We start from the raw sequence: 72,089 nt of genomic DNA on the forward strand, positions 1-72,089 counted from the left end.
TGTCTTATCTCAGACCTCACAACCCCCTCGGATCCTGCTGTTGGTTCTCTCTCCACAACCTCTCAGCTACCTCCACCCTCTAGAATGCTGCAGGAACAATCCTGCAATCCTAATCTGATTTGTGACTCCCCCGCTGAAAAGTCTTCAACAGCTCAACGGTGCCCTCAGCATGAAGTCCATAGCTGCCAACCCACCAGGTTTGTCTCCAGGGTACTTAGTTCTTGCAGACCTATTCTCTTCCCTCCATTCCCCTCACCCCAAGTGACTGACAACGTTCTCATCCTTTAGGGACAGCTTTCCTTCTTCTCTGAATAGCACCCACCTGTTCCCTATTACCACCCCCACCATGGTAGACCTTCACAACACAGCAACATATTCATTCTGTGAGTCATCTCCAAAGGTGTAGCCTCATTTTGACAGTCTTCCCTTACCCACCACACCCAAGGCACACTGACCACATTCTAATTTGTGCCTTTCAATAGGCTTTGAGCACTGTGTCTGAATAATTAATTGTGTTACTTACTTATTACACATCTACCTCCATTTTGACAAGAAACAGAAGCTGAATAATAACAGTTATAATAACAGCTTAGATTTATTGAGTGCTTGCCAGTGCTAAGCACCATTCAAGGCACTTCAACACTTATTATTAACACACTTAGTCCTCATTACCCAGTGAAGTAGTTTCCATTATTATCCCATTTTATAGATAAGGAAACCAAAGTACAAAGACAAAGATTCAATAATGGTTCCGACATTAAGCAATTAGGAAATAATTTATTCTCAGTTTTAACATAGTACCTGTATATAGTAGGAGCTTGGTTAATTTTGTGGGACTGAAATATTTAGTTTGTAGTTGAACTACCCAAAATTCATTTGGTTTATGGGCCAGTCTCTCCTGCATTGGTTAAATCTCTTCACCAGAGGGTCATTAGCTTGTATATGAAGCAAAGGCCACATGGTGTGAGACTCAAGTGAGTGCCTGGCTGGCACACATTCCCCTGCAGGTTTTCAGTTAGTTGTTCTGTGAATTCATAGCACACAAATATTTTATGACTGCATTTATTCTTCATAACAATATGAATGAGCAACTGAATAAAAGCCAAATCCCTTGTGAAGCCAGAGGAAGAGTGATTAAATTATAATCATCCTGGATTAATTAATCTATAATATTTGCTCTTTATATGAAAGAAGAAAATCAGCCTTCAACATAAAGGTTATGTACTCCTGAGGTCTGTGTCTTAATAAAGGAAAGGCTTAGGGAAAAAACTTGACAAGCCCCCAAGATACAACATGTTGTAAATGTAGACAGAAGGTTATTACTGATATAAAATATATTCAATGTAATTATCAGCCACAACAAATAATCAGAGCAATGATAATGAATAATTAACATTTTTATACTCCTATAGTAATGTGTCTAATAGATAACTGCATAACATTGAATTAATTTATTGTGTTATAGTGTTTTTAATAATGAAAATAGCCTAATCAAAACATCTCTCCCACAGTATTGCCAGATATTGGCAGAAATCACCGATAAGGTGTATTTCTTTGTTTCTGATCTAATTGTAGTAGAGATCTCTGACATATTTAGAAAAAGCTAAGTAGAGAAATTGTGGAAACAATAAATACAAGACAAACTATTGATCTCAGTTCAGAAGGATATAAATTTAAGGACATCACTTTCATCCCTGGAGCAATTGTGGCAACCTGAGAAGAAAGCTTGTACACAGAGGGCAGTAATATTCACAAAGGTCTATCATAGGTGTCTTTTTATTACAACTGTTACTTCCTTAAGTCTTACTTTCTACAAAGCAGGGAAGAGAAAGATGGTATTCATCAGCAATTGCACTGTAGAGTTTAAAGTCACTTCTTTCTCTTTGATGCCATGAAATTTTGTCTACATGTTGGGCTGTAATGATCTATTTATTACATCTGCTTTTCTTGTCAAGCATAACAAGGGCCATCTTCCGTTCATCTTTTTATCTTTGGTGTACTTCCCAATGCATGGGCACTCAGTAAAATCATTTCTGAATAAAGGAATTGCAAGTCGATCTACTTCTCCTATCCCTGGGAGATATAAATGGTAATGAATCTCACATGGTCATAATCTCATCTTTTAGAATCCATTACCTAAAGCAAGCATGGTAGCCAAAGCTATTACGGAACAGGAATATGTGGACAATGACTTATTCCACTTTCATGAAGAATTCCAGTGAAATATAGCTCAAGATATATAGGAACTGCTCTTCCGAGTGTGGAGGTAAATACTACCAAGCAGATCATGACATCAGTTAAGGCTTCATCAGAAAGAGGCTAAACATGTGTCAGACCTCTTCTTCTTGCGGTCGTTTTTAAAACTCCCCTAAAGAAGCCTCTTTTTAGAATAAAAAAGTAGGACCTCATCAAAATAAGAAGCTTCTGCACGGCTAAAGAAAACATCAGCAAAATGAAAAAGGAGCCAACTCTATGGGAAAATATATTCCCTGATGGTACATCAGATAGAGGTCTGATCTCCAAAATATGTAAAGAACTCACTCGACTCCACTCCAAGAAGACAAATGATCCAATCAAAAAATGGACAAAGGACCTGGTCAGACACTTTTCCAAGGAGATACAGAGGGCCCAGAGGCATTTGAAAGGATGCTCAGCATCACTAGCCATCAGAGAAATGCAGATCAAAACCACCATGAGGTACCACCTCACACCGGTCAGAATGGCCATCATAAACAGATCAACAAACAACAGGTGCTGACAAGGCTGTGGAGAAAAGGGAACATTAGTACACTGCTGGTGGGAATACAGACTGGTGCAGCCATTGTGGAAAGCAGTGTGGAATTTCCTCAAAAAGCTGAAAATGGAACTACCTTTTGATCCAGCGATTCCCCTGCTGGGACTCTACCCTAAGAACACCAAAACGCCAATTCAAAAGACCCTATGCACCCCAATGTTCATAGCAGCACAATTGACAAAAGCCAAGTGTTGGAAGCCACCTAAATGCCCATCAGTAGATGATTGGATCAGAAAACTATGGTACATTTACACAATGGAATACTACACAGCAGAAAGAAAGAAAGAGCTACTACCCTTAGCAACAGCATGGATGGAACTGGAGAACATTATGCTAAGCGAAATAAGCCAGGGGGCAAAAGACAAATACCATATGATCTCTCCTATAAGCAGAACCTAACCAACAATACAAAGATGCAAGGAAAATAAGACCAGCAACACTGAAAGGGAAAGAAATCAACAGAGACAAGAGGGAAGGAGGGAGGGGGAGTAGGGAAAAGGAAGGGAAGGGGAAAGTTAAGGAACATATAGCAAGGACTCATGGACAAAACCAAAGGGGAAGAGCTGAGGGAGCAAAGGAGGGAGGGGGCAAGGGAAAGTGGTGGGTGGAAGGCAGAGACAAATGTAGTTGAAAAAATTAATTAATTAATTTAGAAAAATAAAATAAAAGAAACCTCTTTTTAAACTCTAAATGTGCATACCTGCAGAGCTTGTTAAAATGCAGATTCTAATTCAGTAGATCTAAGATGGGATTCTGCATTGTTGACAAGCGCCCAGGTGATGACAATTCTGCTACACTTTATGAAGCAAAGATCTGTAGGACCTCTTATGTTTCACTGTTTAGCTGCTCTTAGATATGTTTACATTGCATGACATAGGCATTATTGATCTGCATTTGGCATGCTTATCTCAATTTACCATGGATATCATTCTTCTTCTAAAGAAGCTATAATTGTCTCCACATTGTTCACCTGGTATCAGAATCCAACTCTTTGTATGGTACCTATGGAGAAACAAATAGCTTCTTAAGTGCTAAGCCTGTATGCCAAGTGCATATCCATGGTGTGACTGTCTCATTTTCAAATGTAATGGAGTTGCATGGTGTGTGGTCTGTGACAACTGCACCATACCTGCCTATGTAGGTCACACGCCATCTTCACATTAGTACCTCTGCATTATTTTCACACAAACAACAGGAATTTCGTTTAAAGAGTCAAGGAGGAATAGAATGAAAGAAAAACAAATAACCAACTCTATCAACACAGTAACCACCATTTAGTCAACAATTACTAAAAGCCTGGTTCTGTGGTAGGCTTTCTAGGCTGCAACTGAGACAACTGAGGTCAAGAGGATTTAGGAATCTGTCCCAAGTCATAGATTATAGGTGTTGCTGAGGCAACAGTTAACCACATAATTTGAACAACTGCAGTTATTATGCCAGACCCAAGCCTGGTTGCACATGGTCTGAGGCACTGTAAGACCAGAAAGTATATGACAAGTGTGTAGCCCATAAGGCTTACCCTTTGATAAATGAGATAAAACTTACTCGTGACAACAGAAATCTGTATAGTTCCATGGGGTACCCCAAGATGAGGAGAGGGCCCAATGTAAAACAGACCAGAGAAAGAGGACTCCTTGCAAACCAGGGTTGCAACCCAAGGTTTTGTGAAGAGGATTAGGACTGGATTGCTCCAGAGATTGAAGAATTGCTTGTATTTATTTATTTATTTATTTTAAATTTTATTTTATTTTTTCAAAAACATTTGTCTCTGCCTTCCACCCACCACTTTCCCTTGCCCCCTCCCTCCTTTGCTCCCTCAGCTCTTCCCCTTTGGTTTTGTCCATGAGTCCTTGCTATATGTTCCTTAACTTTCCCCTTCCCTTCCTTTTCCCTACCCCCCTCCCTCCTTCCCTCTTGTCTCTGTTGATTTCTTTCCCTTTCAGTGTTGCTGGTCTTATTTTCCTTGCATCTTTGTATTGTTGGTTAGGTTCTGCTTATAGGAGAGATCATATGGTATTTGTCTTTTGCCCCCTGGCTTATTTCGCTTAGCATAATGTTCTCCAGTTCCATCCATGCTGTTGCTAAGGGTAGTAGCTCTTTCTTTCTTTCTGCTGTGTAGTATTCCATTGTGTAAATGTACCATAGTTTTCTGATCCAATCATCTACTGATGGGCATTTAGATGGCTTCCAACACTTGGCTTTTGTCAATTGTGCTGCTATGAACATTGGGGTGCATAGGGTCTTTTGAATTGGTGTTTTGGTGTTCTTAGGGTAGAGTCCCAGCAGGGGAATCGCTGGATCAAAAGGCAGTTCCATTTTCAGCTTTTTGAGGAAATTCCACACTGCTTTCCACAATGGCTGCACCAGTCTGTATTCCCACCAGCAGTGTACTAATGTTCCCTTTTCTCCACAGCATCGCCAGCACCTGTTGTTTGTTGATCTGTTTATGATGGCCATTCTGACCAGTGTGAGGTGGTACCTCATGGTGGTTTTGATCTGCATTTCTCTGATGGCTAGTGATGCTGAGCATCCTTTCAAATGCCTCTGGGCCCTCTGTACCTCTTCTTTGGAAAAGTGTCTGCCCAGGTCCGTTGCCCATTTTTTGATTGGATCATTTGTCTTGGAGTGGAGTCGAGTGAGTTCTTTACATATTTTGGAGATCAGACCTCTATCTGATGTACCATCAGGGAATATATTTTCCCATAGAGTTGGCTCCCTTTTCATTTTGCTGATGTTTCCTTTAGCTGTGTAGAAGCTTCTTATTTTGATGAGGTCCCACTTGTTTATTCTTTCCTTTATGTCCCTTGCTTTAGGAGACATATCAGTGAAAAAGTTGCAGCATGGGATTTTGAAGAGTTTCCTGCCAATGTTCTCCTCTAGGACTTTCATGGTGTTGCGACTTATATTTAAGTTTTATCCATGTTGAGTTTATTTTCGTGTATGGTGTCAGCTGATGATCTAATTTCAATGTTTTGCATGTAGCCGTCCAGCTCTCCCAACACCACTTGTTGAAGAGGCTATTATTGCTCCATTTTATGCTTCTGCCCCCTTTGTCAAGTATTAGATGCCCATAGAGACCTGGGCTTATTTCTGGGCTTTCTATTCTGTTCCACTGGTCTATGGATCTGTTTTTGTGCCAGTACCAGATTGTTGTGAGTATAGTGGCTTTGTAGTAGAGTTTGATGTCCGGTATTGTGATCCCTCCTATTTTGTGTTTCTTTCTCAAAATTGCTGAGGCTATTCGGTGTGTTTATGGTTCCATATAAATTTTTGAAATGTCTGTTCTATTTCTGTGAAATACATCATTGGTATCTTAATAGGGATTGCGTTGAATCTATAAATTGTTTTGGGTAGTATGGACATTTTGATGATATTAATTCTTCCAATCCATGAGCACTGGTATATGCTTCCATTTATTTGTGTCTTCCTTAATTTCTTTTTTCAATTTTGTATAGTTTTCTATGTATAGGTCTTTTACATCTTTGGTTAAATTTATTCCTAGGTACTTTATTTTTCTTCTTGCTATATAGAATGGTATTTTTTTTCTTATTTCTTCTTCTTCTATTGCATTGCTGGTATACAAAAATGCCTTTGATTTCTGAATGTTGACTTTGTATCCTGCTGTTTTGCCAAATTCACTTATTAGGTTGAGGAGTCTTTTGGTAGAGTCTACAGGGTTCTCTATGTACACTATCATGTCTTCTGCAAACAATGGTAGCTTTACTTCCTTCATTCCTATTTGGATGCCTTTTATCTCTTTCTCTTGTCTGACCGCTGTGGCTAGGACTTCCAATACGATGCTGAAAATAAGCGGTAAGAGCGGACATCCGTGTCGTGTTACCAGTCTTAGTGGGAAAGCTTTCAGTTTTTGCCCGTTGAGTATGATATTGGCTGTAGGTTTTTCATATATGGCCTTTATTACATTGAGGAATGCCCCATTTATTCCCATTTTGCTGAGCGTTTTGATCATAAATGGGTGCTGTACCTTATCGAATGCTCTTTCTTCGTCTCTCAAGATGATCATGTGGTTTTTGTCTTTTCTTTTATTTATGTGATGTATCATGTTTACTGGTTTGCATATATTGAACTATCCCTGCATGCCTGGGATGACTCCCACTTGATCGTGGAGGATAATCTTTTGAATGTATTGCGGGATGCGGTTTGCCAATATTTTGTTGAGGATTTTAGCATCTGTTCATCAGAATAATTGGCCTGTAGTTTTCTTTCTTTGTAGGGTCTTTATCTGGTTTTGGGATCAGGGTGATGCTGGCCTCATAGAAATAGTCTGGGAGTCTTCCTGCCTTTTGGATTTTTGGAATAGTCTGAGAAGGACACGGGTTAGCTCTTCCTTAAATGTTTTGTAAAATTCTCCTGTGAAACCATCTGGCCCTGGGCTTTGGTGTGCTGGGAGTTTCTTGATTACGGCTACAATTTCCCCAGCTGTTATCGGTCTGTTCAAGCTTTCTGTTTCTTCCTCCTTCAGTGTTGGGAGATTATACTTTTCTAAAAATTTGTCCATTTCATCAAGATTTTCAAATATCTTGGCATATAATTTTTAATAGTAGTTTCTGATGATCCTTTGTATTTCTGTGGTATCAGTTGTTATTTCTCCTCTTTCATTTCTGATATTATTAATTTGCTTCCTCTCCCTTTTTTTCTTGATGAGTCGGCTTAAAGGCTTGTCAATTTTATTTATCTTTTCAAAGAACCAGCTTCTGCATTGGTTGATCCTCTGAATTGTTCTTTTTGTCTCTATGTCATTCAGTTCTGCTCTCATCTTGACTATTTCCTTCCTTCTACTTGCTCTGGGATTTATTTGTTGTTGTTTCTCCAGTTCTTGAAGTTGTAGTGTTAGGTCTTTTATTTCAAATGTTTCTATCTTTTTTTAGGTAAGCCTGTACTGTTATGGACTTCCCTCTCAGGACCGCCTTTGCTGTGTCCCATAGGTTTTGGACTGTTGTCTATTCATTTTCATTTGTTTCCAGAAATTTTTTTATTTCTTCTCTTATCTCATGATTGACCCATTCATTGTTTAATAGTCTACTGTTCAGTCTCCATGAGTTTGCAAGTTTTTGAAGTTTCTCTTTGAGGTTGATTTGGAGTTTCAAGACCTTGTGGTCTGAGAAAAAGTTTGGTATTATTTCAATTTTCCTGAATTTGCTGAGGCTTGCTTCGTATCCTATCACGTGGTCTATCTTTGAAAAACTGCTATGAACATTTGAAAAGAATGTGTATTTTTCTTCGTTGGGATGTAAGGTTCTATATATGTCAGTTAAGTCTCTTTGATTCAGTGTGTAATTCATCGCCACAATATGTTTATTAATGTTTTGTTTGGAAGATCTGTCCATTTTTGACAGTGGGGTGTTGAAATCCCCTACTATCAGTGTGTTGCTGTCTTATCCTTTTTGAAGTCGTCCAACAATTTCCATATAAACTTGGGGGCTCCTATATTGGGAGCATATAAGTTTACAATGTTGATGTCTTCTGAATAGATTCTTCCTTTAAGTATTATAAAGTGCCCCTCTGGGTCTCTCTTTATGGCCTTTGTTTTGAAATCTACTTTGTCTGATACAAGTATGGCAACCCCGGCCTTTTTCTCTTGCCCATTTGCTTGGAATATTTTTTTTCCAGCCCTTTACTTTCCATCTGTGTAGGTCTCTTGCTCTGAGGTGGGTCTCTTGTAGACAGCGTATGTGTGGGTCATGTTTTCTTATCCATTCAGCTATCCTGTGTCTTTTGATTGGGGCATTTAGTCCATTCACATTGAGAGATATTACTGATAGACACTTACTCATCTTTTCTCTTTGTACCTGTGTTCCTCTCTCTCTCATTCTTTTCCTTCATCTGCTGAAACCAGTCCCCTTAGCATATCTTGGAGTGCTGGTTTGGTAGAGATGTATTCTTTTAGTCTTCTCTTGGTTTGGAAACTCTGTATTTCCCCTTCTATTTTAATTGAGAACCTAGCTGGGTAGAGCAGCCTTGGCTGTAAGCCCTTGCTTTTCATGGCTTGGAATACTTGTTGCCATTCCCTTCTGGCTTGTAGTGTTTCTGTTGAGAAGTCAGCTCCTAGGTGTATCGGGGCCCCCTTGTATGTTACTCTCTCCTTCTCCCTTGCTGCCTTAAGGATTCTCTCTTTGTCTTTGACATTTGCCATTTTAATGATGATGTGTCTTGGAGTGGACCTCTTTGAGTCTCTCCTGAATGGGATCGTCTGTGCCTCCTGTATCCATGAGAGCCTTTCTCTCCTCAAATTAGGGAAATTTTCCATCATTACTTTTTCGAGGAGGTTCAGTATCCCTTGCTCCTCTTCTTCTCCTTCTGGTATCCCTGTTATACGGATATTATTGTGTTTCAGGTTGTCCTGCATTTCCCTAAATTCCTCTTCATTCTTTTTGAGTCTTTTTTCCATTTTTTGTTCTTTCTGGGAGCTTCTTTCTACCTTATCCTCCATCTCACTGATTCAATCCTCGGCTTCATCCAGCCTGCTTTGGATTCCTTCTACTGTGTTCTTCAATTCAGAAATGGTATTCTTCATATCCTCTTGTGTCTTCTTGATCGTTTCTATGTCCTCTTTCAGGCTGATATAGTTTGCTGTAAGATCCTGATAGTTTCTCTGCAGTTTCTCATAGTTTTCTTTGAGCTGGTTGAGCTCATTGAGCTTCCTTAGAACCAGTGTTTTGAATTCCATATCTGATGGTTCCCTTGCCTCTATTTCATTGAGCTCTCTCTGTGGGGAGTCCCCTTTTCCACTCATTTGGGGGGAACTTCTTTTTCTTTCCGGTTTTGTGAGAGTCTGTTAAGTATTTTTGTCCTTTACTTTTCTCTCTGGGCCTGCCTCTGATGATGTCAGTTGTTGACCCTATATGACCTTGGGTTTTTTGTTTGAGCCTTCCAGGAGTCTAATGTCTGTGTCTGACTCTTGCTTGGAGGAGCTCTGTGCCCCCTTCGGTCAGGGCTGGGCTATTTTTTGGGATCTCTCTGAACTCTCACGCGGGCTCCTTGAGCGCATTCCCAGCGGGGCAGGATCCTCCAGCCTTCCTGGGCTCACATGTGCTTGCCCCAGACCAGGGGGCTTATTCGCGACCTCACGTACTCATCTGGCCCCCCTCGCCGGCGAGCTCCGCAGCTCTGGTCAGTTTAGGGTCTTCTATTGTGTATTTTACCCGCTTTGGCTCTTTGGGTGCGTTGCTTGCCCTCACCAAATGGGGACTACGGAAATGGGAGGAAGTCATTTCCAGGACTCTCAGGTTAATCCTGTCTCTGATCTCTCCTCCAGGGACTCTGGGCAGCTCTACTAATTTTGTGGGCTGCTCCGCAATCGCGGGAGCGCAGGTCAATTTACACCTGCCCCTGCCGCTCTGTGTACTCCCTCGCAGGCTGAATGGGTGCCAATCTGTGGGAGGCCTTGCTGGCCAGTGCAAGCATTCACCAGCCCGCTCGGGTCACACACATGCTCGCCAATCCTCACCGGTCACTCAGCGCAAGTGTGCGAGCCTGCACTCGGTGTTTTTGGGGTGTCTATGTGTGCTTTTCAGCTTTTGGCTCTTTGGGGGTGTGGCCTCCTCTTCCCGCGCAATGGAGACTATGGCAAGGAGAAGGAGTCGGGACTCCCCGGTTCCTCTTCCCCAACGCCTCCATTTCTAGTCTCTCTTCAGGTGTCTCTGGGCAGTTCTGTGACCCCTTCGGCCAAGGATCCACCACCTGTGCGGCCTGTGTTTCAACTGCAGGCAGTCTGGTTCCTGCTCGCCCCTCTTCTGCCTCTTTGGGGTCGTGCCTTTCCAGCCCACAATGGAGACTACAGAATGGGGAGGGAGCCGGGACTCCCCGGTTCCTCCTCCCATTCTTTCCCCAATGCCTCCGTCTCCAGTCTCTCCACAAGGCTCTCCCAGCTAGTCTGCACTCAGCCCGGCAGCTCACTAGTGTACAAGCTGTGTGCGGAGTGCACAAAAGGCAGGTTAATTGATTCCCTCATGCCTGAGCGAGATGGTAGCTGCAGAGTGGGAGGCGCGCCATCACCGGGGCTCCACCGGCTGCCGTGTCAGTTCTCTTCACAAAGTTTTCCTCACCAGTCTTTTCCCAGGCACCAGCCCACCCTGCTGCAGCCTCTACCCAGAGATCAAGGAGCTTGGCTGCTACTGCAACTTTTGCGTTGGCCCTTTAAATGTCTCTTTGCATCCTCAGCGACCTGTCTCTGGCAGAGAGTGCTCCTAAGCTTTTCGGGGTTGTGTTTTGTCTGTATTTTCTTGGTTTTAGCTGCTGTAGTTTAGGGGTTCCTGTTTATGATTAAGACCCCATTCTTCTCGGGGGAAGCTAACTGGCCGTTTCAATGTCCCTCTGGTGCCAGTGCCCGTGGGCACCCAGCCCACCCTCTCGAGCCTCCACCACACTTCTCACCCATTGGGATATGTGAGAGTAGAATCCACTGTCCGCGGCACCAAGGCTCCTCTCCCACTATCGCTCCACTGCTTTCCAGGTGATTACTCCACTATTTAGTTGCAATTCCAGTTTAGTCTTGGGAGGAGGTCAGGGTGACTCCCATTCACTCCTCCGCCATCTTCTCTCCTCGCTCCTTGATTGTATTTAAATTAGGATGGAGCAAGAGGGAGACCCGCAAAGATAGGCAAGTATAGGGCTTGAAGGAGTAGTGACTGGAGTGACATGGCCAGACCAGGAGATTCTGTGTCCCCTAGAAATTTGGTTCCCAAATTTGGCTTTGCATAAGACTCATTGGCATATTGGAGTCAAAACACAAAGTGCCAACTTCCCCTTCCCCCAGACTGACAGTATCACCATCTCCCCATACATCTTTGTTTTTGTGATTGCCAAGCAGCTGCCTCTGTGGGTATGGGATTAGCCTCTAGGAGCAGTCCATCAGCCCAGGAGCCTGTGAAGATGAGACACAAATCCTTTCTCTCTCTGTTCCCAGTCTTAGTGATGTGGCTGGCATGGAGGAGGGGCTCAGTGGTGGCAGGAAAAAAATGGACTGAATTGACCTTGAGATGGTGAGAGATGAGGAGGCTCTGCTTACTAAATCATCAGGGAAATGTTAAAGCACTGGACTCTTTGTAAGTCTGGAGAAACTTTGGAAATAGCTTTCCACAGAATAGACCCCAATTCCAGTGAAAATTGTGGGCCTTTTGACCAGGAACAGAAGGGGGCTGTATCAAACCTGGCTGCATCCAAAACCTCCCTCCTGCCATGCTTGGGACTGAGCAGGAGCCTGCAGGTGAACTTGGTGAGGCAGGGTAAGGCTTAATGAAGAACCCATGCTTTCCTCAGCTCCTACGCCTAAGACATCCCCCATCTCACTCTCAGCTTCCATGAGGACTCCTAATAGAATCTTTTTAATTCTTGTTTTCAAATTTCTTGAGTGGTCCAAAGAAATTTGAAAAGAGGAACCTCCATGTTTAGCCACTATTGATTTATTTTGGTTCTGGTTGGCAGATTTTTACATAAAAACAAAGAATAAAGGAACACTCCAGGGCTGGTCTGAGCTGAGTACAGGAGAACCTCTTCTACTTGGTGGAAGTGGAGAGGGATTGATTTCTACCTCAGCAGAAGCCCGAGGCCAGGAAAGATGCAGCCATACTAACAGAGAAAATACAAAACTTAAAGTAAATACCTAGATGTTTGGGAAGTAGAATTCTGTCAATTATAGAAAAATGATTTTCACTGCTTTCAGTCAGAACATCAAATCACTTGGTTGACCTACACTGGTTGAATGAATTATTTATTGATCCTCTGGATTTTACTTGTGTAGACACACAACTTCAGTTATGTCATTTAGGAACAGTGCTTGGCTGTAAGTGACCAGAATCTGAAAAACAATGGCTTAGACAATTTAAGCACAAATGAGGCATAGATGGTAGGCCATCCAAGTATGCTAAAAAGGCTCCAGGATGACATCAGTTCCTGTATACTTGTTGCCTCATGATAAGATGGCTGATCTGCTTTCAACACTGCTTACAGTAATAAAGCAGAAATAAGAAAAACATAAGAGGCAAAGGGAAATGTTCTAGCTGAGTCTACTTTCTTTATAAGGGGATTTCCTTGGAAATTTCACCCAACAACTTCATCTTATGTCTCCCAGACCTGAACTGTTTCCAGCATCATAGTTAATATACAAAATATTTCCATAAACCCAAACCTTTCCTCTATGCCCATTCCAGTCAATTCCACTTCTAACCCTAGGCAAGGCATCCCTTCTCCCCTGCATTTATGAAGGGATGAAATCATCACTCAATTTTGAGAAAGGACAAGTCACTCTTCAGAAGTGGTAGAGAGTGACTCGGAAAACAACAGTGAAGGGTACATATAGTTCCTTTATAATAATATCTAAAAAAATACTTGGAAAAAATTTTCCAGAAAATTTTTATTTCTTCTCGTATCTCATTATTTATCCATTCATTTTTTAATAGTGTGCTATTCAGTCTCCATGAGTTTGAATGTTTTTGCATTTTTTCCTTAAGGTTGGTTTCAGTTTCAAACCCTTGTGGTCCAAGAAAATGTTTATTATTATTTCAATATTCCTGAATTATTTGAGGCTTGTTTTGTGTCCTATCATGTGGTCTATCTTTGAAAATGTTCCATGTGCATTTGAAAAGAATGTATAGTTTGTTCCTTTGGGATGAGAGTTTCTATATATGTCAGATAAGTCCACTTGATCTAATGTGCTGTTCAATTCCACAATATCCTTGTTGGTGTTTTTATAGAAGATCTATCTATTGTTGACAGTGGAGTGTTAAAATCCCCTACTATCAGTGTGTTGCTGTCTATCTCTTTCTTGAAGTCCTCTAAGATTTTCCTTATATATTTGCGTGTTGCTATCTTTGGTGCATAAAAGTTTACAATGTTTATGTCTTCTTGATGGATTCTTCCTTTGAGTACTATAAAGTGTCCTTCTGGGTCTCTTTTTATGGCCATTGTTTGAAATCTATTTTGTCTGATATAAGTACTGCTACCCCTGTGTTTTTTTTTTTTCCTGTCCATTTGCTTGGAATATTTTTTTCATCCCTTTACTTTCTGTCTGTGTAGGTCTTTCATTCTGAGGTGGGTGTCTTGTAGGCAGCATATGTGTAGGTCATATTTTCTTATCCATTCAGCTCTCCTGTGTTTTTTGATTGGGGCATTTAGTCCATTTACATTTAAAGTGATTATTGATAGGTACTTGTTCATTTTTTCCCTTTATACCTCTGTCCTTCTCTTTTTCACTTTTTTTTTCTTTTTGTCATTAACCAGTCACTGTAGCATATCTTGTAGTGCTAGTTTGGTGGAGACACATTCTTTTACGCTTTTTTTGTCTGGGAAACTCCTTATTTCACATTTCATTTTAATCAAGAGCCTTGCTGGGTAGGGCAGTCTTGGTTCCAAGCCTTTGTTTTTCATGACTTGGAATGTTTCCCTTCTGGCTTGGAGTGTTTCTGTTGAGAAGTCAGCTGCTAGCCATACTGGGGCTCCTTTGTATGTTACTACCTGTTTCTCCCTTGCTTCCTTTAGGATTCTCTCCTTGTCTTTGATATTTGCCATTTTAATGATGATGTGTCTTGGCATGGACCTCGTTGGATTCTTCTTGAATGGGGCCCTCTTCTTCCTGGACTTGTGAGACTTTTTCTCTCCTCCAATGAGGGCAGTTGTCCATCATTACTTTTTCAAACAGGGACTCTATCCCTTGCTCCTCTTCTTCTCTTTCTGCTATCCTTATTATGAGGATATTATTGCGTTTCAGGTTGTCTTGCCTTTCCCTAAATGTCTCTTCATTCTTTTTGAGTCTTTTTTCCATTTCTTGCTCTTTCTGGGAGATTTTTTTCTACCTTATCCTCCAGCTTGCTGATCCGATCCTCTGCTTCTATTTTTGATTCCTTCTACTGTGTTCTTCCATTCTGAAATTGTATTCTTCATTTCCTCTTGTATCTTATTGATATATTCTATGTCTTTTTTCATGTTGATGTAGTTTGCAGTAAGTTGCTGATAGTTTCCCTGTAGTTTTTCATAATTCTCTTTGAGCTCAGTGAACTCATTAAGCTTCCTTAGAACCATTGTTTTGAATTCAATATCTGAGAGTTTGATTTGCCTCTATTTCATTTAGTTCTCTCTGTGAGGGTTCCTTCTTTTCCCTTGTTTGAGGTATTTTTTTTTCTTCTCATTATTTATGATTCTCTTCTTTTTTCTTCTGCTTTTTAAATTGATCTGCCTTCATTTCATGACTTTGTTGTGTGAACTTCCATGATAGTAGATGGGTCTTTTTTTTTTCTTTTCTTTTATTTCTAGGTCTGCCTCTGATGATGTCAGATGTTGATCTCATCTGACCTTCAGCAGTCTGTTTGAGACTTCCAGGATTCTACTGTCTGTGTCTATCTCCTGCAATTGTTAATCTAGTCAGTCTGCCCTCAGCTGTCAGGTTTAGGCATCATAGGGTGGGGCAGTGCTTTCTGAGGGTGGGGCTATTGTGTCCTTAGAGGCTGCTGCCACTCAGGGGAGTTGTCTCCCTGAGCAAGATAGAAGCTGAGGAGTGGGAAAGGAGTCAACAGCAATATCACCTTGTCTACTCACTCAGTTCGCTCCACAACACCTCTGTCTGTAGTCTGTCTGCAAAAGTCTCCTGGCGGCTCGGTTTCCTCTTTAGCCAGAGATCTTCTATCTGTGCCAGCTGCTCCGCACTCAGCACCCAGGCCTGAGTGCAATTCCTGGCTAGGGCAGAACCTTCTGAGGGTGAGGCTGTTGTGTCCTTTATGCCTGAGAAAGATGGAAGCTGTGGAGTTGGAAGTGAGTCATCACTGGGACCCACTGACCACTGTCTCAGTTTTCTCCCTAAAGCCTTCCTCCCCAATCTCTCCTCAGGCAGCTCCAGCCAGCTCTGCCCCCATCTCTGCCCATTGACCAAGGTAGGTGGCTGCTACTGCAAATTTTTGTGTTAGCCCTTTAAACGTCTCTTTGCATCTCCAGCTGCCTGTCTCTAGCAGAAAGCACCACTACATTTTTTGCAGCTGTCTTTTGTCTGTGTACTTTTTTGGGTTCTGGTGCTGTAGGCTAGAGGTCCCCACTTGTGATTCAGACCCTGTTCTTCTTAGGGGGATCCAGCTGTTTGTTTCAATAACTCTGTGGAGCTGGAGCCTGTGAGTGCCCAGCCCATCCTCTTGAGCCTGCACTGCACTTCTCACCTGTTATGTTGTGCCAAAGTTGATTCCACTGTCTGTCCCAGGCACCAAGGCTCCTCTCTTGTTATTGTTCCATTGTTTTCCAGGTGATTTCTCCACAATTTAGTTGTAATTCCAGTTTGGTCCTGGGAGGAGGTCAGTGTGACTTCCACTCACTCCTCCACCATATTCTATCCTCTGCAAGAGATTAAATAAGACTGAAATAAATGGAAAGACATCCCATATTCATGGATCAGAACTCAATATGGTTTAAGTAGCAGTATTCCCCAAAGAGATCTATAGATTCAGGGCAGTCTCTGTCAAAATTCCAGCTGACTCCTATACATATAATGGCAAGCCAAACCTAAAATTTATATGGAAATCTAAGAGACCCAATATTGAAAAGGATGTGCATATGCATGTATAACTTACACAGATACAAACACACATATATACGTTTACACAAATTCACACAAACATACAAACACATGCTCATATATAGTCACATAGGCTCACATACATACACACTCACATAGACACACAGACACCCACCAGATCCTTGGTCACAACAATCACCCTACTTTCTGGTTGAGGCAATATCCAGGGACTAATGAAAATCAGCACCAAAACCATTGTTTTCATGTCTTTTACCTTGAGCAGGTGGTGAGGATTAGAGAAGGAGGGACGAATGCACGGTATAACTTAGGACTTCTCACTTACTGCATGTGTGAAACTCTGATCTCACTTCACAACCTCCAAGCACAGGTCCCAGGAGTGAAAGAAATAATGAAGTCTATTCAGACCAGCTAATGCTGCCTTCCCTGTCTGTGAAAGGCAGCTACCTCAATGGTGCAATTTCAGTAGAGTCAGAGAGGACTATCCCCACAAATCTCTAGCCTGCATTTTACTGCCTATTGTGAAGCATAAGGCTAGTACTGGAACATCACTTATTGGGCCCAGAAAGCTTCCAGACTACTGTGATTCTGATGCTGGACTCCCAGCACCTATCCCATCATTAACAGCAGTGCCTCAAGAAACAGGCCTGCTTGTATAGTGTTGTGTAAGCCCATCTCCTTGTTTCAGGGAAGGGTGCTGCTCTAATTATGGTCTTTAATATGCAGGAAGGAATTTATCATTGACATTTGGAAAGTTCCTCCCGACTCTTCTTAGAAAGCCTAGGGAATCCTCTTGCTTTCTTTTTCTGAATATGAACTAGAAAATATGTAGCTTTGATTGCTCCTAGGAGCCATACTGCACCCACAAGGGCAACCAGGCTCAGGGTGAAGATGCTTTTGCAAATGACATAGGGGATGACAGGATGAAGTTCAGTCTTTGATGACAGCCTAGATCAATCAGCCCTGGAACTCACTCTATTTCTGGACTTCCTATTATGTGTACCAATAAATCTATAGTTGAGGCAGTTTGAATTGAGATTTTTGATCTTGAGGTGGAAAGCCTCCTGTTGCAGAGACTTCCAGAAGGTACGTATTGCAGCTTGGCATGTACATGGGAGTGGTAGGGAGGGGATTCTCTGACTTGCCTATCTATCTATAAGCGGACATTAATATGTGTATAGGGATGAGTGTAAGAACATAGCCAGACAACTGAGTTCACTTACTCATTCACGCATTCATGAAACAATACTCAACAAATCTAATATGAAGAAAGCGTGTAAGTATATGAGTATGTGTGTAATCTCTGAAAACACATGTGCAAATGTGCACACATGCCTGTTTTCTGCCAAAGGATTATTGGATTTGTCTGCAATCTGCTCTCTTGGCTGAAGTCAGCACCCCTATAAAGAAGAGTCCTATCTCCACATCCTCTCAATGTCCCATTATTAATTCTGCATTGGATGAAGATGACTGGGGAAAAAAAGTCAGTGTCAAGTGAATACAAATAACAGGCTCTGGCATTCATGATTTTTGCATCAGGAAGCGAGGCCTTGGACCTCAGAGGGGGTTATGGCATGAAACACATCCAGGCAAGGTTCATCTCCTATAATTGATTTCTTTTGGCAGGTCTGACCTCCTAATGGTGCCCTGCCTAGGGTAATTAGTTATTCTAATTAGTCTCTGGTCCCCCAGACGTCAGCTACATGCTGGCTTATAGAGACTGTCTGTCTGCCTGGGTTAAGAAGATTCTCATAGGCAACTCACAGAGCAAATAATTTACTTTATAAAACAGTGCTATTTTTTAATTTTTTATTTTTAAATCATGTTTATTCTATTACAGTAGTATCAATTTTTCCCATTTTGCCCTCCTCCACCCATCCGATCCCACCCCCCACTCCCACAGTCAAATCACACTCTGTTGTCCTTGTCCATGGGTCATTCATACATGTTCTTTGTCTAGTCCTTTCCCCTTCTTTCCACCATTGTCCTCCTTCCCCATACCCTCTGGTCACTTTGAACCTGCTCTCTGTATCCATGCCTATGGTTTACTTTGTTCATTTGTTTATTCTGTTGAATAGATTCCACTTATAGATGAGATCATATGGTATTTGTCTTTCACCGACTGGCTTATTTCACTTAGCATAATATTCTCCAGTTCCATCCATGTAGTTGCAAAAAGTAGGAGTTCCTTATTCCTTTTCTTTTTTAAAAAAAGCAGATAGATTTTATTTATTTATTTTCTTAAATGTCAAAATCCATTATAAATATTAAAAAATATAATTCCATTATAAAGTCTCAGCAATAAAAACATGACACCAGCACAGAAATAATCAAATAGATCAATGTAATAAAATGAGCATTCTAGAAACAAATGTATATATCTAACAATGTAATATATGATTAAATTAATATTTCAAATCAATTCAGAAAATATGGCTTATTCAATAAATAAGGTTCATGTACCACTACTAGTTGAAATACAACAAAGATAGAGCTCTATTTCACACATTATTAAAAAAATATTCAAGTGAGTTAAAAATAAATATGTAAAATCTAAGGAGATTTTGGGGAAAATACAAAATAATATTTTTCTTACCCTGAAGTAAAATATTCAAACCCAGAAGCTATGAAGTAAAATATTAACAATGTGACTATATTAAACATTTAAGACTATACAGTAATATACATACAAAATAGTTAAAGGACAAGTATTAGGATAGGGAAGTATTTGTAACATCTAAAAAAGGGTTAATAGATTTAGGGGTTTATTTCAGGGCAAAAATTCTATAAATATTTAATAAAAAAATGGATAAATAATACCAAAAATTCATTTAAAGATTTTTAAAATAGAAATAGACAAGAAATATACAAAAACAGGTTTAGTTTCAACAAATAATAAAGTAAAAATTAACACATCATCGTCACAATCAGATTAATAAATATTAAAAATATTGGTGATATCAAGTATTGGAGATAGTGAAAAGAACTGGGTATTCATAGACTCTTTTTCTTCATCTTCTTAAAGCAGTCTCTTTAGCACATCTTGCAATGCTGGTTTGGTGGAGATGCATTCTTTTAGCCTTCTCTTGTGTAGGAAACTCCTTATTTCACCTTCCATCTTAATCGAGAGACTTGCTGGGTAGGGCAGTCTTGGTTCCAAGCCTTTGTTTTTCATGACTTGGAATATTTCCCTTCTGGCTTGGAGTGTTTCTGTTGAGAAGTCAGCTGCTAGCCATACTGGGGCTCCTTTGTATGTTACTACCTGTTTCTCCCTTGCTTCCTTTAGGATTCTCTCCTTGTCTTTGATATTTGCCATTTTAATGATGATGTGTCTTGGAGTGGGCCTCATTGGGTTCCTCTTGAATGGGACCCTCTGTATGTCCTGGACTTGTGAGACTTTTTCTCTCCTCCAATGAGGGCAGTTGTCCATCATTACTTTTTCGAACAGGGACTCTATCCCTTGCTCCTCTTCTTCTCTTTCTGCTATCCTTATTATGAGGATATTATTGCATTTCAGGTTGTCTTGCCTTTCCCTAAATGCCTCTTCATTCTTTTTGAGTCTTTTTTCCATTTCTTGCTTTCTGGGAGTTTTTTTCTACCTTATCCTCCAGTACACTGATTTTATCCTTGGCTTCATCCATCTTGCCTTTGATTCCTTCTACTGTGTTCTTCAATTCAGAAATTGTATTCTTCATTTCCTCTTGTCTCTTATTGATAGTTTCTATGTCTTTTTCCATGTTGATATAGTTTACAGTAAGTTCCTGTAGTTCCCCTATAGTTTTTTGCAATTCTCTCTGAGCTCATTGAGCTTCCTTAGACCCTTTGTTTTGAACTCAATATCTGAAAGTTTACTTGCCTCTATTTCATTTAGTTCCCTTTATGGGAATTCCTCTTTTCCCTTTGATTGGGAGGGTGTTTAATTTTCTTCCCATTATTTGTGAGACTCTTCTTATTTTGCTTCTGCTTCTTGAATTGATCTGTCTTGATTTCCTGATTTTGTGGTGTGAATTTCTAGGGGAGCAGACTGCTGTTTTTTCTTTCTGGATCTGCCTCTGATGATCAGATGTTGACCCTGTCTGATCTCAGGCAGTCTGTTCAAGAATTCCAGGACTCTACTGTCTGTAGCTCTCTCCTTCAGCTGTCACTCTGCACTCAGCAGGCTGGCTTAGATACCACAGGGCAGGGCAGAGTCCCCCTTGGGGCAGGGTTTTGGGTCCTGTCATGCTGCTGCCACTCAGGGGAGTGGTGTGCCTGAGCCAGATGGCTGCTGCCTTATGTGGGAGGAGTCAGAACCAAGATCCAACCAGTGACTCAGTTCCTCCCCAAAGCCTCTGTCTCTAGTCTCTCCTGGAGTTTCTCTAGACAACACTGTGTCCCCTTTATTCAGGGATCTACTATCTGTGGCTGCCACTCTGTACTCAGCTGTCAGGCTTTAGCACTACTGGGTCAGGGACTAGTATCTCCTGAGGGTGGGTCTATTGTGTCCTCTCACACTGTTGCTGCTGAGGGGAGTGGTCTGCCTGAGAAAGATGGCTGCTGCCATATGGGGGATGAGTCAGCACCATGATCCCACCTGCTATTTCTCAGTTCTCTCCCCAAAGCCTCCTTCCCCAGTCTCTCCTCAGGCATCTCTGCCCCCACTTTGCCAGAGCCCAGGGTAAATGGTTGCAAACAGAATTTATGTGTTGGCCCTTTAAATGGGCTTTTGCATCTCCAGCTGCCTGTCTCTGGCAGAGAAGGACACTACCACTTTTCACAGCTGGCTCTTTTATGTGTACTTTTTGGACTTTTGTGATGTAGGCTGGAGACCCCCAACTTATGTTTGAGTCCCTGCTTTTCTCAGGGGGATCCAATTGGCCGTTTCAATATCCTTCTGGTGCTGCCACCCATGGCACCCCGCATGTCTTCTCAAGTCTCTAAAACACTCTTTACCAGTTAGGTTGTGCTAAAGCTGATTATTCTGTCTGTCTGAGGTTATAAGGCTTTACTCTCTTTCTATCTTTCAGTTGTTTGTTCCAGGTGATTTCTTCACAATTTATTTGTAATTCCAGATTGGTCCTGGGAGGATGTTATTGTGACTTCCACTCATTCCTCCACCATCTTAATTCTCCACAGGGCTATTTATGATCCCTCCTTTTATAGTTATAAATTATAGGTCATTTCATACTCCTATAATATTGTATGGTGCTAACAAGTTAAATTAGAAAAATAACATGATCTTCTCTAAAGATGCAAAAGAATTATTGGATTAAATTCTGCCTCCATTTCTACTTTTTAAATGTCCTGGTAAAATAGAGCTAATATATGAAGTCTGTCTGGAAAAAGTCCAGCCATTGTTAATATAATGAGAGCAATTTGCACAACATCAATGTAACCTGGCAATTGAGGAGAGTAGTCTGGAACGCACATGCATGAACAATGACAACTTCACTGTACTAGTCAGTAGGGGCAATGGACACTGTTGAGTGAGTATGTGTACTGTGTGTCCATGGCATTCAAAATGACTGAGCAAGTAGAGCAACAAATCTGCATCAAACTTTGTGCTAAGCTGAACATTCCTCCACAGAATCTATTGGGATGATTCAGAAGACCACAGCTATGGGCAACTGGTAATTGGCAGCTTCATCATGACAATGCACCAACTCATGCATCACAGCTCATGCAGAGTTTTTTTGGTGAAACATAAAATCACCCAGGTGACTCAGCCCACCTAGAGGCCAGTGACGTCTGGCTTTTCCAAAAACTAAAATGACCTTTGAAAGAGAAAAGATTTCAGACCATTGATGAGATTCTGGAAAATATTATAGGGCAGCTGATGGCAACTGGGAGAACTGTGTGAGGTGTCAAGGTGCCTGTTTTGAAGGATGACTGAGGAGTCACAGTCCTATGTACAATGTTTCATGTACCTTCTTCAATAAATGTCTCTGTTTTTCATAGTACCTGGCTGGATACCTTCTGGACAGATCTTGTATATTTCTGCAAAATGATAAATAAAAAGTTGTACAAATCAACCACTGTTGTTATGTTTAATGATTAATCACTGGAGACATTTCCATCAAAATTAGGGAAATATGAAGGTAACTTCTATTAAACACTATTATTTAACATTGTTATAAAATTCTAAACAATTAAATAAAATAAGAAAAAATCAAAAGAGGAGCTACAAGTAATAAAAACCAAATTGTCATTTTACAGAATCTATTTTTCTTTTTGTTTTATTGTTCAAACACATTTGTCTCCACTTTCCCACCACCTCTTTCTCCTGTCTGCCTCAACCCCTCCTTTCTCCCTCAATCCTTTCTCACTTTGGCTTTACCTTAGGTCCTTTATATATGTTCCTTGACTTGACCTTCCCTTTCCTTTCCCCACCACCCCACTCTCTACTTCCCTCTTGATTCTGTTGTTTCTGTTTAATTTCAATGTTGTTGGTTATATTTTCCTTGCTTCATTATTTATTAGGTTTCACTTGTAGGTAAGATCTATATGGTACTTGTCTTTCATCCCCTGGATTATTAAACTTAGCACAATGTTCTCCAGTTCTATCCATGCTGTTGCAAAGGATAGGAGCTCTTTCTTTCTTTCTGCTGCATAGTATTTCACTGTATAAATGTACCATAGTTTTTTCAACCACTCATTTACTGATGGGCACTTAGGTTGCTTCCAGCACTTGGCTATTGTAAATTGTGGTGCTATAAACACAGGGGTGCATAGGTTTTTCTGAATTTCTGTTTCGGGCTTCTCAGGGTATAATCCCAGCAGTGGAAGTGGGTCAAAAGGCAATTCCATTTTTAGCTTTTTGAGGAAATTCCAAACTGTTTTTCCACAGTGGTTGCACCAGTCTGCATTCCCACCAACAGCCTACTAGGGTTCCCTTTTCTCCACAGCCTCAATAGCACCCGTGAATTGTTGATCTGTTTATGATGGCCATTCTGACCAGTGTGAAATGGTATCTAATTGTGGTTTTAATCTGCATTTCTCTGATGGCTAGTGATGCTGAGCATCCTTTCATATATCTCTGGGCCCTGTGTATCACTTCCTTGGAGAAGTGTCTGTTCAGGTCCTTTGCCCATTTTTAATTGAATTGTTTGTCTTCTTGGAGTGGAGTCATGTGAGCTCATTATATATTTTGGAGATCAAGCCCCGATCAGATGTATCATTGGCAAATATATTTTCCCTTAAGGTTGGTTCCCTTTTCATTTTACTGATGTTTTCTTTAGCCATGCAGAAGCTTCTTATTTTTATGAGGTTCTACTTGTTTATTCTTTCCTTTATGTCCCTTGCTTTAGGGTGCATATTGGTGAAAATATTGCTGCATGGGATATCTGAGAGTTTCCTCCCAATATTCTCCTCTAGGACTTTTATGGTGTTTTGACTTACATTTAAATCTTATCCATCTTGAGTTTATTTTTGTATATGGTGTAAGTTGGTGGTTGAATTTCAATTTTTTGCATGTAGCTGTCCAGCTTTCTCAACAACATTTGTAGAAGAGGCTATTTTTACTTCAATTTATGCTTCTGCCCTCTTTGTCAAAAATTAATTGACCATAGAGACATAGGTTTATTTCTGGGCTTTCTATTCTGTTCCACTAATCTATGTGTCTTTTCTTGTGTCACTACCAGACTGTTTTGATTACAGTAGCCTTGTAATATACTTTGATGTCCAGTATTGTGATCCCTCCTACTTTGTTTTTCTTTCTCAAAATTGCTGCAGCTATCAGGGTCCATTATGGTTCCATATAAATTTTTGAAATGTGTGTTCTATGTCTGTGAAATACATCATTGGTATTTTAATAGGGATTGCATTGAATCTATAAATGGCTTTGGTTAGTATAGACATTTTAATGTAGTTAATTCTTCCAATCCATGAACATAGTATATACTTTGATTTATTTGTGTCTTTCTTAATTTCTTTCTTCAGTGTTTTATAGTTTTCTGCATACAGGTCTTTTACTTCCTTGGCTTAATTTATTGCTAAGTAACTTATCTTTTTGTTGCTTTAGTAAATGAGATTTGTATTCCTGATTTCTTCTTCTTCTATTTCATTGCTGGTGTACAAAAATGTCTTTGATTTCTGAATTTCGACTTTGTGTCCTGCTGTTTTGGCAAATTCACTTATTAGGTCAAGTAGTTTTCTCATGGATTCTATAGGCTTTCTATGTACACTATCATGTCATCTGCAAACAATGATCATTTTACTTCCTCCATTCAAATTTGGATGGTTTTGTTTTTCTTGTGTGATTGCTGTGGCTAGCACTTCCAATAATAAGTTGAAGAAGTGGTGAAAGTGGACATCATTGTCTTGTTCCTGATCTTCGTGGGGAAGCTTTTAGCTTTTGCCTGTTGAGAGTATGTTGTTGGCTGTAGGTTTTTCATATATGTTGAGGTATGCCCCCCTTTACTCCCGTTTTTCTGAGTGTTTTTATCATAAATGGGTGCTGTACCTTAGGAAATGCTTTTTCTGCATCTCTTGATATGATCATATGTTTTTTTCTTTCCTTTTTTTATGTGATGTAATATGTTTATTGATTTGTAAATATTGAACCATCCTTGCATCCCTGGGATAATTCACACTTGATCATGGTGGATGATATTTTCAGTGCATTGCTGGATGCATTTTGACAATATTTTATTGTGGTTTTTAGCTTCTATCTTTATCAGTGATATTGGCCTTTTGTTTTCTTTCTTTGCTGTGTCTTTATCTGGTTTTAGGATTAGGATGATGCTGGCTTCATAAAAAGAGTTTGGGAGTCTTACCTCTTCTTGGAGTTTTTGGAATAGTCTGAGAAGGGCAGGGGTTAGCTCTTCCTTAAACGTTTTACAAAAGTCTCCTGTTAAACTGCCCAGTCCTGGGCTTTCATGTGCAGGGAGTTTTTTATTACTGTTTTAATTTCACCAGCTGTTATAGGTCTGTTCAGGCTTTCTGCTGCTTCTTCATTCAGTGTTGGAAGGTTATATTTTTCTAGAAATTTTTAATTTTATCAAGGTTTTCAAATTTCTTGGCATATAATTTCTCATAGTAATTCCTTACAATACTTTGTATATCTGTGGTATCAGTTGTTATTTCTCCTCTTTCATTTCTGATATTATTTATTTCTGTCCTCTCTCTTCTTTCCTTGATGAGTCTGCTTAAAGGCTTGTTGATTTTCTTTTATCTTTTCAAAAAACCAGCCTCTGGATTGGTTGATCCTTTGAGTTGTTCTCTTAGTCTTTATGTCATTTAATTCTGCTCTGATCTTGATTATTTCCTTCCTTTTACTTGATATTGGGTTTGTTTGTTGTTTTTCCAGTCCTTGAAGCTGTAAGCTTAAGCCATTTATTTGAAATATTTCTATGTTTTTGAGGTAGACTTGTATTGTAATGAACTTCCCTCTCAGGACTGCCTTTGCTGTGTCTCATAGATTTTAGACTGTTGTGTGTTCATTTTCATTTGTTTTCAGAAAATTTTGATTTCTCCTTTGATCTCATTATTGACCTATTCATTGTTTAATAGTCTGCTATTCAGTCTCCATAAGTTTGAATGTTTTTGCATTTTTTTCCTTGAGATTGGTTTCAGTTTCAAACCCTTGTGGTCCAAGAAAATGTTTATTATTATTTCAATATTCCTGAATTATTTGAGGCTTGTATTGTGTCCTATCATGTGGTCTATCTTTGAAAATGTTCCATGTGCATTTGAAAAGAATGTATAGTTTGCTCCTTTGGGGTAAGAGTTTCTATATATGTCAGATAAGTCCATTTGATCTAATGTGCTGTTCAATTCCACAATATCCTTGTTGGTGTTTTTATAGAAGATCTATCTATTGTTGACAGTGGAGCGTTAAAATCCCCTACTATCAGTGTGTTGCTGTCTATCCCTTTCTGGAAGTCTTCTCAGATTTTCCTTATATATTTGGGTGCACCTACTTTGGGTGCATATGTATTTACAATGTTGTGTCTTCCTGATATATTCTTGCTTTGAGTATTATAAAGTGTCCTTCTGGGTTTCTTTTCATGACGTTTATTTGAAATCTATTTTTTCTGATGTACATATTGTTACCCCTGGGGTTTTTTTTCCTGTCCATTTGCTTGGAATATTTTTTTTCATCCTTTTACTTTCAATCTGTGTAGGTCCTTTGTTCTTAGGTGGGTGTCTAGGCAGCATATGTGTGGATCGTTTTCTTATCCATTCACTATCCTGTGTCTTTTGATTCAGGCATTTAGTCCACTTACATTTAAAGTTATTATTGTTAGCTACTTATTCATTTGTTCATTTTGCATTTCTGTTTCTCTCTTTCTCATTTTTTTTATTTCATCTTCTTAAATCAATCCCTTTAGCATATCTTGTAGTGGCGGTTTGCTGGAGATGTATCCTTTTAGCCTTGTTTGTCTGGGAAACTCCTTATTTCACCTTCCATTTTAATTGAGAGTCTTGCTGGGTAGAGGAGTCTTGGTTGCAGGTCTCGCCTTTTCATTATTTGGAATATTTCTTGCCATTCCCTTGTGGCTTATGTGTCTCTTTGGGAAGTCAGCTGCTAGCCATTTCAGGGCCCCCTCATATGTTACTACCTGTGTCTCCTTTGCTGCCTTTAAGATTCTGTCTATTTCTTTGGTATTTGCCATTTTAATGATGATATATTTAGGAGTGGGCTTCATTAGGTTCCTCTTGAATGGGACCCTTTGTGTGTTCTGGACTTGTGTGACTTTTTCTCTCCTCCAATGAGGGAAGTTTTCCATCATTACATTTTCAAGCAGGTTCTCTATCCCTTGCTCCTCCTCTTCTCCTTCTGGTATCCCTACTATATGGATATTATTATGTTTCAGATTGTCCTGTATTTCCCTAAATGCCCCTTCATTCTTTTTGAGTCTTTTTTCCATTTCTTGCTCTTTCTGGGAGCTTTTTTCTACCTTTTCCTCCAGCTCACTGATTTGATCCTCTGCTTCATTTCACCTGTTTTTGATTCCTTCTACTGTGTTCTTCAATTCAGAAATAGTATTCTTCATTTCCCCTTGTCTTTTATTGATAGTTTCTATATCCTTTTTCGTGTTGGTATAGTCTGCTGTAAGCTCCTTATAGTTTCCTTGTAGTTTTTCATGATACTCTTTGAGCTCACTGAGCTCATGAGTTCCTTAGAACCATCATTTTGAATTCAATATCTGATAGTTACTTGCCTCTATTTAATCAGTTCTTTTATTGGGGATTCCTTCTTTCCTTTCAATTGGAGCATATTTATTTTTCTTCCTGTTGTTTTGAGACTGTCCTTTTTTGCTTTGCTTTTTAAATTGATCTGCCTTGATATCCTGACTTTGTGGTGTGAACTTCTATGTTAGTAAACAGCTCTTTTTATTTTTTCTTTGTCTGTCTCTCATGATGTCAGATGCTGACCTCATCTGACCTTATACAGTCTGTTTGATACTTCCAGGAATCTATTGTCTGCGTATGTCTCCTCCAATTGTTAATCTAGTCACTCTGTCCTCAGGATGGCATAGAGCCTTCTGTGGGTAGGGCTATTGTGTTCTTTCAGGCTTCTGCCACTCAGTGGGGTGGCCTGCCTGAGCAAGATGGAAACTACTAAATAAGGGAGGAGTCAGCACCAGAATACCCCTAGCTACTTTCTCAGTTCTCTCCCCAATGCCTCCATTTCCAGTCTCTCCTTGCATGTCCCTTGAGCACTCTGCATCCCCTTTAGCCAGGGGTCTACTCTCTGTGCCTGCTGCTCTGTACTCAGCACCCTGGGTTGCCATCAATACCTGGCTGAGGCAGAGCCTCCTGAGGAGGAGCTATTGTGTCTTTTATGCCTGAGCAAGAGGGACGCTTCAGAGTGGGAGGTGAGTCAGCACTGGCGCCCCCTGGCTACTTTCTCAGTTCTCTCCCCAGTGCTTTCCTCCTCAATCTCTCCTCAGGAGGCTCAAGCCTACTCTGCCCTGCCTTTTTGCAGAGACCAGGGTAAGTGGGTGCCACTGAAAATTTTTGCATTGGCCCTTTAAACAGCTCTTTGTGTCTCCATCCACTTTTGTCTGGAGAGAGTACCACTACATTTTTCGCAGCTGTCTGTTGTCTGTGTGCTTTTTGGGCTCTAGTGCTGTCAGCTGGAGGTCCTTGCTTATGGTTCAGACTCTGTTCTTCTCAGGGGGATCTAACTCACCATTTCAATATTCCTTTGGCACTACCACCTGTGGGAGCCCAGCCTACCTCCTCGAGCCTCCACTGCACTTCTTACCAGTTATTTTGTGCCAAAGCTGATTCCTTTGTCTCTCCAAAGTTTTAAGGCCCCTCTCTCACTATCGTTCCATTGTTTTCCAGGTGATTTCTCCACTATTTAGTTGTAATTCCAGTTTGATCCCAACAGGAGGTCAGTGTGACTTCCATTCACTCCTCTGCCATATTGAAGTCCCCCCATCTTACAGAATCTTGGCACATTTTATTTTGACAGTGATCTAAATAATTAGACCTGACTTCTGAATTAGTTAGATATTTACCAACAAATCTAGAAAGATATTTTTCTCTACAATGATAATTTGATCTTACATATTGCTCCAGAGATGACTTCTACCAGATAATGTCCAATGGTAAAAGTTAATTATTTGAAAACTCACAGCATTGTATTCAGCAAATGTTCTCCAACACTAAATTATTTATAACCAATAATTCAGTATACACTGATAGTAAAAATTTGCCAATGCCATATTTTCTTTCATGTTAAGATGCCATTTTAAAAGTTGAATATATCTGATAAATTGTGGCACACCTTACAGTTAATGTATATGTTTGATGTGTTAGTGTATGCTTTAACCTGAATGGCTTCTGTTTTTATATAGTCTTAGAATAGAGTTAATATTGCTCAAAATGAGATGTATGTTGGGTGTATTGTTGTTGCTTTCATGGGGCTAAGTTGGGTGTGTTGCAATGTTCACAGTAAACATTTCCCAGGCTAGACTTATTGTTCTCTCAGGCAGGAACATGGGAGCCTCACCGAAGTGTGAGGCTGGTGTGTTGTAGTCAGCAGCAAACAATCTTGGAGGAATGTGCTGACCTAATCTACAGGTTGACTTTCAATTTGCATGTGGAGAGAAGGTGCCTGTCCTTTTTAACAAAGTTATTAGGTAAGCTTTGTGACTTTCATAAGAGAACTTTAATCCAATCTGCCTAGTTGTTTCCTCTCACTTCATATGTAGAAGGTTCACTCTAGGTTCTTGCTGGGGAGAACAACCTTTAACTTTCTTTCATCCAAAGCTCACCAAGAGCTTGATGATGAGAAATAACACCTATAGGTAATTGTCTGAAGGGCACACAGACTCAAATCATCTAGCTCAGTTGTATTTAAATCTTTTTTTAACCATGGAAATGTTTGTTTAAGCATAAAAAAGATGGGTACAGAGCTCTTAAGATTAAAGTGGATAAAGGAGTAGGAACCTTACTTATACCCTTATTTTCACTCCCTACCCTACCTCAACTCCTAGGAGAGTCTAAGAAGATGCCAGAGAACATAGCTTGAAATGGATTACACTGGATGTCTTTCATTTGTATGTGGGTCATTCAAAATCACCAGTGAGATGATTCTCTAGACAATTGTTTTTATATCCTGGGCTTTGGGTATAAGCCATAAATTTAAATAAAGAGGTATTACCAAAATATATGTGTGTACATACCTATACATACTCATGCATACACACAAACCAGCTGAATAAAAACTTGCAATGATATATATTACTGGGATGTTTTTGAGGACATTGTTTGTTACCATTAAAGAGGGCACTTTTCCAAAAAATTAACAAGTATCGTGTACCACTGTGTGCCAGGTATTCATTTAAGCCGAGGCCTGCATAAGTGAAATAAATGGGCTCTGGGGCCCATCTGCAAAGGTAAGTGGACTTTGCTAAGCAGGGGCAAGGTTATTGAGAGAGAGGTAGAAGGAGGGGTCATGTTTTTCGTAGGAGTGGGGAAAACTCACCTGAAAATAGAAGCCTGGTGCTTTGGCTGGTCACATGGAAATTGTAGCCCTGAGTGCTGTCTTGGGAAGTTCCTAGAAGCTCTGGGCCACTGTGACTGTGGGCTTATGTCTTGCACTAGCCAATTGCTGTCTGTCTAGAAAGGACTATAGGCAGGGTTTAAGGAGGGGCTCTGCCCTAGAGAATGCTTTGATCCCTATTCCACATCCTAGACCCCTATTAATGCCCTCTTTATGTCATTCTCAGTGGAAATAAAGAAGCTAATTCAGCAGCTCATTCCCCAGCTGAAGGACATGACTGTTGGTCAGAAATGTGTGGCCTCTCAGAGGCCCTGGATCTTGACCAGTTACTTGAATTTTATGTTGCCAGAGTGTGAGCATATGATCCAGAGACTCATATGCTAGACCTGAAGTCAATGTGTCCTCCTTTCAAACAAGGGGAACAAACCAAGAGTCACATTATTGAAAATAGGAGACCAGGCAAAAATCAGAAGGTCAGATAAGTCAAAGAAGCGATAAATTATGAAGCTAAGACATCTAAAACCTTTGTACTTCTCCAGAGCAGTAATTCTCTACTCAGTGGACAATACAATCCCTGGGTATATTTGTTTTTTAAACTACCATATGCCAAAGCCCAGAGTCTAATTTATCAGTCAGGAATGGGGTCTTTCTTTTTTTTTTGAAGCACCCCATGTAACTTTAATATGCTACTGGAATTGAGAACCACTGTACCAAACCTATTTTGGTGCTTTGTCTATGGGCAGGGGGCATTTAAGAAGTCCTGAATGGACTGAAAGAGAAATTTGGAGTTTGGCTTATTTGGACACAAAACACCATGTTCCTCTCCTTCCTCCCACTTATCTCAGTTACATTTTTATAATTCTTGGATTATTTGAATAATAATGTCTTTCTTTTCAGCTTTTCATGATCATATCTTTCCAAGGCCTGGGCCTTCAAATAATAGTCATGAAATGAATAGGTGAATGATCAACAAACATTTAGAGAGTTGTCTTAAACACAGTAGGAGCCCAGTAAAATTGATTACCTCATGACACTTGAACTCTCCTGAATCTCTGGTTCACAAGAATGTTATAAAGAAAGAGATCAAGTCAAAGAAAGAATGATATTTATTTATTTCTCCATAGCTAATTGGCATGAGATTTAAATCCTTTAATTCTGTGAATTTATCTAGGAACTGCTTGTGGATCTGAGGTGAGTCAAGGAGAAGCAATGACTTCAGATGATCAAACTAAGACAGGGATGTAGGGCAGCCACAGGCTGAATGTAATTTGGGTCCTCCACCTGCAGGGCAGCTGTAGATAGAATCTAGATCACATTCAAGAGAGGAAAAAAGGCACAGGTAGAACCTCAAGTCATGAGCCCACAGTTTGAAGGAATGAGGTAGGAATGGTCAAAGGAATTTTTACACTGAGGCATGGGACCAAAAGCTAGGCAGATAAGAGACAAATTGTGATGTTGAGCCCAGGATGAGAGAACACAAACTTGAGAATAATGGGAGGGTGGGAAAGGCCCAGTTTTTATAGCAAGGTGGAGCAGGTAGGAAGATTTGTGGTCAGGGTATAGGTCTGAAGTACTGGGCAGTAAATGGGAAACCAATTGTTAATCATAAGAAGCTTATCATTTCCTCTAAGGACACACACAACTAGGGGTTAAATCAATTCCCAGTAAAATGAGGATGAAACCACAAAGTGATTTCATCCTGCATACACTCCCAAAACATGTGGGATACCTCAGGATTTGTACATAGATTATTTTCTGAATTTCCTTGCCTTGTCTCAGTAGCTTTCTTCTAACCAGGAAATCCCCACATGTCTCTTTGCCAATTACTATGCATCACATACCTGAAATGGCCATTGTATTACTTCCCTTCAGTTTACAAATGAAGAACTACATACCATGTTAAAAAAACTGCATTAGTCAGTCTTGCTTTCAGTCACGCTAGAGTAATGAGTACCAGAATGATTCTCTTGCTAAAATAAATGATAAAAACAGTATAATTTGGGGAAAAAACTGCTTTAAGACATGGGAGAGTAACAGGAAAGCCAAGACTTGAGAGAGAAAGATACAGAGGAAGTAGAAGTGCTTTGAGCAAAGTGTTATGAGTTGAATTATGCCCCCCAAGTCATGCATTGAAGTCCTAACCCCTCAACATCTCAGAATGTGACCTTATTTGGAAATAAGGTCTTTGCAGATATAATTAGCTAAAATGAGTTCATACTGGAGTAGATTATGCCCCTAATCCAATATGACTGTGTACTTGTAAAAAGGGGAAATTTAGACACAGAAAAATATAATATGATAATTGGCAATGTGCTCCCACAAACATAAAGACTATCAGAAGCCAGGAGGAAAGCTTAGAACATGTATTATATCCTTCCCCATCACCTTCATAGAGCACATGGTCCTGCCAATAACTTAATCTCAGACTTCTAGTCTCCAGGCATGTGAGACAATAAATTTCTATTGGTTAAGCAAACCAGCATATGGAAATTTGTTATATCAGGCTGAGCAAACTAATCCATTGAGCTTGACAATTTGTTTACACTTTCCTTTCGAGGCATTTGTCAACATACAAGTTACATGTTGATAAACCAAGCAGGCACTGAAAAGCTAAAAACTAAAGAGATTTTTGTAAAGTTACAGTGCTAGGGAGACAAAACTCAGAACCAATTGAAGAGAAGGGACCTTATTAAACAAACCAGAGTTTCAATTAAGATTCAGGAGTTAGGAGAAAATGGAAATACACTAACATTGACTGGATCGAGGTAATTTGCTTATAGTTTAACTGCATGCCAGGAGAAAATTAAATGTTCACTGGAGGAAGAAAACTTGTCAAAAACCTGTACAGTTTATTTTACACAAGCCAAGCCAGACACAGACCTGCAAGTGTTTTGGATACTATAGATATTAAGCAAAGATTTATCAATATATAAGATTAATATGCCCAGGGAAATAAATGAGTATATGGTAAATGTCATTACAGAATTAGAATCTCTATAAAAATCAAATGAAAAATAAAATAACTAAAAGAAAGAATTCAATAGATAGAGTTAGTATATTATATCATACAAGAGACAGAATTAATAAACTGAAAGATAGAACAGATCAAGGGGAAATATCCAGATTGGAGACCACAGAAATAAAAAACAGGAAAAGCAGACATTTCCATCAAAGACATACAGAGCATGATAAACAAATCTACCATATTTGCCACTGGAGTCCCAAAAAATGAGAACTGAGAGACAGAAATAATAATTGAAGAGATGCAAAGATTTTCCAAAACCACTGAAAGATATTAAACCACACATTCAAGTAGCTTTAAGAATACCAAATATGTCACATGAATGGAAAACCACAATTAGACACATCAAGTCAAACTTGAGAATCAAATAAAAAGAGAAAGCCTTAAAAGTATCCAGATGAAGCTATCAGCATGATGTTACCATATAAATGGGTATACAATTATGAATATACATAAAAGTATTTATTGATATGTGTATATATACATGGATTAGTATGCACACATATATGTATATTTCCTTGTTCTGTCAAATGAGAAGGATATCAAATGAGAAAAAGATATTCTACCAGCAATGAGCACAACTAGCACTCAAAAACTTGGTTTCTATAAAATTCTCCAATAAAAAGAGACATACTTATTGGATAAATGGCTGATTCTAGGGTCTGGGGCAAAGAATATACAAGATGAGGCTGGAGCATCTTGGAGGCCAAAAAGTAAGACAGTTAAAAAAAAAACCCAAACATTAACTAGAGTATGGCAAAAGACAATACAAGGACACAAGTGCAAATGGAAGTAGCAAATGGCAAAGATAGAATAATTTAAGCAAAAAACAAAATAAATTAAAAAAACAAATTAGTGTTGGATTATAACCCAAAGTATAAAATATCCATTTATTATAAGTGATTGAATAAATAGATAAGGTAGAACAGACAAATCTGTTCACAGGAATTTCAAATAATTTATGTAGATGCTCCAAACTCAGGGACGTAGAACATAACTCCTCACTCCTTAACTATGGGCTGTCATCAAAACTTTCTTCCAAATGACACAATGTAGAAAAGAAGTCACTTCGCAGCGGAAAAATCTGACAAGTATTACCTCAGCCAGCTGATCAACAATGATTTCATGTTGTTAACATGTATCCTTAATACAAAGTGATAAGAATGACACTTTACCTCTGTGGTTTTCCTTCCAAGAAATCATAACTCAAGTCTAATCATGAGAAAAATGTAGGGCAAATCCCAGCTGAGAAACATTCTACAAAATGACCAGGATTCCGCAAAACAGGTCATCAAAAACAAGGAAAATATGAAAAACTGCCACACAGCTAAGAGACATGATTACCTAAATGCAATGTGGCATCCTGAATTAGTGCCTAAAACAGAAAAAAGTATATTAAGTAAAAAATAAGGAGATCTGAAAAACATACAGACTTTAGCTAATAATACTGATTGTAATGAACCACACTATTGTAAAATGCTAATAGAGGAAGTAAGGCAGGGGCTATTAAGAAATCTCTATGCTATCTGTGTAAGCTTTCTATATACCTAAAAGTGTTTTAAAATAAGAAGCTGGTTTTGTAATAATAGGGGTATTCAGATGGAAGAGATACACTCCTTTCAAAGAAACTATAATAAAATTTAAAAATGACTTTTTGGAAATTCCTCAACCTAATAAGTGAATTTGGCAAAACAGCAGGATACAAAGTCAACATTAAGAAATCAAAGGCATTCTGTACACCAGCAATGCAATAGAAGAAGAAGAAATAAGAAAAAAAATACCATTCGATATAGCGAGGAGAAAAATAAAGTACCTAAGCATAAATTTAACCAAAGATGTAAAAGACCTGTACACAGAAAACTATACAACATTGAAAAAATAAATTAAGGAAGACACAAATAAATGGAAGCATATACCAGTGCTCATGGATTGGAAGAATGAATATCATCAAAATGTCCATACTACCCAAAGCAATTTATAGATTCAATGCAATCCCTATTAAGATACCAATGACATATTTCACAGAAATAGAACAGACGTTTCAAAAATTTATATGGAACCATAAACGATCCCAAATAGCCTCAGCAATTTTGAGAAAGAAAAACAAAGTAGGAGGGATCACAATATAGGACTTCAAACTCTACTACAAAGCCACTATACTCAAAACAATCTGGTACTGGCACAAGAACAGACCCATAGACCAGTGGAACAGAATAGAAAGCCCAGAAATAAGCCCAGGTGTCTATGGGCATCTAATATTTGACAAAGGGGGAAGAAGCATAAAATGGAGCAGTAATAGCCTCTTCAACAAGTGGTGTTGGGAGAGCTGGATGGCTACATGCAAAACATTGAAATTGGATCATCCGCTGACACCATACACAAAAATAAACTCAACATGGATAAAGGACTTAAATATAAGTCACAACACCATAAAATTCCTAGAGGAGAACATTGGCAGGAAACTCTCAGATATCCCACGCAGCAACTTTTTCACTGATATGTCTCCTAAAGCAAGGGACATAAAGGAAAGAATAAACAAGTGGGACCTCATCAAAATAAGAAGCTTCTACACAGCTAAAGGAAACATCAGCAAAATGAAAAGGGAGCCAACTAAATGGGAAAATATATTCGCTAATGTTACATCAGATAGAGGTTTGATCTCCAAAATATGTAAAGAACTCACTCGACTCCACTCCAAGACAAATGATCCAATCAAAAAATGGGCAACGGACCTGGGCAGACACTTTTCCAAAGAAGAGGTACAGAGGGCCCAGAGGCATTTGAAAGGATGCTTGGCATCACTAGCCATCAGAGAAATGCAGATCAAAACCACCATGAGGTACCACCTCACACCAGTCAAAATGGCCATCATAAACAGATCCACAAACAACAGGTGCTGGCGAGGCTGTGCAGAAAAGGGAACCCTAGTACACTGTTGGTGGGAATGCAGACTGGTGCAGCCACTGTGGAAAGCAGTGTGGAATTTCCTCAAAAAGCTGAAAATGGAACTGCCTTATGATCCAGCGATTCCCCTGCTGGGACTATACCCCAAGAACACCAAAACGCCAATACAAAAGAACCTTTGCGCCCCAATGTTCATAGCAGCACAATTGACAATAGCCAAGTGTTGGAAGCCACCTAAATGCCCATCAGTAGATGATTGGATCAAAAAGTAATGGTACATATACACAATGGAATACTACACAGCAGAAAGAAAAAAAGAAGTACTAAACTTTGCGACAGCATGGATGGAACTGGAGAGCATGATGCTAAGCGAAATAAGCCAGTGGGCGAAAGACAAATACCATATGATCTCACCTATAAGCGGAACCTAACCAACAACGCAAAGATGCAAGGAAAATATGATCAGCAACACTGAAAGGAAAAGAAATCAACAGAGACAGGAGGGAAGTGGGGGGGCAGGGAAAGGGAAGGGAAGGGAAAAGTCAAGGAACATATAGCAAGGACTCATGGACAAAACCAAAGGGGAAGAGCTGAGGGAGCGAAGGAGGGAGGGGGCAAGGGAAAGAGGTCGGGGGGAGGCAGAGACAAATGTATTTAAAAAGTAAATAAATTAAAAAAAAAAAAGAAAGAAGGAGAAGGAACTAAACAAAGAGCATGTATGAAAGACCCATAGATATGGACAACAGAGTAGGAATAGACTATGGGAAGGGGGGCAGGTTGGGATGGGTGGAGGAGGGCAAAGGGGGAAAAATTGAGACAACTGTAATAGAATAAACATGATTTAAAAATAAAATTAAAAAAAAGTAAAAAATAAATGACCTTCATTTTTTTTTAAAGGGAGATATTTTAGATAGAGAAAATATATCACCATTAAAATAAATACTAAAGGAATTTATTTAGGCAGAAGAAAAATTATTCTAAATGGAACTATGTTAACTCAGAAAAGAATAATGATCCCAGAAAAACATAAGTATTTGAGTATACTAAGTTAATATTAACTTTTTAAAACACTTTATAATAAATCATGGGGATTAAAATTTATGTAAAACTAAAATGCACTCTACTGATAGCACATTCAATGGGAGGAGGATAAATGAAGTAAAGTATTTTAAGGTTCTTCTATTGCATAAGTATAGAGATCCAAGTACAGGTAGATTGTGAAATCAAGGATGGATGTTTTAAAATCTAGAGTGACTTAAAAATATTTATATATATCCAACTTCTAAAATATAGAGGGGTGGGCAAAAGTAGGTTTACAGCTATACTATACACAATATGATAATAAATAATAATACAAGAATAAACTCATGTACTCACAACTGTAAACCTACTTTTGCCCATCTCTGTATAACTTTTAAAATATATATAAATGTGAATATGTATAAAATATGAGAAAAATAATAAAATATAAAACTATTTCATTAATCTTTAGAAAGTAAGAAATGAGGAACAAATAAGCAAAGAGTAAATGGAATAAACAGAAAACTAGCAGCAGGATGGTATATTTAAAACCTAATATATCAGTAGTTGTAGTAAATATAAGTGGACCAAACACTTCAATTAAAAAATAAAGATTATTGGGCTATATTTTTTAAAAAACAACTATATATTTCATATAAGGTGTAAAATTTAAATATAAAAAGATTAAAAGTAAAAAGATAAAGGGACACTATTAAAGCATATACAATAAAAGAAGCATATACAATTTTCAAAAAGAAAGAAAACTGATGGAGTTACTTTACATAGAACAAAGTAGGCTTTAATACAATAAACACTTGTAAAGACACAGGGATATTTCACAATGATAAAAAAGTAAGATCGCCCTGACTGGTGTGGTTCAGTGGGTTGGGTGTCATCCTGAAAGCCAGAGGGTCACCAGTTTGATTCCTGGTCTGGGCATATGCCTTGGTTGCCAGGCATGCCCCCCATTAGGAGCGTGTGACAGGCAACAGAAGATGTTTCTCCCACACATTTCACACATTGATGTTTCTCTCCCTCTTGTTCTCCCTCCCTTCCCCTGTCTAAAACAATAAATAAAATCTTTAAAAAATGGTAAAGATCAGCTAGGAGAAATACAATTATAAATTCAGATGCACCTAATTCCATCCGTTCAAAATACATATAACTAAAAAATTGCCTGACTAAAAGGAGAAATAGATAAATCTACAATCACATCTAGAGACATTAACACAACTCTTTGAAAATCTTTAAAAAAAAAAAAACGGAGAAGGAGAAGGAGGAAGAGGAGAAGAATAAGAAGAAGAAGAAGGAGGAGGAGGAGAAGCAGGAGAAGGAGAAGGAGGGGGAGGGGAAGAAGGAGAAGAAAGAAGATGAAGAAGAAGAGGGAGAAGAAAGAAGAAGATGAAAAAGAAGAGGAAGAAGAGGAAGAAGAAAGCAGCAGCACATATCAATAAGATTGTACCGTTTATTATTTTCTTTTTCTTCAATTAATTAATTTATTTTTTCAACTACATTTCTCTCTGCCTTCCACCCACCACTTTCCCTTGCCCCCTCCCTCCTTCGCTCCCTCAGCTCTTCCCCTTTGGTTTTGTCCATGAGTCCTTGCTATATGTTCCTTGACTTTCCCCTTCCCTTCCTTTTCCCTGCCCCCCCCTCCTTCCCTCTTGTCTCTGTTGATTTCTTTTCCTTTCAGTGTTGCTGGTCTTATTTTCCTTGCATCTTTGTATTGTTGCTTAGGTTCCACTTATAGGTGAGATCATATGGTATTTGTCTTTCGCTCCCTGGCTTATTTCGCTTACCATCATGCTCTCCAGTTCCATCCATGCTGTCGTGTAGTTTAGTAGTTCTTTTTTTCTTTCTGCTGCATAGTATACCATTGTGTATATGTACCATTACTTTTTGATCCAATCATCTACTGATGGGCATTTAGGTGGCTTCCAACACTTGGCTATTGTCAATTGTGCTGCTATGAACATTGGGGCGCAAAGGTTCTTTTGTATTGGCGTTTTGGTGTTCTTGGGGTATAGTCCCAGCAGGGGAATCGCTGGATCATAAGGCAGTTCCATTTTCAGCTTTTTGAGGAAATTCCACACTGCTTTCCACAGTGGCTGCACCAGTCTGCATTCCCACCAACAGTGTACTAGGGTTCCCTTTTCTGCACAGCCTCGCCAGCACCTGTTGTTTGTGGATCTGTTTATGATGGCCATTTTGACCGGTGTGAGGTGGTACCTCATGGTGGTTTTGATCTGCATTTCTCTGATGGCTAGTGATGCCAAGCATCCTTTCAAATGCCTCTGGGCCCTCTGTACCTCTTCTTTGGAAAAGTGTCTGCCCAGGTCCGTTGCCCATTTTTTGATTGGATCATTTGTCTTGGAGTGGAGTCGAGTGAGTTCTTTACATATTTTGGAGATCAAACCTCTATCTGATGTAACATTAGCGAATATATTTTCCCATTTAGTTGGCTCCCTTTTCATTTTGCTGATGTTTCCTTTAGCTGTGTAGAAGCTTCTTATTTTGATGAGGTCCCACTTGTTTATTCTTTCCTTTATGTCCCTTGCTTTAGGAGACATATCAGTGAAAAAGTTGCTGCGTGGGATATCTGAGAGTTTCCTGCCAATGTTCTCCTCTAGGAATTTTATGGTGTTGTGACTTATATTTAAGTCCTTTATCCATGTTGAGTTTATTTTTGTGTATGGTGTCAGCGGATGATCCAATTTCAATGTTTCGCATGTAGCCATCCAGCTCTCCCAACACCACTTGTTGAAGAGGCTATTACTGCTCCATTTTATGCTTCTTCCCCCTTTGTCAAATATTAGATGCCCATAGACACCTGGGCTTATTTCTGGGCTTTCTATTCTGTTCCACTGGTCTATGGGTCTGTTCTTGTGCCAGTACCAGATTGTTTTGAGTATAGTGGCTTTGTAGTAGAGTTTGAAGTCCTATATTGTGATCCCTCCTACTTTGTTTTTCTTTCTCAAAATTGCTGAGGCTATTTGGGATCGTTTATGGTTCCATATAAATTTTTGAAACGTCTGTTCTATTTCTGTGAAATATGTCATTGGTATCTTAATAGGGATTGCATTGAATCTATAAATTGCTTTGGGTAGTATGGACATTTTGATGATATTCATTCTTCCAATCCATGAGCACTGGTATATGCTTCCATTTATTTGTGTCTTCCTTAATTTATTTTTTCAATGTTGTATAGTTTTCTGTGTACAGGTCTTTTACATCTTTGGTTAAATTTATGCTTAGGTACTTTATTTTTCTCCTCGCTATATAGAATGGTATTTTTTTTCTGATTTCTTCTTCTTCTATTGCATTGCTGGTGTACAGAATGCCTTTGATTTCTTAATGTTGACTTTGTATCCTGCTGTTTTGCCAAATTCACTTATTAGGTTGAGGAGTTTTGGTAGAGTCTACAGGGTTCTCTATGGACACTATCATATCATCTGCAAACAATGATAGCTTTACTTCCTCCTTTCCTATTTGGATGCCTTTTATCTCTTTTTCCTGTCTGACCTCTGTGGCTAGGACTTCCAATAAGATGTTGAAAAGAAGCGGTGAGAGCGGACATCCTTGGCGTGTTCCCGATCTTAGTGGGAAAGTTTTCAGTTTTTGCCCATTGAGTATGATGTTGGCTGTAGGTTTTTCATATATGGCCTTTATTACATTGAGGAATGCCCCATTTATTTCCATTTTGCTGAGTGTTTTGATCATAAATGGGAGCTGTACCTTATCTAATGCTTTTTCTGCATCTATCAAGATGATCATGTGGTTTTTGTCTTTTCTTTTATTTATGTGATGTATCATGTTTACTGGTTTGCGTATATTGAACCATCCCTGCATGCCTGGGATGACTCCCACTTGATCGTGGTGGATAATCTTTTGAATGTATTGCTGTATGCGGTTTGCCAATATTTTGTTGAGGATTTTAGCATCTGTTCATCAGAATAATTGGCCTGTAGTTTTCTTTCTTTGTAGGGTCTTTATCTGGTTTTGGGATCAGGGTGATGCTGGCCTCATAGAAATAGTCTGGGAGTCTTCCTGCCTTTTGGATTTTTGGAATAGTCTGAGAAGGACACGGGTTAGCTCTTCCTTAAATGTTTTGTAAAATTCTCCTGTGAAACCATCTGGCCCTGGGCTTTGGTGTGCTGGGAGTTTCTTGATTACGGCTACAATTTCCCCAGCTGTTATCGGTCTGTTCAAGCTTTCTGTTTCTTCCTCCTTCAGTGTTGGGAGATTATACTTTTCTAAAAATTTGTCCATTTCATCAAGATTTTCAAATATCTTGGCATATAATTTTTAATAGTAGTTTCTGATGATCCTTTGTATTTCTGTGGTATCAGTTGTTATTTCTCCTCTTTCATTTCTGATATTATTAATTTGCTTCCTCTCCCTTTTTTTCTTGATGAGTCGGCTTAAAGGCTTGTCAATTTTATTTATCTTTTCAAAGAACCAGCTTCTGCATTGGTTGATCCTCTGAATTGTTCTTTTTGTCTCTATGTCATTCAGTTCTGCTCTCATCTTGACTATTTCCTTCCTTCTACTTGCTCTGGGATTTATTTGTTGTTGTTTCTCCAGTTCTTGAAGTTGTAGTGTTAGGTCTTTTATTTCAAATGTTTCTATCTTTTTTAGGTAAGCCTGTACTGTTATGGACTTCCCTCTCAGGACCGCCTTTGCTGTGTCCCATAGGTTTTGGACTGTTGTCTATTCATTTTCATTTGTTTCCAGAAATTTTTTTATTTCTTCTCTTATCTCATGATTGACCCATTCATTGTTTAATAGTCTACTGTTCAGTCTCCATGAGTTTGCAAGTTTTTGAAGTTTCTCTTTGAGGTTGATTTGGAGTTTCAAGACCTTGTGGTCTGAGAAAAAGTTTGGTATTATTTCAATTTTCCTGAATTTGCTGAGGCTTGCTTCGTATCCTATCACGTGGTCTATCTTTGAAAAACTGCTATGAACATTTGAAAAGAATGTGTATTTTTCTTCGTTGGGATGTAAGGTTCTATATATGTCAGTTAAGTCTCTTTGATTCAGTGTGTAATTCATCGCCACAATATGTTTATTAATGTTTTGTTTGGAAGATCTGTCCATTTTTGACAGTGGGGTGTTGAAATCCCCTACTATCAGTGTGTTGCTGTCTTATCCTTTTTGAAGTCGTCCAACAATTTCCATATAAACTTGGGGGCTCCTATATTGGGAGCATATAAGTTTACAATGTTGATGTCTTCTGAATAGATTCTTCCTTTAAGTATTATAAAGTGCCCCTCTGGGTCTCTCTTTATGGCCTTTGTTTTGAAATCTACTTTGTCTGATACAAGTATGGCAACCCCGGCCTTTTTCTCTTGCCCATTTGCTTGGAATATTTTTTTTCCAGCCCTTTACTTTCCATCTGTGTAGGTCTCTTGCTCTGAGGTGGGTCTCTTGTAGACAGCGTATGTGTGGGTCATGTTTTCTTATCCATTCAGCTATCCTGTGTCTTTTGATTGGGGCATTTAGTCCATTCACATTGAGAGATATTACTGATAGACACTTACTCATCTTTTCTCTTTGTACCTGTGTTCCTCTCTCTCTCATTCTTTTCCTTCATCTGCTGAAACCAGTCCCCTTAGCATATCTTGGAGTGCTGGTTTGGTAGAGATGTATTCTTTTAGTCTTCTCTTGGTTTGGAAACTCTGTATTTCCCCTTCTATTTTAATTGAGAACCTAGCTGGGTAGAGCAGCCTTGGCTGTAAGCCCTTGCTTTTCATGGCTTGGAATACTTGTTGCCATTCCCTTCTGGCTTGTAGTGTTTCTGTTGAGAAGTCAGCTCCTAGGTGTATCGGGGCCCCCTTGTATGTTACTCTCTCCTTCTCCCTTGCTGCCTTAAGGATTCTCTCTTTGTCTTTGACATTTGCCATTTTAATGATGATGTGTCTTGGAGTGGACCTCTTTGAGTCTCTCCTGAATGGGATCGTCTGTGCCTCCTGTATCCATGAGAGCCTTTCTCTCCTCAAATTAGGGAAATTTTCCATCATTACTTTTTCGAGGAGGTTCAGTATCCCTTGCTCCTCTTCTTCTCCTTCTGGTATCCCTGTTATACGGATATTATTGTGTTTCAGGTTGTCCTGCATTTCCCTAAATTCCTCTTCATTCTTTTTGAGTCTTTTTTCCATTTTTTGTTCTTTCTGGGAGCTTCTTTCTACCTTATCCTCCATCTCACTGATTCAATCCTCGGCTTCATCCAGCCTGCTTTGGATTCCTTCTACTGTGTTCTTCAATTCAGAAATGGTATTCTTCATATCCTCTTGTGTCTTCTTGATCGTTTCTATGTCCTCTTTCAGGCTGATATAGTTTGCTGTAAGATCCTGATAGTTTCTCTGCAGTTTCTCATAGTTCTCTTTGAGCTGGTTGAGCTCATTGAGCTTCCTTAGAACCAGTGTTTTGAATTCCATATCTGATAGTTCCCTTGCCTCTATTTCATTGAGCTCTCTCTGTGGGGAGTCCCCTTTTCCACTCATTTGGGGGGAACTTTGTTTTCTTCCCAGTTTTTTGAGAGTCTGTTAAGTAATTTACTTATTTTTTTATTTATTTTTGCTTCTGCTTCAATTGGGCTGTCTAGATTTCCTGACTTTGTGGATTAACCTTCTATGGTAGTAGGTGGGTCTTTTTATTTATTTATTTATTTATTTTTCCCTTTACTTTTCTTTCTGGCCCTGCCTCTGATGATGTCAGTTGTTGACCCTCTATGACCTTGAGTTGTTTGTTTGAGCCTTCTATGAGTCTGCTGTCTGTGTCTGACTCACTCTTGGGGTAGCTCTGTGACCCCTTCGGTCAGGGCTGGACTATTCTTTGGGATCGCTCTGCACTCTCACGCTGGCTCGTTGAATACGCTCCCTGGCCTGAAAGGATCCCTGGCCCGACAGGATCTCCAGCCCGCCTGGGCACTTATTCGCCCAACCTAGCGCACTCGTCTAGTGCCCGCGCCCGGTGTGCGCCCTGGGACTGGTCAGTTTAGGGTCTTCTATTGTGTGCTTTCCCTGCTTTTGGCTCTTTGGGGGCATCACCTGCCCTCACCAAATGGAGACTACAGAAATGGGAGGAAGTCAGCTCCAGGACTTTCTGGGTAATCCTGTCTCAAGTCTCTCCTCCAGGGACTCTGGCAACTCTGTGACCCCTTCAGCCTGGGATCCACTATTTCTGCGGACCTCTCTGTACTTGCAGGACTGCGCAGGTCCCTTTATGCCTGCCCTCACCTATCTGTGCACTCCTTCACTGGTCCCATCGGAGCCCACCCTGCGGGAGCCCTCACCAGCCCACACGGGTCCACACACAAGCTCTCCAACTCTCGCTGGCCACTCAGCGCGAGTGTGCATGCCTGCACTGGGTGGTTTTGAGCTGTCTATTGTGTTCTTTTCAGCTTTTGGCTCTTTGGTGGTGTGGCTTGTTTCCGCACAATGGAGGCTACTGAAAGGAGGAGTTGGTACTCCCTGGTTCCTCCTCCTGTTCTTTCCCCAACACCTCTGTCTCCAATCTTTCCTCAGGGGTCCCTGGGCAGTTCTGTGACCCCTTTGGCCAAGGATCCACTAATTGTGTGGACCATGTTGCAATCGTGGGCAGTCTGGTTCCTGCGTGCCCCGCTTCTGCCTCTTTCGGGGCGCGCCCTGCCTGCCCAAGATGGAGACTACGGAATGGGGAGGGAGTCGGGACTCCACAGTTCCTCCTCCCGTTCTTTCCCCCAACCCCTCCGTCTCCAGTCTCTCCTCAAGGCTCTCAGTGCAGCTGTGTGACTCCTTTGGCCAGGGATCTTCTATTTCTTCCAGCTTGTCTGCACATTGCCCCCTAGCTCACACGCACACAAGCTGTGTGCAGAGCGCACAAAAGGCAGGTTAATTGATTCCCTTATGCCTGAGCAGGATGGTAGCTGCAGAGTGGGAGGTGAGTTATGACCCGGGCTCCGCCAGCCGCCGTCTCAGTTCTCTTCACAAAGTTTTCCTCACCAATCTTTTCCTAGGCACCAGCCAACTCTGCCTCCACCTCTGCCCAGAGATCAAGGAGGGTGGCTGTCACTGCAATTTTGGCGTTGGCCCTTTAAATGTCTCTTTGCATCCCCAGCCACCTGTCTCTGGCAGAGAGCGTCCCTAAGCTTTTTGGGGTTGCATTTTATCTGTGTGTTTTCCTGGTTTTAGCTGCTGTAGTCTAGAGGTCCCTGTTTATGATTCAGACCCCATTATTTTCAGGGGGGAGCTAACTGGCTGTTTCAATGTCCCTCTGGTGCTGGTGCCCATGGGCACCCAGCCCATCCTCTCGAGCCTCCACTGTACTTTTCACCTGTTGGGATGTGTGAGAGTGAATCCACTGTCTGTCCCTGGCTCCAAGGTTTCTCTCTCACTATCGTTCCATTGTTTTCCAGGTGATTTCTCCATTATTTAGTCACAATTCCAGTTTGGTCTTGGGAGGAGGTCAGTGTGACTCCCATTCACTCCTCCGCCATCTTCCTCTCTCCTGTACTAACTGTTTAAAATTCAGTATCAGCCCTGGCTGATGTGGCTCAGTGGATTGAACGCCAGCCTGTGAACCAAAGGGTAGCCGGTTCAACCCCCAGTCAGGGCACATGCCTGGATTGGGGGCCAGGTCCCCAGTTGTGGGCAGGTGAGAAGCAAACACACACTGATGTTTCCCTCTCTAAAAATAAATAAATACAATCTTAAAAATAAAATGCAGAATGAATATCTTAAAAATATGTTGACTTTCAACTTCTGGCTCTGCATATAAGGTGCTTACAAGTCAGTCACTCTATCCTAAAAACAAGTGAAAAATGAACAGACTGAAAATTCTGTAGAAAGGGTAGAAAATTGGGGAGCATTATGCAAAGTGAAATAAGCCAGGCGGTGAAAGACAGATACTATATGATCTCACTTCTAAGTGGAACACTATCAACAAAAGATATAACCAGCAACACTTTGAAAGAGAAAAGAAACCAACAGTAACCAGAGGGAAGGAGGAAGGGGGATAGCATGGAAAAGAAGGAGAAGGGTCAAGTCAAGGAACTTGTATAAAAGACCCTTGGGCAAAGCCAAAGTGGGGAAGGATTGAGGGTGGGATGTGGGCATGTGTGGGGCATGTGAAAGTGGTGGTGGGAAAATGGGCAACTGTACTTGAACAATAAAAAAATAAATTTAAAAAAAACCTCAACTGCCAAAAAAAAAAAAAAATTGGACAAATAGGTTGCTCCCAAGATCAGATAAACAGACATGAATAGAGGAGTCAAGACTTAGCAGAGCAGCACAATTTATAATAGCCAATTGCTGGACGCAACATAAGTGCCCATCAGTAAGTGAGTGGATCAAAAAACTGTGGTACGTTTACACAATGGAATACTATGCAGTGGAAAGAAAGAAAGAGCTACTACCATTTGCGAGAGCATATATGGAACTGGAGAGCATTATGCTAAGTGAAATAAGCCAGGTAGTGAAATACAAATACCATATGATCTCACCTATAAGGGGAACCTAATCAGCAAAACAAGCAAGCAAGGAAAATATGACCAGAAACATTGAAAGAAAGAAGAAACCGACAGGGACAGGAGAGAGGGAGGGAGTGGGGTAGTGGGGAGGGGAAGGGACAGGGTCAGATCAAGGACCAGGTGTGAAGGACACATGGACGAAGCCAAAGTGGGGAAGGATTGAGGGGGGGAGGTGGCAGTGGGTGGGGCAGGGGAGAGTAATGGCAGGTAAATGGAGACAAATGTATTTGAAAAATTTTTAAAAATAAATTTAAAAAAAGAGAAGACTTAGCATAGCAGTGACTCACAAGTAGAAACTATCATGGAAATCAGTGCCAGGGCAGAAACACTATGAAACTTTGTGAACTGTAATTCAAAAGTTGCTGGAGAGTAAGTGTGGACAGTTCAGAGTTAAAAACTCCAGGAAACCAAGTCATGGTGAGAGGGGGTGGGGGTCCTCAGTTTTGTGAGTTTTACCTCCTGGAGCTTAACCAGGTTTTCATAGTAAATATCAAAGAAAAATTCCCTTTTACTTTTGGCAGCGGGAGGAGAGAAATAATAATTTTTTAAAATATGCCAGAGCACCCTCATGTTTTTTCTTAACATGATCTGCTCTTAGGAGAAGCCAGTTAACCAGAACTTAATCTACTGAGGTATTTTCAGAGCCTAATTGAACAGGGAAGCAGAAGGGAAATACCCCATTCTAGCCTTCAAAATGGAAAGGAAGGAAACACCCAACTCCAGCCCATTCTAACCATCCTGTCCCATCTACAGGGAAACAGAAACAGAAACATGGATAAAATGTAGAGGCCTAAGTTCACTAAAAGACTGAGACTTAGTCACAGGACAATAGAATGCTTTCCCTCCCCCACACATCTCACCACCATATTATTAAAGACCTATTTATAGCAGTTCCTTTTATCTAATACATGGTGTCTGTCTATAAGGAAAAAATTACAAGGCATTCTAGAGAGCAAAACATACAGCTGACGACACAGGGCAAGCACATGGACCAATCATGGCAGGAATGTTGGAATTATCAGGCTGAGACTTTAAAACAACTATGACTAAGGGCTCGAATGGATAAAGAAGACAACATGTAAGATGGGTATTGTAAAGAGAGATATGGAGATCATAAGGAAAAAAGAATGCTAGACCAGAAACAATGAATGCCTCTGGTAGGCTTACTAGTAGACTAGACATGGCTGAAGAAAGAATCTCTGAGCTTGAGGATATATTAATGGAAACTTCAAAAATTTAAAAGCAAAAATAAAGGCTGAAAAAAATGAAACAGAAGATCTAATGACTGTAGGACAAATATAAAAATGTGATGTGTACATAAAGAGAGCAATAGCATAAAAAATAAAGAGCAGATGAATTATTTGAAACAATAATAGCTGAGGATTTCCCCAAATTAATGTCAGATACCAAAACACAGATCCAAGAAGCTCAGAGAACATTAAACAGTACAAATGTTAACAACATGTAGAACACTGCACCTACAACTGAAGAATAAATAAATATATTTTTAAGTATATGATAAATATTTACCAAAATTAACTATATGTTGGGCCACAAAGAAAATATCAACAAATATTAAAGGATTGAAATCATACAGAGTACGTTTTCTGATAGTGGATCTAAACAATAAATCAGAGACAAAGGATAACTCATAATCTTCTAGATATTCTTAAATTAAGTAATATGCTTCTAAGCATTTTATGGATTAAAAAAACAAATCAAAATAGATACTATAAAATACTTTGAAGAGAGGTTTAATCAAAAGATGACATATCAATATTGTGGGATAAAGCTGAAATGGTGTTTAGAATTTGTAGCCCTAAGTGCATATATTAGCAATGATCTAAAAACCCATCATCATAAGAAACTGTTATTTTACTTAGGTTAAAGTAAATAAATAAAGGAACTAAATGTATGGAAACTAAGATACAGGAAATAAATGAAGAACAGAAATCAATAAAGCCAAAGCAAACATATAATGAAGAGCATCAACAAATTAAAAAGATTAACTTATAAACACCTAACAAGATGAACAAAAAGAGAGAAAACCAATTAAAAAAGTAATATCATTAGAGTCTACAGATATTAAAAATTATAAGAGAATATTATAAACAACTTTATGCCAATAAATTTGAAAATTTAGAGGATAAAATAGACAAGAAGCTAGTAACAATTTTTAAATGGACATAAGAACAGAATAATCTAAATAATCCTATGCCTATTAAAGACATTGAATTTGTAATACAAAACTCCAGCTAACAGAAATCACAGGCCCAGGTAGTTATACTACTGAATTACTCCAAATATTAATAAAAGAAATAATACCAATTTTACACTTCTCTAGACTCATTTTATAAATTCAATTAACTCTAACACTAAACCTGAAAAGAACCTTATGTAAAAAGAAATTTACAGACAAGTATTCCTCATGAAAATAGGTGCAAAAATCCCAAACAAAATATTAGCCAATTATACCTAGTAGTATGCCAAAATATAATTTACCCGGAATTGCAGATTTGAGTTAACATTTAAAAAAATCAATGTAATTCACTTCATTTAAAAAAAGGAGAAAAATTACATGATCACCTCAACAGAGGAAGAAAGAGCATTTAATAACATCTAACATGCATTCATGGTTTAAAACAAAACTTTCAGCCAAGTAAGAATAGAAGATAACTTTATTAATCTATTAGAATACCTACAAAAATCTTATAAACATCTTACATATTGTTTAAATAATGAGTTTCCTCTCTGAGAACAGGAATAAGTTAAGAATGTCTTCTACCATTACTTATATTTAGCATTTTACTAGAGGTCCTTACTAATTTAATAACTTAAGAAAACAAATAAAACAAAGAAATATTAGAAAGGAAGAAGTAAAGCTGACCATATTTGCAGGTGATGTATTTTGTACATAGAAAACCCAAAAAATCTACAAATAAATTATTAGGATACATAAATGAATTTAAGAATATTTTTGGATACAGAAACAATGAAAAATAAATTACATTCCTCTATACCAGCTAAAATTATTAGAAAAAGAAATTTTGAAAACAAAACCATTTATAACAACAGCAAATCAATCAAACACCTAAGAATAAATTTAACTTAAATTGCATTAAGACCTCAATAAAAAAACTACGTGACAGTACTGGGAGAAATTAAAGAAGGCCTAAATAAATGGAGAAAATACCATGCATATGCATTGAATGACTAATCTTGAATCAAGGCAAATTTCCAGCTAGTTTTTTGTGGACATGGACAACAATTTTGAAATATATAAGGAAAATTGAAAGGCCAAGAATAGCAAGACAGAGTGAAAGAAAACAGAACAGAGTTGGAGGATTTTAATTGCAAGATATCAAGACTTTTAGACATGAGCAATAGTTGAAACCATGCACAACTAATACAAATACTGACAAATAAACCAACAGAACAGAATAGAAAAGCCACTATCAGACTTACATGTATAGTACCATACATGTCACTGAAATGCTGTGGGGGAAAAAATAGACTTTTAATGTGTGATGCCTGATTAATTGGTTATACCTATGAAAAAATTGAACTTCACCTCTACAGAACACTACCCATACAAATCAATTCAAGAGGGATTGTGGATCTAAAGGTGAAAAGCAAAACAGTAACATTTCTAGAAGATAATATAAGAGACTGTCTTTGTAACTTTGGTTGGGATAGGCAAAGATATCCTAAACTGTACATATAAAGGAACGCCATAGAGGAAAATAGTGATAAATTGGACTTTGTTAAAATTAAAAACTTTGTCAAAAGATACCTTAAGACAGTGAAAGGAAAGCTACAGAGAAGAAACTTGCAAAACACTTATCTGATGAAGAACTGATAACAAGAATATACACAGAACTCCTATGAATCAATTACAAAAAACAGACAACCCAATTAAAAATGGGTAAACTGGAGAGCATTATGGTAAGCGAAATAAGCCAGGGGGCGAAAGACAAATACCATATGATCTCACCTATAAGCGGAACCTAACCAACAATACAAAGATGCAAGGAAAATATGACCAGCAGCACTGAAAGGAAAAGAAATCAACAGAGACAAGAGGGAAGGAGGGAGGGGCGGGCAGGGAAAAGGAAGGGAAGGGGAAAGTCAAGGAACATATAACAAGAACTCATGGAAAAAACCAAAGGGGAAGAGCTGAGGGAGAGAAGGAGGGAGGGGACAAGGGAAAGTGGTGGGGGGAGGCAGAGACAAATGTATTTAAAAATAAAGAAAGAAAGAAAGAAAGAAAGAAAGAAAGAAAGAAAGAAAGAAAGAAAGAAAATTTAAAAAAATTAAAAAAAAAAACCAGGGAGAGGTTAAGAATAGTATAGGAAATGGAGAAGCCAAAGAACTTATTTGTATGGTCCATGGACATGAACTAAGTGGGGGAATTCAGGGGGAAGGGGCGGTGCAGGGTGGTGGGGAATAAAGGGGAGGAAAAAAATGGGACAACTGTAATAGCATAATCAATAAAATATATATTAAAAAAATGGGTAAAATACTTGAATAGGCACTTTTTTGATGTAACTACTAAAAGTGAACTTCTGCATACTCTTGGACCTAGCAATTTCACTTTCTTGCCTAAACTTGGCTGCCAAAATCTTGGCCTGAATAACAAAGAAAAATTTTATTAGATAGTTTCAAACAAGACTTGATATATCACATTTACAGCTGGAAGTGACATAAAAGTTATGTCAAAACTGTTTAAATCGGAATCAAAGTGCTTATGTAAGAAAAAATAAGTATTTGTCATATATAACAGGAAAATATCCTCAGGTAAATGTTATGCTAAGCAAAATAAGCCAGTCAGCGAAAGGTAAATACCACATGATTTTACTTATATGTGGAATCTAATGAATATCATAAACCAATGAACAAAATAGAAACAGAAGCATAAATATGTAGAACAGACAGACAGTGTTCATGGGGGAGGGGGGACTGGATGAAAGATGGTGAAGGGATTAACCAAAGAATATTTATGCATGACCCATGGACATGGACAACAATATGGGGGACTGAGAGAGGGAGGGGAGAGGGTAGGGTGGATCGCTGTGGGGAAAGGGAGAAAAATGGGAAAACTGTAATCACATAAACAAACAAACAAAAGAAGCTCTTTAGGTAACATGTGATCCCACAACTGAAATGATGCCATGAGTACTTAGTTACTATCTCTTGTCTCTGACCACCATGCTGATTTTATTCCTAGGCTCCATGCAGTGGCAAATAGTGCCAATAGCTCTAGTCCTATTTCTTCCCAGGGGCAAATCTAGTAAAAAACTGAACATTTTTCCCCAATTGGTATATCATAAGCTGCAAGATGCACTCTAATTGGGATAATTTGAATCTTGTGTTGAAAACTGAAATAATAACTGTGATCAAGGTGATGGAATTACACTGATTGGTTAGGCCTGGGTCACATGCTTACCCCTGAACCAATCCTTGTGGCTAGAAGAATTGTAAAGTGCTGGCTGCCCAGTCATGGGTTATGCTCTCCCTACCTGGAGTCAGGATCCTCACCAGATCTACATGAACTGAGCTAGGAATGAATGAAGGAATTCTGAGGTGTTTTTCTCAGAAGAAAATGGTACTGGATGCTCCACAGATTAACACCACAAACATGTCCCCCAGAGGGCTGTCAGAGTTTCAGAGAGTAAGATGATGGACCCGAGGTCCACAAAGCTAATATTAGAAACTGGGCTTAAGAACAGAAAGCTTTACCTAAAAAGCTCAAGAAGATGGCATTCTCCTGAAGGCTGTGAAGATGCAGACAGGCTTTTAGACTTTAATTCTGTCAGGCATTTTTCCCCTGGTTCTGGCTGGCTTGAAGACCATAAAAGTGAGTCATCTCATGCTGGGGGAACAGGTTGCCAGACAGTCTCCTAAGGTATCTGGATGCAATCCCACATGGCCTTCATGGGGAAAGGCTTGGGTCTTGACCAGAAGCCAAGAAACTGGTGGCCTGGCGGGGTCTAGGTGTCCAGGATTGGCAGGAGGTGCCTTCCACATACTGTCTCTCCATAGCACCATCTGCAGCTGCCTTCTGAATTTGGCTCAAAGACAGCATTGCCAATCACTTCAGGGGATTGCTGGGCCTTCTGTAAGCAAGACTTGGGAAAGGCCAAATTGTCACTTGGCTGCTGTCCTCGAACTTAAAAGATCCAACTTAAGTCAAGAAACATAACAACAACAAAGCATGATGCATGAGAGAATGGAGCTATGAGAGGCAGAGGACCAGGAAGTACAGGCCAAGGGAGTCCATGAAGGAGGCCCAGGAAGTATCTACAGCCTCAGGGTAACTAAAAGATGCTAGCAAGCTTAAGGATTTCTTTATTGTTTGTTTGTTTGTTTATCTGTTTATTTATGATTTTATTTATTTATTTATTTATTTTTGGAGACAGGGAAAGAGAAGGGAAGGGAGATAGAAAGGGAGAGAAACATTGATGTGTGAGAGAAACAGCAATTGTTTGCACAAATGAGGACTGGCCTACAACCCATGCATGTGCCCTGACCCAGAATTGCACCAGTGAACTTTCAATTTGAGGGTCAGTGCTCAAGCAACTGAGCTATGCTGGTCAGGGCAAGGATTTCATTTTTAAGACCACATGAAGCTCAGAATAAGGGCAAGAGAAAAAAGAAAGAGTGGGTTCATTCTTTTACCTTCTTCCTAGTAAAAATCAAAGGCATAAGTAAACAAGTCAGTCAGTAATTCAGGAGCTCACTAGTGGATTACAGTTGGGCTGAAGAGTGTCCGATCTTTCTCTGTTATCAGGTGAGGGACATAGGAATGGTGGGTTTAGTGAGGGCAGGGGCCAGGAGACAAGGGCATTGGACATTGTCATGTGGACCAAGACAAGAAGCTGTAACTTGGAAGAATACTAGAGAGTACCACAGGAGAACAGGAAGGAGGGAAGCTGTGCTGACAAATCAAAGGGTCTAATCCATTTAGTTTTTAACCTTGCACTACTCTATACCCTGGAAGCTCTGGGAACCTAACTAAAAGGATGCTCACTTTAGCCCCAATCTGTGGAGAAGTTCATGCATAAGCCCTCACACTGGCACAATGCATTCATCAGATCACCAACATCTCTCTCCTTTTCTGAAATTTTCACTCTTCATGTTTGACCTGCAAGCTTTCTACTCTCCCTGGAGGCTGCTATGATCTTCTGAGCATGGCCTTGCTTTTTGGTGTAGTTCCCACAGCCTTTATGCCCCAGACTAATGTATCCTCTTAATAGTGCTTTTGATATCTTTCTCAATTTGACCTTCTGGCTAACCCTAGCTCCAGTGTGAAGCTAGACACAGACAATCCAATATCCAAAATTGTAGAATGTCAGCTAGTTTTGGTGGTGGGAGAGGTGAGGCAAATCGGCAAATTGAAAGCCAGGTGCATGTATCTTCAAACCTATAAAAGCAGGTTAGATTTAAGAGCTGGCAGAGTATCAGCCAGAGTTAGAGCTGACTCTCTCTGCCCCAACCCCTTTGAAAAGCCAAGAAAATTCAAAAGGAGGATTAGTTTTCATATCCACTTCAGAAAGGCAGGAGGTATAAATGGTAGTCCCCATCTAAGTGTGACAGAGACACCACTTAGGGGAGCCCCAGGAACCAGGGCCATTCTATGCCAGAAGTGCCCATCAAACAATGATTCACTGTAGTCTGAAATGAGACAATTAACAAGTCAATGGTGCAGTTTTACTTTTCCTCTATTAAAAAATACCAGGCAAACATTGTTGGAACTTTCAGGGATACTATAAAAACAGATTCCCATGTCTAATAGGAGGCTTCATACAATGATGTCAAAGGTTCTTGATCAGCTCTGAATCTGTTTCTTGGATTCTTCATTTGCTGGGTGAGTGAATACTAACCACATTATATCTTCCAGCCTCAGCTTTTTCATCTATGAACTGGTGATAATTTTATCCACTCTATCACCCTAAAAAGATTATTTCTAAGAACAACTAAAATGATAGATCTGAAAAGACATGTATGAAGGACTAAACCTTAAATGGGTTTGGAAAAACAATATAAATAGATTGTTAAAAGCTTTTGACAAAATTTCTTTGGAGGGAAAATTTGGTTAGGAACAAATTAAGGGAGAAAAAACATGAAATTGGCACATACGATGAAGTGAGAACATTTGCAGATACTTGGACAGCCTGAGTGAGTGCAGTAAGGGTACCTAGAACTAAGGAGGAAAAGGAAGAAGAGTGCAGGCAGGAAGACAACAGGGCAGAGAAGTCCTGACCCTGTGGGAAAAGCCCAGGATATGAGATGAAGAAACTTTAGGAATCAGCTCCCTAAGGTAGGAAAGTCTGAGGACTTTAACAATAAATCCAAAGGTTCAGTTTTGAGTTATGAAATAGCCCCTCTTCATTCCCTTATGCTTGTTGCACATAACTCTTTTACACAGAACATATTTAGGGAAACAAAGAGAGGAGCTATAGTCCACATTCAGACTGACTCAGGGTGGAGCAAAAAGGAAAGACAGCCACAGAATGAAAGATGATTGAGAGTTCAGGAGGAAAAGGAAGGCAGAAAAAAAGGCGGAAAAAAAAAGCAATGCCCTCAAAATGCCTGGTAATCTCAGGACATTGACTCTAACAATAAATGTGATAGAGTTTTGAAGTGTTTTTATTTGAATGTTAATTATTATCATTATGGCAGTTCTTCAAGGCAGGTGTGGTTGGCACTCACATATATCTTAGTTTAAGGGCTCTAAAAATGTATTTCGTTGGCTAAAACATGCACAAGAAGTGGCCTATATCTAATAAAGTGTAGTGCCAGAGAAGTTTTGGTATACTGTAGAGGCAGGCTTAGGGAGAGTGGAATGGAAGAGTGGATTGATCATGAAAGATCTACTCATCCATGTTGAAAGGGTCTACCTTTCACCATGACTATAAGAAGTAATTATGTGAGATGACCCCCATCATCCTTGAAGACCTAGCTCTGTGGTTGTTCTCTGTAAGCCAGAAATACAGGGAGAATTGCCACCATTGAATTGGGATGCTTAAATGCAGTGAAGATCATTGTATCCCAGAGTGGCAGAAGCCAAGTGGCAGCACTTTAAGGACAAGGTGGGTGTGGTTACTGTAGTAGACAACAGAGTCAAATGAGTAATCATATTAGTGTTACTTCTAGAGACCTATGGTATTGATCTTACTGTTCTTAGAAAATAAATGGGTAGTCTATACAATTTTTACTTGATGAGTATAAGCAGAGGAGTTGTATATAGAAGAAACAAAAGTTTTAACTTGAATTATCAAAACAGATTCACAGCACTTCAATCAATTCCCAGACTTGAGGCAGTTTAGAGGCCCATAACCCCTTGAATAAAGGATACATATGGTCCCCTTGAGGAAGGATGTAAATATACTACCAAAAATGAGTAATGTTAGTTTTTTTCCCAGCCCCCAAAGGGACCTACGGCCATATGCCAGGATGAATGTATACTGGGGAAAGGAAAGTAATTAGGCCTTTTAGAGACTGAAGGACACTGGCTCTGACTGACACTAATTCCTGGAGACTCAAAATGTCACTGTGGTTCACTAGTCAGTAGTGAGCCTTATATTAAGGTCAGGTGATAAATAGAGATTTATCTCAGGTCCATTTTAGAGTGGGTCCAGTAGGTCCCTGAATCCATCCTGTAGTTATTTTCCCAGACTTGGAGTGTCTATCAAAAATAGAAATATTTGGAATCTCAGAACTAAATGTCAGAACCTCCAGAATGGTTCGCTGACCTGTGGTTTTTATGGTAAGAAAAACCAAGTAGAAGCCACTAGAACTGCTTCTACCTACAAAAAAAATAGTAAAATGATATTGCATTCCTGGAAGAATTGCAGAGATTATTGTCACCATCAATGACTTAAAAGATGTGGGGGTGGTGACTTATACCACATCCTCATTCACCACTCCTATTTGACTTATGTAGAAAACACATGGATATTGGAGAATGACAATGGATTATCATAAACTTAATCTGACAGTTACTACAATTAACAACTGCCATTCCAGATGTAGCTTTATCATTGGAACAGATTTTCCCAGGCACTTTTCATGTAGTTATTTATCTGGCCAGTAATTTTTTCTTAAAACCTGTTAGCGAAAACCACCCAACATAGTTTTCTTTCATCTGGCAAGTCCAAAAATACATCTTCACTCTCCTGCCTCAGTGGTATATCAACTTCTCAGTCCTATGTCATAATTTAGTCCATAGGGACAAGATTTCAAAGGAGAAGATTGAACGTTAACCAAGGATTTTGAACGCTCTTCTTGGGAAAGGATTAGCATGTTTTTGGTTGTATGTAGAATAGTTTTATTATTTTAGGTGTAAGTATGACTTTATTATTGCCTTTGTTTTGGAAAATAAGTAAGGTTTAAGAAGATCTGTATGGATGCCGATTTGACAAGGGATGGGCTGTAATGATCAGTTTTATGTGTCAATTTGTCTAGGCTGTTTATATTTCCTAGCTATTCAATCAAATACTAATTTAGGTACTGCTGTGAAGATATTTGGTAGATGTAATTAAAGTCCTACGCAGCAGAAAGAAAAAAAGAAGTACTAAACTTTGCGACAGCATGGATGGAACTGGAGAGCATCATGCTAAGCGAAATAAGCCAGGGGGCGAAAGACAAATACCATATGATCTCACCTATAAGCGGAACCTAACCAACAATGCAAAGAAGCAAGGAAAATATGACCAGCAACACTGAAAGGAAAAGAAATCAACAGAGACAAGAGGGAAGGGGGGGGCAGGGAAAGGGAAGGGAAGGGGAAAGTCAAGGAACATATAGCAAGGACTCATGGACAAAACCAAAGGGGAAGAGCTGAGGGAGGGAAGGTGGGAGGGGGCAAGGGAAAGAGGTGGGGGGAAGGCAGAGACAAATGTATTTAAAAAGTAAATAAATTAATTAAAAAAAAAATAAAGTCCAGTATGAGTTGACTTTTAAATAAGGGAGATTATCCCAGATAATTTGAATGCAGCATGATTCCATCAGTTGAAAGACCTTAAGAGTGGGACTGAGGTTTTCCTAAGGAGGAAGAAAATTTCGTCTGTGGGTAGTAACTTCAGCTCATGCCTGAGAGAACCAGCTTGCCCTTCCTGATGGCGTGCCCTGTTAATTTCAGATTTATAAGCCTTCTCAATCAGGTAAGCCAATTCCTTCCAACAAATTTCATGTATCTCCTGCTTGTTCTGTTTCCCTGAACTCTGACTGATACATTTGGTTATATGACTATCATAAGAATAATGATATGTGAAGAACTATAAACTATATCCAGTTTGGTTCTGAATAGTATTTTCTCTAATAATCCAGACAATCAGGTCACTGAGACCTGAAACTGAATTCCACTCTTATTACTTTCTAACCATGTAATTTGGGACAAATTAGACAATCTCTAGGAACCTCTGTCTGATATGTGTCTGACAACACTGAACTCGTGGGCTGTTAGAAGGGTTAAGCAGAGCATATAGCATGATGTCTGGAATATCACTGCAATTATTATCTTCATCATTACAGCAATTGATGAGCCCTTATTCAAATGTAATTGGAAGATTGTCTTGGGGTGTATTATAATCATTTTTGTCAAGCTGCTCTATCTATCCTCTCTGTAATATTTCTTTTCCATGTGGTCCACGCTAAAATTGGTTGCTTCCTTGAATCAAACAACACGTAATTAAATAAAAAAGTTATTCACACTTTTTAACAACAATAGCAACTGCTAATTTTAAAGAAGCTTTTTTCTTCCAGTAGTTTCTAGGAACAGTCTTCTCTAACCACTTAAAGTAAGGGGAGATCTTCTATATCTAGAATCCTCACTGTAAATATCCTCTGCCTGATGTTCTTTATATTCTTATAATAATAGTGTATATTCTTAAATATATATGGGCTTATTTAATTTTTTTCCACAACCCTATAGAGTATATACATGTAATAATCCCCACTTTGCAGATGAAGTATGCATGGAAAGCTTAAGTAACTTGTTTACTATCACATGACTAGAAAATGGCAGAGCCAAGCTTTGAACCCCAGCAATGTGGCTCCGTAGTCTGTGCCCTTAACCATTATACCACACAACCTCTGATTACTTAGCTTGCTCCATCTGCCAAGAAGAATAATTAGGTCTGGAAGAACAACGATTCTGTGACCAAACAGAAGCCCAGGTGACAGGACAAGTTTTGCAAGCACAGATCACAGATGGTGATTTTCCTGGGTGACCCTGAACTGGGAGGAAATCACCTACTCCCTGCTGTTGCTTGACTTCTTTCTGTCAAGGCGGGAGATAAGCTCAAATCACAAAGCTGCCGTGTGCTTTCCTGAGAAAATGATGAAATTTGCTGAAAGCTCCCTTGTTTTTGCAAACATGATAGGTCACTTGCAGAAGTTATCACAGCCCTTAATTATTGAAATGTGAGCCACTCAAGCTTCTGAATATTTGGAGTTTGCCAGAGGTCCATTCCTACAAGGGCCTGAACACCACAAGGCTGAGAAATCCACAAGAAAGGCCGTGTGCTCTGTCCATGGTAACTGTGGGAGTGCTGTGCCTTTGGGGATAAAAGAGGGAAGGAATGAGAACAGTCCCACATCCCAAAGCACTGGCTGTGGCCTGCAGCAAGGCCTGGATCTCAGCCTTTCACTAAGGCTCTTAAGCACTCTCTACATAACTATTTCTCCCTGTTGCAAGCCAGTGGCCTAAGCTTGCTTCTCATTTTCATGAAGGGTGATCTCCAGAAAAGTCCATAGAGTATGCCAATAAATAATCTACCTCCCTCTCAGAGGTTTATTTGCAGCCTAATCCTGGCACTGTGGTGTAATAGACGGTGGCCCCAGATGACAGCACTTCGATAATCCAGGGTCAGATGAAGAGGACTTTGTGTGGCATAAAACCCTTTCCTGTGTGCTCCCATGCCCCAAACTGTCTAACCAAGATATAGCCAAACAATCATTCTCTGCTTTGTCATAAAATCACCTGAGGCTTTAAAAAATCCCAGTGCCCTTGTTGCACCCAGATTCTTAAACTAGGATCTCAAGGGTAGGACCAAGGCCTTTTGTCTTTTTGAGACTTCCCAGGTGATCCCCAAGTGCAGCCAAGGTTGAAAACAATGGGCCAATCCCTCATGGGCAATATGGGAATTTGTGCCTTCTACCTCTAAAAGTCCTTGAGTCACTCAGAAAAGTTTTAAGCATCATGACCAGTCCCTGTGGACTGACAGACTATCTCTCTATTGTGAAATTACTCTCATTTGGGGAGGAGGAGGGTTCTTCTGAGCAGAACAAAAGCAGGAAGTGTATGAATATGTACATGCATGAGCACATGCTCCTGAAGGCTGAGGACACAGGGTTCTGTTTCAGAGAGGTCTTAAAATAATCAGGGAAAGCTATGTTCTGAGAAATAGCTGGCCTCAAAAAGACTGGTTTTACATGGCTTCCAGTAGACTTGCTGTGAATGTGGCAGAGATTACCCCTTGCATGAAGAAACACTGCACATTTCTCTCTCTCTGCTTCTCAACAGCCTCATAACTGAGAACTCCATGTCAGCAGCAAAGCCGTGGAGCCAGGTCACAAGGGTCACTATTGAAACAAGATGGAATCAGTAGGCTCTGGCCTGATGGGGACACATTGAGATCCTGTGATAGGGCTGATACATTACAGGACCAACACCCGCCCACTTGTTACTGAAATCATGACTAGAGAGTTCGTAAGTATTTTAAATGGTACAAGTGCATATTTCAAACACCTGCCGAGGATAAAAAGAGCCAGAGACTTCAGGCCTCTGGCACTCATTGCAGCCATGCTCTGTTTCTCACAATCAACAGCCTTTAAGAACCGATTACAGGGCCAGTTTTCCCTATTTTTAAGTCTTCTTTTATTTAATTTTTTTTAAATCCTCACCCAAGGATATTTTTTTATTATTGATTTTTAAAGAGAAAAGAAAGGAGAGAGAGAAAAAAACATTCATGTGAAAGAGGAACATCAATCGCTTACCTCCTGGATATCCCCAGCCAAGGATGGACCCGCAACCTCGGTGTGTGCTCTGCCCAGAAATCAAACCCGCAACAGTTTTTGGCGTACAGGAAGATTCTCCAGCCCACCAGGCCACCTGGCCAGGGCTGAAAGTCTTAATGTGTAGAAGAAGGAAATAACTAGCATCTGTGTTAGAAACTCCACATGCCTTAAACTATTTAATCCTCAAATAACCCTAGACATAATATAGGCATTTGTACTCCATTTACAAATGATAAAACTGAAGGTGTTAGAAATTAGGTGAATTTCCAAAAGGGGAAGAAACTTCAGAATTTCTCTTCTGGCTCCAGAACCTGATCCTCTACCCCACCCTGCACCAGGATCTATGTTGAAGTTTCTGGTATAACTAGTGATAGTGTTCATGTGATTAACTCCCATTTCTCAAGCACTCTTTGTGTTGTGGGTATTTTGCCTGAATCATCTCAGTTAGTTTTTTCCACAGCCCTGGGGAGTGACTAACATTGTACCCATTTCACAGATGGGAAACAAGCTCAGAGGAGTGAGGCAACTCCTTGAGGGCAAACTGCCAGTAAATACAGAGTCAGGTTCACCATTCACCACCAGGTCTGTACTTCTCTATTCTCCCAGAGGGGACTCAGGAGATTTCAAAACCCAAAGTGATAACGGGCTCCAGATAGAATTTCATACTTCAGAAGGGTGTCACAGGAAATAATTTACAGTGTAAAGATAGAGAAGCTCCACTGACCTCAGACTACAACACAATGCGGATGATTTCCCACTCCATCCCTGATGAAGGGCTACTGAGAACTTCAACAGTGACTTCAGAACTCAGTGTCTGCTTTAACAAGGGAATAAGCAATTAATATGTAAGCCCTATGAGTCATCACTTACTTTGAAACATTGTTTATAACATTGCAGCAGAGTCATTTTGCACTTTTCCTATGTCCAAAATTTCTAATTCATTGTCTTTATCAGGCAAATGCAAACAATAAACACCTTCTCTCTCTGATACTGATGGCCGATATGCACCTTCTAAAAGGCATTTAAGATAATAAGCACACAGGCAGCCAGGTTGCTGAGATTTGTGGGCAAATTATGAACAACTTTTATTATTTTTATATTTTTGCAAGTTTATAAATGGAAAAAACTCTGTTCCTTTAAGGCTCATACACTTTCACTTTCAGTACCCCTCCCTTTTTGTCCTTTCTATTTTGGCATTTCATTTGCAAGAAGTCTCCATCTCCCTTATTTACATGTGAAAAAACGTGGAGCGTCATGTGGTGAGGGTTCGGGCAGACACTGAATTCCATTCAATTCTCATTTCCTCTCTGACAGTCACCATTGAATCAATCATGTTCTCCCTGCCCTCTCTCTGACCACCTCGGAGATCCCAAATCGCTTTTCATCTCATGTGTCAATCACCTTCAGACCATGTCCACTTTTCATTACTAACACGCCATCACATGACCTGCTAATCTGTCACTTTCTGACAGCAGTTAGTGTGCCAATTGATTTAATTAGCAATCAATTAGCTTGTTACTATTGGAAGTAATTACCTTTTATAGAGAAAAGAGTGCAGCTGGTGAGGGCAATAAAATTTCACTAATAAAACTGCATCTAGTTCCCTCTGTACAGCAGAATCACTGCACTCAAGGGCTGGCCAAATTATGGGCGACATATACATCTTGTGAATAGTCCACGGCAAGGTATGCCCCCTCCTTATTATGTGTCATTGATATTACCCAGAATTGGTATTTTCAGGGACAGATTGGGTTAATGGTTCTTTCTTTTAGAGCATGCACTTTTCAAAACACTTATGTTTTGGAGCAAAAGGGGAACTTGGAAATACTTCTAGAACCTCCTTTTTCCACAAATGGATTCAGTAAGATCCAGAGAGGCCAAGTGACTTGCCCAAGGTCACACAGCTAGCCAATGCTGGAGTCCTACAGAGAAGTCCTCCTGAATTCTAGCTCCTGCACCGGGTATGTCTAGAAGGGGCCCTCTTTGCACCATTCCTGCACCTCTGAAAGCCTGTTTCTGTCTGCATGGAGGACCGGCCATATCCACATGGGGAGGGGTAGGGAAGAATGGACATATACAAGGGGAAGTCCTTCAAGGTTGTGAAGATAAAAGGCACTGCAATTTTAGAGTCACATTTTGAAAACATGGAAGGAGAAAACTCTGCCATCCAATGAGATGGGAACACAATGCAGTATTGGGTATCAGAGAAGCATCCCAATTTTCAGCATGATTGTCTCTTCTTGTACACACAGATTTAAAATGTATCCTGAGCCACTCCTGACCCAGGGCAACAGTACATTTCCCGCACTTTCACTATTAAATTCAGCCTCCAAACTGCTCCCCAGGCGCGCGATGACTCGCTACATTAGCTCGGTAGTGAAGGAGAAGCAGTAATGAGATGACTAAGGAGACCCGGATTCCATTCATCATCCTGTTTGCTCCAATATAAGTGTTCTTTTATCAGCACTATTGGTACTGATGTCATCACAGGAGGCATAAATCACCTCACAAGTGACAGGGTCCTATTAAGGGTCACGGCCTAAAATCATTATTGACAAATTAAGGATCACACTTGGCCATTTTGTCAGCGTGCCCTCAATTGGGGGTATGGCCTGGTTCCTGTTTCTAGTCGGAAATTAAATAGTCGTTTAGAGTCCCAGACAACCATGCAGGTTAATTCAAAGAGCAGCCACCTTGTCCTCTCCCTCAAACATAAGAATCTTGCAGTCGACTTAGGCAAAAGCAAGGAACTCCTCAGTGGAGTTCTGCGTCCTTATCATAAATTCTTCTCATTCCAGCAGCTGCAGGGACACATTACATAACATTGTAGCATGCATGATGGCACACCCTGGTCCTGGATCCAAGGCAGGAACTCCGAGGCTTGTCAGAGAATTCCTGAAACTTCTCATTTAGAATGCTGTCACCTTTGTCCTTCTCCATCGTTGTCTAATGTGACTGCAGAGGACTTTTTTGGAGGGTAGATGACATGTACATGAGAGAGGAAAAGGGAAGGAATTAATACGATTAATTCTTTTATAACTTTGATACCCCAAATTAAAAAACAAAAAAGTGGTTTTTCCTGGAATATTTGGCAATATCAGTGTCCTTGTGATTTTTAGGGTGAACAGCAAAGTTGGCTTCCTACTTAAGTATAATACTTCCAACTTCTGAACCTCAAGTATGCATTTGAAGAAAGTTATCTGGACACGTAAGTAAATTTAGTGCTCCTGATCTATAGATCCTTGGCAGGTTTTTCACACTCCATGAGTCATCCTAAACAATGTAGTCTGAAATGATGTTAAAAAATGTTTTTAAAACACATGAATATATGTCTTATCAGGTTGTTGGTTGAAAAGATGGCAGTTACTTCAAATTAACCTACAAATTTAATGCAATTCCATACCAGTTTTAATGGTATATGTCTGTGTGTATATGTGAATTTCACAAAATGATTCTGTAGTTCATATGGAAGAATAAAAAAGTAAAACCATGCACAAATATTTTGTAACATAGGCATGATAGAAGGCTCCTTATTCCAGCTGATTCTAAAATGCATTACAAACCTATAGTAATCAAAATAGTGTGGCAGGAGCACCAGAACAGACAAGCAAAACAATGGAAAAGGAGCTCTAGAAACAAGCACAAATATAAGAATTTAGTACCTAAGATCATATTTCAAATAATATTTGAAAGAAATTAATTATTTTATAATCAATATTATTAAAATGATTAATATTCTGTAAAAACAATGAAATTCCTAATGCATGTCTCATAAAAATTTAACTTCCTTAAAATATAAATGTAAAATATGAAGCTACAAAAGCGAAGAAGAAACTTGAAGGTAAAAATTTATATAATTTTGGGAGAGGGAATGCCATCCTAAATATGAGGGGGGACCCAAAAAAAACCAGAAATTATCTTCTGGAAGGTGGGCCCCTGGTAGTACAGGCTTCCCCAGTAGGTGGGCGTTTGGAGAACCCATCTATATCAGTGTACCGACTGGTGTTATTGTGAGAGGTTGAGTTCAGCTTCTATGAAATTTTTGAAGATTCTTTTAATGTGTTTGCCCATTTCATGAAGGGTAATTTGTGAGCATACCTGCCCACACCCTACTGAGTGTTCAGCAGTTTTTGACCAAAAGTGGCATGACTTCCATGCTTCATCCACCCTATTCACCTGATCTCACCCCAAGCAACTTTTTTTTTTTGTTTCCCCGGATGAAATAATTCCTTAAAAGGAAATGTTTTATTGATGTGGAAGAGGTGAAACAAAAAAAGGCGGAAGCACTAAACCGCATCAAAATCAACAAGTTCAAAAACAGATTAGAGCAGTGGAAAAAACATCTCAATACATGTATTGCATCAAATGGAGAGTACGTTGAAGGTGACTGAAGATTAAACATGTATGAATAAATACATAAGTTTTTATAAATAAATTCTGGGTTTTTTTGGGTCCTCCTTCATATGACACAAGAAAGAGAAACTATAAATATTATAAAGCAATAAAAGTGAAAGATTTTATTCCATACTAGATATGTAAATATGGTAAAAAATAAAAAACAAACCACAAACTAAAAACACATACAGGGTATGGAAAAAGTAGGTTTACAGTTGTTTGGAAAATAATACAATTATTAATAAATAATAATATAAGAAAAAAACTATTTGTTTTACATATTTACAACTGTAAACCTACTTTTGCCACACCCTGTACAGAAGATTAAGTGTAAAAAGTAGCTACTCTGATAGGAAAACAAAAACCAAAGTATAAAAAGAAAGTGAGGGAGAGTGGGGTATCAGAAGGACCACTTGTATTTATTGGATCTACCCATTGGAAAGATACTCACAAGTATCTTTTTGAACAAAAAGTAGGTTGTGAAGCATGAAAATACACAACTTTGGATAAGGGGAAAATGTACATATACACACATAATTAAAAACTTTGGTAGATTTTCATCTGAATACCCAATTTAATTTACTTAAATTTGAATATGGTTATGAGCTTGAGTATCTTATATTAAATGTTTTTCTTTCTTGAAAAGCAGTGCAAATGATAAGTTCGCCTATGTAGGCAAACTGTGCATGGAAAGAAAATATTAACTAGCAATGTAATAAAGAAATGATTTCTTTTGGGGCTTTAAGCTCAACTTTCAAATTTATACTGTTTCCTTGTGGAATTATTTGATCAAACTGAAATAAAAATCAAAAGATTTAACTGTGCTTGATCAGCCTGCCCTGCTGTCCCAGATAATCACTGGAACTTTCTATCTTCTGCAAAAGTGTAAAGCAATACTTATGACTGAAACCTTACATATAATTCATCCATTCCTTCAGCCAATGTTAATTGAGCATATTTGCTTATTCTGGTCAACTTTCTGCTAGGATAGTTTTTTTTTCTTTTAATAGCAAGTGTTCTGAACAGAACAGATGGAAACAGTAGAGACAAAACTGTGTACTCTATGCCAGGAGAGGAAGAATGGGGTATCAGAATTCAAGCCTACAGCAAGAATGAGCCCAAGGTATGACCCAAGTGAAAAAGCAAGAACTCTGACCATGATCATCAGCACTGCTGAATTTTTTAGATATATTTTTTCTCACATTCATTCAAGAATCTTCACAAGACATGTATATAAAGTTTTGATACAATTTCTGAGGGAGGAGGACTTCCAGTCAGATGGCACTGTAGGTAAACACAGCTCACCTCTTTGCACAACATCAAAATTACAACTAAACTACAGCACAACAATCATTTGGAACCACCAGAGATAGAGCTGAACAGAAATCCTACAACTATGGAATTAAAGAAGATACCACATTGAGACTGGTAAAATGGCAGAGACATGAAACTGGCTGATCCCACACCCACATACGGCAGATAAAAATTCGGAAGGATATCTCGGGAGCAAGGGATCTCATCCACACACTGAGCTTTTCAACCCAAGGAAGATAAGACCCCACAACTTCTGTATGTAAAAACCAGACAGGATTGAGGTTATGGAAGAGAGAAACTTCTGGAGTCTCAGGCAGCTCCTCCTAAAGGGCATGTGCATGGACTTATTTGGACTCACTCCCTTTGAGTTCCAGTGCTGGGGCACGAGCAATATATGGGGAGAAACTGAGTTGTCTGGAATCAGGGTGAGAGCTAGAGGGGCACCTTTTTCCCAGACAGAAGTGCTGGTAGAGGTCATTGTTTCTTTTCAGAAAACCCCCACTCCCACAAAGCCAGCCACCATATCTGAGACTCCATCAGCCTGGCTTACACTGTTTGCCCCATCCTGGTGATTTCATAAGTTCCCTCTCCACACAGCTTTTAGGCCCACCCAAGCTATTTCCATACAAATGGCTTGTCTTGGCTCAGGCTTCATGTTTTCCTAAATTCTCTCAAACAAAGAGTATCTGGCCTTTGCAAGCCCCAAACCTCTTACTAAGTGGCCCCAGGCCCAGCAGTTGCAACAGCTGGCCTTCACAGCGTGGCTTCACCTGGGCACCTCTAAGCCCAGCACAAGCAGCAGCCATCTGCAAATCACTTTGTAGCTTATACCAGGTGGTCCTGGACAAAACACAAGTGGTGGCTGACCTTGGACATGCCAACAGCAATCGAGCCTCAACTACAAGATGAGGTTGTACACAGCTTACATGGTGGGTACCCAGTTTGGGTAACAGGGAAGACTGTGCCACTGAAACCTATAGGAAACCTATTACATCAGGTCACTATACCAGCCAGGGAGATGTAGCAGCTTTACCTAACATAGAAACAAAATGGGGAGGTTGCCAAAATGAGGAGAAAAAGGAATATGGCCCAAATGAAAGAACAGAACTCCAGAAAAAGAAGTAAAGAAAATGGAGACAAGCAATCTCCTAGTTGTAGAAATCAAAACACTGCTTATAAGGATGCTCAATGAACTTAGTGAGAACTTCAACAGCATAAAAAAGATCTAGTCAGAAATGAAAGATGCACTAATTGAAATAAAGAACAATTTACAGTGAATCACCAGTAGAGTGAATGAAACAGAATCAAATCAGCAATTTGGAATATAAAGAAGAAAAAACATCCAATCAGAACAGCAAAAAGAAAGAAAAATCCCCCCAAAATAAGGATAGTGTAAGGATCCTCTGTGACAACTTCAAGCATGCCCACATTTGCATGAGGGGAGTGATGGAAAGAGAAGAGAGCAAGAAATAGGCAACTTATTTGAAAAAAAAATGACAGAAAATTTCTCTAACTTGGTGATGAAAATAGACATACAATTCCAGGAAGCACACAGAGTCCCAGACAAAACAAACCGAAAGAGGCCCACAGCAAGACACATTATAGTTAAAATGCCAACGTTTAAAAACAAAGAAAGAATATGAAAAGCAGAAAGAGAAAAGCAGTTTGGTTATCTACATGGGAGCTCCCATAAGACTCTTGGCTGCTTTCTCCAAAGAAACTTTGCAGTTTAGAAGGTACTGGCAAGAAATATTCAAAGTGATGAAAAGCAAGGACCTACAGCCAAGATTTCTCTACCCAGCAAAGCTATTATTTAGAATTGAAAGACAGAAAAAAAGTTTCCCAGACAAGGAAAAGCTAAAGGAGTTAATTACCACCAAACCATTATTACTTAAAATGTTAAAGGGACATCTTTAAGAAAAAGAAGGAGATCAAAAATATAAACAATAAAATAGCAATAACTGCATATCTATCAACAATTGAATCTAGAAAACAAAATGAATAACAAGCAGAACAGAAACAAAATCATGGAAACAGAGAACATTTTGATGGTTGTCAGATAGTGGGGTGTTCAGGGAGATAGGCTAAAAAGGTAAAGGGATTAAGAAGTGCAAATTGGTTGTTATGGAATAGTCATTGGGGTGTAAAGCACAGTATAGAGAATATAGTATCCAAAGAGCATATATGCATGACCCATGGACATGGAAAACAGTGTGGGGATTGCCTGAGGGAGTGATGGGACTAGGTGTAGGGGACAGAGGGAGAGACATTGGGACAACTGTAATAGAATATAATTTGAGTTGTTTTGTTTTTTTTCCCCTGAGGGAGGTAATTGACATGTTTAATTGGAGAATCCTAGCTCTGTTGGTTATGTGGGTCTGCCATATACATTGGGAAGTTGGCTCCATCAAAAGTAACTTCTTTTCAGAGTGCTGATCTGCCCTGGTGAAGAGACTGGAGGCATAAGGGAGTATCTATGGGGCTAAATCTGGTGGTATGGGAGTCTCTTTCTACCAGCTTTACTCCCAGCTGATTCTGGGGTCTTGAATGAAGTCCTTCTTAAAGAAAGTAGATGGGATTGGTGAACCATAGACCACCCACGCAGGGCAAGGGCCCAACACAAATACTGATGGCTGGGAGATGAATTTAGGAAATGGAAAGCAGGAGAGAGGGAATGAAGGCCAAAATAAAATGGGTACCTGGAGGGCTGTGGGTAGGGGTTATTGCCTTTGGCTAATTCCCATCCTTTCTGTGTTTGGTTTTCCCAAGCTCTAGCCTCATCCAAGCTCCACCTGAAATAATCTTTACCTAATTCAACTCCCTTTTTACCCTATGTAAATTCATTTAAAATAAAAGTTTTAAACTTTGTATGTGGCTATTAAATGGAAACCAGTCTCATTTACCATAAATAAATAGTAAATGTAAAAGTTTATACAATAAAACCAAACATTAGTATTAAATACTTCCTGCTGAAGGCTTTATCTCTGTTAAAAAGAAACTTTAGCTTGAGTTAAGGAAATGATACAGGATAGCCTTTTTAAATTTTTTAAAAAATTAATTTACTTTTTGAATATATTTTTAATTGAGGTATAATTAATATTCAACATTATATTAATTTCAGGTATACAATATAATGATTTGATTTTTGTATATTGCAAAATAATCACCACAATAAGTCTAGTTAACATCTGTGACCACACATAGTTACAATTTTTTTCTATGTTAAAAAATTTAAAGCTCTATTCTCTTAGCAACTTTAAAATATGCAATATATTATTTTTTAAGGATTTTATTTACTTATTTTTAGACAGGGAGATGAAGAGACAAAAAGAGGGAGAGAAATATTAATGTGTGAAAAAAACATTGATAAATTACCTCTTGTGTGCCCCCCACTGGGGACCTAGCCCACAACCTAAGCATACGCGCTGACCAGGAATTGAACTGGTGACCATTCAGTTTGGGGGATGACTCCCAACCCATTGAGCCACCCCAGTAAGGGGTGCAAAACAGTATTATTAGCTATAGTCACCATGATGTACATTATATCCCTAGGACTTACTTATTTTATAACTGGAAGTTTGTACTTTTTGACACCCATTTCACCCAACCCTGACCCCTTACCTTTGGTAACCAGCAGTCTCTTATCTGTATCTCTAAAGTAGGGTTTTCTTGTTCTTTTTCTTTTTGAGGTTTGACATATAAGTGAGATTATATTGTATTTGTCTTTCTCTGTCTGACTTATTTCACTTAGCATATTATCCTCTAGGTCTACTCATGTTGTTGCAGTTAGCAAGATTTCATTCTTTTTATGGGTAAATAATATTCCATGTATTATATATGCAAAATGTGATGTCACATTTTCTTGTTCCATTCATCCATTGATGGATACTTAGGTTGTTTTGAAGGGAGCTGCTCTTGTTCTCTGTGGGTTTCAGTGGCTTCTAGTATCCTTTTTTGTTCAACACCTAAAAATCATAAGCCATCCTGACATGACCAAAATTACCTTGTGAACCTCCCACTGCATGCCCTCTTTTTTCAGGACATGTTGCCCAAAAGTAAAGGAACTGGCAGGATTCAAAGGCTGGGAGCAATATGTCCTGAAACAGAAGGGCACATGGCACCCAGAACTTACTCTCAGTCTCAATGCTTGACAATTGCAGGGATGGTGGCTGACCTGTTTACCCATGGAGCAAAGTCATTCAAGGGAGGACTTCAAGAGCCAGTCTGTGAGCAAACATGCCCCCATATCCTGTGCAGAGACCCAGCTCAGAGACTGTAGGACAGAGGGAGCCCTTGACGCTGGACGAGATAATCCCCAGCAAAGGTATTGAGAAAGAGAAACCAGAAGTGTCTCTCCATGGAGTAAATTCAGGAGGACATAGAAGGGTGGCCTGAGGGCAGTCAAGTTAGACACTGATATAGTGAGCTTCCACTTAGAGCCCTGGCTCAGTTGAGCAGGAAAAGGTGTGGAGAGCTGTGCACTGGGACTCCCATCTCACCTCTTCCACATTCTGCCTCACCCTGTCAGATTCATGGATTATAGAGCAGCGGGTCTTGTGTCATCCAGTCCAAGCCCCCATCTTACAAACTGGAATACTAAAGCCCAGTACAGACTGTGACTGATTCAAATGACAGAGCTGATTGGCACTACCCACCTGGGCTTCCCTGGGGATAAGCCTTTGTCTACCAGCTGCCAGTTTAGCATCTCCTTCACTGTCAGGTGGAGGCATGCCTCTGAGCACCCACCTGAAAGCAGTTCTGGCTGGTGGCCTCTGGATGAGAAGACACAGATCGTGGCATGGATATCTCCAATCAGCCTTGGTTTGGGGGAGCTTTCCTGACAATCCAAAACTCCAGAGAATATTTTCTTTTTTAAAAAAGGAATAAGGTCTTTCCTTAGAGACATTGAAGACTAACAGTGTGCTCCTAACCCCCTGTTTTGTTCAGCTATATAGTTTCAGTCTCAAATCCTTAGAACTTCCTTCTAAACAACTGACCCCCACTTTGCTGTCTTCTAGACTTGGCCTGCTCAGTCATACTCCCTCACCCGCCCTGCTCTGGGTGGAGGCAGAGAACATGGAGCTGTCCACTCCAGCTGCACCTCAGATCCCTGTCCCTGCCCATGTCCAGGATGAACTGTAGGGGTTTGACCAAGTCATGGCCACACTCTGCCTCCATTCCCACCACTCAAAATGGAGAATATTAGACAACTGGAACTCCCAAACTCCTTCTAGCCCTGAAACCCTGAAGGTAGCTGCAGAGAAAGAAAAGAAGGAGGAGGAAGAGGAGTGCTTTTCTGGGAAGACCTGAGTGAGAGAGCTCAAATACGAAGTGCTCTGCAAGGATGGTAGAATCTGGGAAAGCATCACCTCCCACCACATGCTGCCATGTAGTAAGTTCCTTGCCTCACTGCTTAGCTCTGTGTCAAGAGCTGCTAGATGACAAAGAAATGGAAAGAGTACTTGCCTTAGAAGCTGTCAGAGTACAGTCGATATATCCAATGAGTGACAAAAGAACAATATTTGCCTTGTTCTGAGCGCTCACTGTATGCTAGCCTCTCTGCTGCTTGGCTCTGAAATGTGTGACTGCACTCATATACTTACATGGCTGTCCCCTCCGTGATGCCCCTTGAGGGCAGGG

This window comes from Pteronotus mesoamericanus, unplaced genomic scaffold (assembly GCF_021234165.1).
Source record: "Pteronotus mesoamericanus isolate MK-2021 breed Mesoamerican mustached bat unplaced genomic scaffold, CSHL_Meso_final contig_27, whole genome shotgun sequence".
In the NCBI taxonomy this organism is placed as follows: domain Eukaryota; kingdom Metazoa; phylum Chordata; class Mammalia; order Chiroptera; family Mormoopidae; genus Pteronotus; species Pteronotus mesoamericanus.